Raw genomic sequence first — 72,089 nt, 5'->3', positions numbered from 1 at the left:
TAATAACGCCAGTTACGCAACCCATTTGAACGTCGTCTCCGCTGCATTAACATTATTCAAATTCGACCCCGTCGAAATACATATAGCCATATATAGGTACCTATATATACGTATATTCTGCGACTCTGTACGTATATTATATAATATACTATGAACGGTCTACACGTATATATATATATATTGTGCGTGCGTGTGTGTGTGTCGTGTGTGTGTAATAAAGATGAGACAGTGTTGGCATCAGCGGGGAAGAGGAGGATGAGAACTCGGTCAGGCCACGCGAAAAAAGGTGCCGGAATGTCGTAGTGTTTTTTTTTTTTTTGAAAAATATTACGTGTCCCGTTTCGTATACACGCACGCGAATATTATAATTGTATGTGATATGATGCAGTTTATATTATATATTATATCATGTATGATAATATGCGTATAGCGGGCAGCGGCCGATTTTAAGAATTCTCTTTGACGAGCGTCTGTTGTTTATTTATTTATTTTTTTGTAATTATCTTGCGAGTTTGTGGACACTCGACGGGTTTCGAGTGAAATTAGCATAATGTACAATTTTTCTTCTAAAATCTCACGCGTAGAATAAAAACCATCCGAAAACCACAATATCCATAGGTACCTGCTATAGAGTTTGATATGCGGGCGATGTTTTCACGAGGAGGTTCCACGCGCTATAAACGTATTTATAATAATTTATTGTATTCTTTATCTGTTTTGGTCCGAAAAGAGAAACTCACTTTATCTGAACAAATACGAAAAAGGTAAAAGTCAGAAACAGTACCGCCTAAAAACCAGTCCGCTACACTATTATATTATACTATATACACGTATTATAACATATTATACGTCATGTATATAATAATATGTATAAATAGCTGAAACCGCGTTTCATGGATGTTATGTTTGAAACCCAACCGTAATATTGTCAATTTAATCGTGATTCGTAGGTATTACCAGTATTACCTGGTAATAAAATTCGAGCGAAGAATTGTACGCCGCCATCGTGTATAGTCACTGAACTCTATAGAGTTCAGAGTACGGACATTTCTCCAGCCCCCCCAACACCAATAATGTTTATCAAAACATAACTTAAGGTTTGTAAGTCGTTTGTAAAGTTTTGTAAACACAAAATTTTCGTTTGTAAAGAAAACCGAAAAAAGTTATGACCATTTCATGGTGGGGGGGCTGGAGAAATGGGTGAAAACCACGGGATTTGGAAAAACCAAACTTTTTTCGGCTCAGTCGTTTGTAAGTCGTTTGTAAAGTTCTGTAAAAACAAAATTTTCGTTTGTAAAGAAAACCGAAAAAAGTTATGACCATTTCAGGATGGGGGGGCTGTAGAAATGGGTGAAAACCACGGGATTTGGAAAAACCAAACTTTTTTCGGCTCAGTCGTTTGTAAGTCGTTTGTAAAGTTCTGTAAAAACAAAATTTTCGTTTGTAAAGAAAACCGAAAAAAGATATGACCATTTCAGGATGGGGGGGCTGGAGAAATGGGTGAAAACCACGGGATTTGGAAAAACCAAACTTTTTTCGGCTCAGTGGTTTGTAAGTCGTTTGTAAAGTTCTGTAAAAACAAAATTTTCGTTTGTAAAGAAAACCGGAAAAAGATATGACCGTTTCAGGGTGGGGCAAACTTTTTTCGGCTCAAACGTTTTTTCTAGATTGGTAATTATTTATATAGGTAGTACAAATTATTTTTACCAATAAAAATATATACTTAAACATAGGCAAATTAAAATGGACAAACTCTTTTATTTTTTTGAGTCCCTTAGTTTCACCAAATGTCTATATATCGTCAACGGTTTATTATAAAAACATAAATTTAACATAGAATTATTTTTAAATAAATACAATTTTTGAAACTTCATATATAGCTTGCTATTTGAAAATCAAAAGTTGATAATGTTTTATCCAACAAGGGAGGTAGATAAAAATGTAAAAATTATAAAAATAATGTAAAATTGTAGAAACTTATGTTTTAAAATAAATTATATAAAACCAATACAGTTCCTGTTAAATTTAAAAACGTATAGAAACGTTAAGAAACTTAACACAATTAATAAATATAATAAATTATTAGACTTATGAGTTAGGTACCTATTTAATATTTTATAATATTCAATATAATATAATATTGTAATAAAAAAATTCAATCGTACCCGTGCGTTTTTTTAGGAAAATTTAGTGAGGGAGCTATAGTAAAGGAGTCCTATAAATGTATAATAATTTAAAAAAATAAACTATTTCTCTTTGCAAATATTTATTGAAATTTCTGTATTATCATGGAAAAAAATCATATACCTTGTTAACAAATAAAAATATTATAGTAAAATATTAAACTATTGTAAAACAAAATTAAGTTCTTCTTTGTGAAAATATTATTTTTAATGCTTTCAAATTAAATTATGTATATTTTTTAAAAAGTTTACTTGCTTCCAATTGTATAATTACAATTATTAAGTACCTATGAGTATTGCATGATATTTTCAGAACTTTTTCTTACAAAATATCGTCTAACAAATAAGACTAGTAAAGTAGTAAGTAGTTGCCACCTCCAAACTCAATGCTACATAATGTATGTAAACCTTTAGGTACCGGTATTCCGGGGTAAATCTAATAAGTATTAGATATTATTAATTTTTCTGTAATTTATAAGCATTTTCAAGTTTCCTAGTAATATTTTAAATGCTCGTAACTTACATAAAAATTAAAATATCGTAAAACAACCAATGTAACAACACAAGTGTTGTTCTTAACTTTAGGTTTAAAAAAAGACGAATTCAATGCCTATACTAATATTATATTGTAAAGAATTATAAGCCATGCCTATGTAGATTATCATGATTAGAGCGTGGATTTCTATGCAATTGCATATTTCTTTCCTTTTAATATATTTGGATTTTTATCAGTTATCTCCACGAATCATCATAATTTGAAGCTAATGGCGAAATTTTTTTTTGCATATTTCTGCATGTTTAAAGATTATTGCATATTATTGCATATTTTGACAAAATTTAAAATTAATTGCATATTGAAGCGAAAATTTAAAAAGTATTTTATCATGTAGAAAAATTAAAACTAAATTTCGAGAACGTTCAGATCGAAGATCTTTATCAAGACCCAAAAATACTAAGTTGCTTCAAATATGCCCCAATAACTTCAGTTTTCACGTCGAACGTTCGTTATCTGCAGTCTTTAAAAATATGTTAACCAATAAATGACACAGCTTCACAGAAGAAAAACTTGAAAAGCATAGGTACCTATGATTATTCATTTTAATCATAAATAAAATTTCAAAAAAAAATCAAGTTCAGAAAATTCCCAAAATTTTTTTTTTTTGTAAATTTTAAATAAATAAAAATTTCTTGCATATATTTTACATATTTTCATAATTTTGACTGCATATTTTTTTACATATTTTCATTATTTTGACTGCATATTTGTTGCATATTTTCATGATTATTACTGCATATTATATGGCATATTTTCATGATTATTACTGCATATTATATGGCATATTTCGATACTTTTAAGCAATATTTTTATCGTAATACAATTAAAAAAAAAGTATCAGCATAATCAGATGTATCAGACTTACATAGACGAAAAACAATAAACCACAAATAAGCCATTGAAGTTCAATAATTATTGAAGAATACATAGTAAGTATCACTTCTTTAGATTTTATGAATAAAAAAACAGATCGTGACCGACTTGGACCCAATTTCCCCAGCCCCCCACCCTGAAATGGTCATAACTTTTTTCGGTTTTCTTTACAAACGAAAATTTTGTTTTTACAGAACTTTACAAACGACTTACAAACGACTGAGCCGAAAAAAGTTTGGTTTTTCCAAATCCCGTGGTTTTCACCCATTTCTCCAGCCCCCCATCCTGAAATGGTCATATCTTTTTTCGGTTTTCTTTACAAACGAAAATTTTGTTTTTACAGAACTTTACAAACGACTTACAAACGACTGAGCCGAAAAAAATTTGGTTTTTCCAAATCCCGTGGTTTTCACCCATTTCTCCAGCCCCCCACCCTGAAATGGTCATAACTTTTTTCGGTTTTCTTTACAAACGAAAATTTTGTTTTTACAAAACTTTACAAACGACTTACAAACCTTAAGTTATGTTTTGATAAACATTATTGGTGTTGGGGGGGCTGGAGAAATGTCCGTGTTCAGAGTGTATAGTATAGCGCTATACTAATACCTTAGACGCATAATAATTATAGTGCTGTCGTGGATTTTCATTTTTCACGCATAAAATTATACTACAGTGCGTTATTAGGTACATAATAATACATATTAGATACTCTGGAGCGTGGTTCATGGGGTTTGGAGTTTGAACACCCCCTCCACTAATTTAATATTTTACGAAAACGTAAAAATTTTACTTTGTCTTTTAAATTTAATGAACATAATTAATTATTGATACATTTTATGCAATAAAATATTTATTTTTTATTTTTTTATTCATCTAAAACTTCAGCAGCTGAAGCCATTAGTTTTTAGTGGTTTTTATAAATTTTTATACAAAGTTTAACATTTTAATTTTCGGTATCGACCTTTTTTTTAACATCATCCCCATTTTCAGAACTATGTAGATGAACGATAAACTCTGTCTCTCTCTCTCTATCAACCAGATGTTCAGTGGTGCTTATACTATAAATGAGGTGTAACGAATAATGATATATAGTATATTATATTATGATGTATATATACTCTTTATAGGTACCTGATGTTTTCCTATATAAATATCCATTTTTTACCCCAATATTTCCAAATCAATTTCATCCGCCACTTACGTTCTTATAAACTTCTCGACGTGTATATTATAATATATAATAACCGATAATGTGGATATTATATATTATATTCATATATAATACATTATTTTCATTGATATTATGATCACTGAAAATACTATTGCTCGCGAATTATTTGGTTTTCGCGCTTCGCATGGATGGACAATAAGACAATGGATCCATGTAGCAGTTAACCTGTAGCTTCGCATAGAATTAAAATCACTAGACACATTAAATACAAACACTAAATCCAATTACCGCTATAAAACTCTGCTCGACATCAATATTGCATGCATTTTTTCGTCCAAATACGTATACACGTGCAACACGGGCACATACATTTATATAGTATAGTGTATAGGTATTAGGTACCTCTTAATGTTAAACCTATACCCAGGGCCAGATTTAGAGGGGGGGGCAAGAGGCCCTCGCAAAATGATTACCTTTTTTTTTTTTTTTAATTTTTCTAGTAATTTGCAAACAAATATTCTATTTTAGATAAGAATAAATTAATAGCATGATGAGAGAATAATCAGAGAAAAGTGTAGTAGGATTAATGAAAAACGACTGTAAATTTAAAGAAAAAAGGTGATGATTTCGAGCCTATGAAATTTCATCATAAAAATAAATCAATGTACAGATTTAATTCAATGAAATCTTATGTTTTCAATTTTAATACATTTATCATTGTTTTAATACATATATTATTTGTAATAAGAATATAATACTTTTGAAAAGAAGAAAATCAAATCATTAAATCAAAAATAAAATACATTAAATTAATTGTTAAACTATTATTATTTTAAAAACATTTTTGCTTATAATTAAGACCCAATGTTTTTAAAACTAAGAGAATTTTATAGTTAAGTTAAAACTATTTTATTTTAACTCATTATTCAATTTTAATTATTTTAATAGTTCTTTTACTTAAAACAAAAATATATCGTCTTTAAATATAAGGAAATTAAATCATAAAATTAAAAAGTATTGCTTTGTAATCAATGATATTTTTATTATTAAAATGAAGCACATTTATTTTGTTTTAAAATGTTTAGTATTGAATGTTTTGTTATACATATATACATAGTACACATTATATATGTATGTTTCAAACAAATTGAAAAATTCTGAAAAATAACTACAATAAATTACAAATATATTAAAACTTTAAAAACCGTTTATTTTACAAGTTCTTACTAAAAATGTACAATTTTTAACTTACCTAACTTACCTAACCATACAACATTTATAAAAGTATTTAATTGTATCATTCATATTTTATATTTACCATATCTTTATCCATGGATGCTGATGATGAGTTTGAACTACATGAAACAGATTTAATTGAGTTTATACTATTTATAGAGCTGTTATTGCTACAGGTATCAATTTGTTCCTGAAAAAAATAAATACCCCTTTAAAATATTATGTAAAATTAAGCTGTCTAAATAAATATTTTTTAACTTATGATTATAAAAATGTATTTTAAGAATTACTATTATTAAAAAATAAAAATAAGTAAATAAACAACTTGCCTGCCATTTTCTCAAGTTATGTTCGAAAATAATACGTTGCCCGAAAAGATGGGATGGACAAATTGTGTTCAAATGACCAGTGGTCATATACTTTAGACTTTCAACATTAATTCCACAGTCTAAACAACATTTATACAAAATATATACAATTTATTAGATTATTAATAATATAAATATATTGTCTGTGAGAATTTACTACCGGCTAGCTTGCTAGTATAATAAAATGTAGGTACCTATCTAGATTCTAGGTACCTACTTCAAAATATGCTTAGGTAATAAAAATTATTTCTTGATTTAAATAAAATAAACACAACTTACCGATAAATATGTTGATAAAAGATTCGCCTTTGAGATCTATCAGTTTTTCTAATAACAATGCAGTTTCATCGTTCATCTGAATATCTTCATCAGTAAAACTAATAATGTTTAATTGTTCGTTCGACATAACAATTAATGACACTCAAAAATATGGTTTTGAATATCAAAGGTACCTTTTTAAGTTACCTTTATTCAACCTTTATAATATTGTAAAATTGAAATGACCAAAAACTCGGAACAGACAACAGTCGGAACTATAAAATAAACACTACCTACGCTACTCAACAACTGAACTTTGTGTCTTTTGTGGTTATACGTATATTTTATTATCGGCGGACGGGCGGAGTAATATAGGCACCAAACGGAATTCCCGCAATATTAATAACATGGTAGATATTGAATTAAAGAATATTGCCCTAAAATTAAATACGTAATTTCTTACTTTAATGGATATTTTTGTATTATTAATGAAAATATTTTTAATACAATATAACGTGCAGTATTATTTTAAAGAAGGTATATGTTATTAATTTAAACTTATATATTGCATAATTTAATTACTTTTTTTACATTAATTTAAAGTTACACTATTCATTAATTTAATGAAGTTACGCATCCATTAATACAATGAAAATTTACATTATTTTTATTGGAGAAAGAATTATTTTTACTATTAATTATTCATTATTTTAAATAAAATAATTTAATAGAATTAAAACGATTACATTAATTTTATGATATTTGGTATCCATTGAATTAAAACTAATATCCTAATATTAAGTCTATATTATTAACTTTTATGAATTATTTCTTTAATATTAAATTGTTTGTGGGTATTTAATTTAAAGGAGTACCATAATTAAAACCAAGATATATTTTTCTCTGAGTGAACCCATTAGTAATATAATTTTTAAGTTTTTAAGTTTTATAGCATGTAGATCAATTAAAAATTCTTATATTTCAATCTTATGTGGGCCCTAGCCCGAGGGCCCACCCAACCTTAAATCCGGCAGTGCCTATACCTTATTTATAACCACTTCTGAATAATGTTATACATTAACTAGAAGGTTCTAAATCGCGGAGTGCCGAATATCTTAGTGACCGACGATTGCCGATAATCGATTTCGATAGCATAATATTGTTGGTTCTATAATATGTAAAGTACCGCGGGCAGGTGTTCGACAGTATTGTTTTCGAGTGTTCTTCCCGATCGTCCCTGTCACCGCGTGCCCAGGTTGATATTCGATGCGACGGTAACGTCGTGGTCGTCGGCTACGGAACTCGTTCTTGCTGTCCGTCACACGAGCGGATCAAAACCACCCTGATCCGTGCACATTATTATCAATTCTCCGTTATCAATACGGACGATAAGGTAATAATATTTTTTAATATAGATTCTGTATAGACATAGTTTATTGTTATAAAATATTGTAAATAATATATTCTGTATTATACAGTGGTGGTAGCACTAGTGATAAACAAGTTCCTTGATTAGTTGTAAGTGGATACAAATTAGACTAACATATTATATCTAATTTTAATTCTAATGACGAAAAATACAAGATTTATATATGTACTTTGAAATTTATTCGAATATTTATGTTTATTTCTTCAAGGAAATAATGGTATCTACTACTAAATATTTGTTTGTACGAGGAGTTCACGAAAAAAGTGTACAATGTAAATATACATTTTAACTACTACTTGAATTGAAAGTCAATGTCCCGAAAAATATGTATTGTTTATTTAGATAAATAATACTTTTTCTAATTATTTTTAAAGGAGAATTGATAATAATGTGCACGGATCAGGGTGGTTTTGATCCGCTCGTTCCGTCACCAGCAATCAGTGCCCACCGCGAATCGAACCGCGATTCTGCCGCGCCGTGTTCCTGCAAATCGTCCGATTGCACTGCTCTGGTTACGACGTATACGATATTACGGATGACCGCAAAGTGCCACGCCAACCAGAAGATCCGCGTTGACCGCGTACTGATGTTCGGGTTATTGATATCGTAAATATTATGATTTATATAATGTTGTTGTTATTAGCACATGCGTGTTCTTCCCAACATTTATATTTGCTTTTCGTCTGTAATGACGATTAATCGTTCTTAAAATTTACATTTCGATGATTTATGTAATCATTATAGTTCTTAATAGTTATTTTAATTAAAATAGTTTTAATACGCCAACAATTTTCACATCCCCACATTATCGAAGTATTATTTACAAATCTGAAAACATAAGTTAAAGTTTAACATAGTTAAACTTTAATCGTTCGCAATATTGTGTTATTAAAATGGTCGCCCTGATAAAAATCGTCGGCAGTCGTTTATCACCGGTCTGACTATCCTACGCGTTATATTATTTTTCAGAGACGATTCATATTGCATAATATGTCTTGTTTCAATATAGTATAATATTATTTTATCGTCCACACAGCGATCGTTGGAGTTTACTCAACGGATCGGCATCGCCTTATTAAGATGTTGTGTCGTTGGGCAGAGAAACGCAATACTGGAACCGATATAATTCAGTTTCAATTGAAAACATGTCATTTTTGTGCGTGCAACAATAAGGCGATGAAGAGAAAAGAACCGACTCACTGGCGAAAAATTAATACTGCTTGCAGTCAGAACCATAGGCGTAAATTGGGGGGGGGGGGCTTAGGGGGGCTTAGCCCCCCTTAAAAATAGTATAGCCTTGTTATAAATTTCTAATGTAATAAATTATAATCTTAGCGTTAGCCCCCCCCCCCTTCTAGCAAGCCAAATTTATGCCTATGGTCAGAACCTCTGGCACCAGTGGGACTCACGCGGACAGCCTTGTCAGCCGCATAAGGCCGCCATTCGCCACGGAACCGCTTCCGCCGTTGCTGGCCGACGGGCTGCTGTAGTAGGCCAGCGATGTTGATTTATCGTCATCGTCGCCGCCGCCACCGCTGCAATCGTCGTCGACGTCCATATACTGCTGCAGTGGACGCGGCCGCTATTGGGCGTGCAGTCATCCATAAACGGCGTGACGGCGGCAACGACAAATTATGCACACCGATGACCATGCGGTCTTTTAGGCCACATATGCAGGCTGCGGCCCTGCCACTCTGCTCCGACAAGTGTAAGGTTCGCTCTCCTCGGACATGGACCTCGTGATCAATATCCTGAGCAATAAGCGCCGGACGAACGCACTGTGATTGCAGGCCACAGCGCAGTAGCGCACCGGCCGCGCCGGTCGGACCCGCCATCGTTGTTGGTTGATGAGTATAGCATAAAAGTATATAGCACCGCCTGATGAATGAGCCACCGCCACCAGCAACACCAACACAATCACCGGCGCCACTGTCGAAATGGACGTTCGCGTATAAAAGTCACCAGTCCAGAGCGTTGGCTGAACACGTGTCGCCGGGCAGGCGTCTGGCACAGAAGCAATAGCGGTGCGGCCGCCCGAACCACCGGTGTCTTGCCGTAGCCGTCAGCCGCAGCCGTCAGCCGCAGCCACCGACGTCAGTGACGGTCAGCGTGACCCGCATGCCGAAGCTAGGCGTCCTGGCCTGAATCTCCTGGTTCACCTCGCACATTGTCATCATATCGCGCCGGTAGTTGTGGTACGTCGTCTTCAGCAGCTTGTTCTTGATGCCGTACAGCAGCCTGTTGTACGGCGCCGAACCGGTCACAAAAGCGAACGACAGCGTCTTGACGGCCGCTGGATCTACATCAACTCGTACAGGCACTCACCGCAGGAAGAACGGATTCCGGTGGTGCGTGATATGGTCACCTGTGTCGACAGCATTACTTCGAATATCGCCGACGCTATGCGGTGCTTGCGTGTGGTGCCGGGCGATCGTAAACACCTTATCGAACGACAATGTATTACGTGGTGATCTGCGTGTGGCTACTATAGTAACTTTATATATTTTTATTCAAAATATTATCTATACTTGAACGCGTTTTAAAATTATGTTATTTACAATAGTTATAATACACATAGTTTTAAACTTTTTGAATTCGTGTTTTAAACGAAAATCTCGCATCGAAACATATAATAATGGATCTAAAATATTAATAAAGTATTCTTTTTTAGAACGCGCAATCAGTGGCGGCGGGATGGATATAGGTTAATTTGAAGCAATCGCATCATGTCCGAAAAACCCTTTGCAGGCCATTGCTGCTTATTAAGGGTGGTGGTAAAAATATTTAAAACATACAATATATACTTTAAAGTCTTCACAATTTCGCAACGCCACTGCGGCTATATACCTACTGTTTTATATACAGCGAGTAAAAAGCCAAACAATACATTATTATAAAATGTCAAGTGAGTACCTACTCTGCACGTTCATTTTAGTTTCATTTCTTGCAATGACTCTCGACAACCCCGACAGGCTTTGATTGAACAGCTCACTAGCCCGTGTATTTTATTGTTGAACGGGTCGTGAGTATAATAACAATAATAATAATATAATGTACTCAACGTAGCTGCAGCAGTCTTTGCTGGAGAAATATGAAATTGAACAGACCGTAACCCCAGACGTATATTAAAATTATAATTTGTTCGTCTCAGGGTACCGCGTTCATGTATTTTATACAATACAATATTATTATATTATTATATTATAGCACGCGTACATAATATATAATTATTATTCTGATGCGATTAGCAATTAGCTTCTCTATTCTCGCACTGTATATACTATATGTTACAATAATTTAATAATACATATAATAATATGTAAGTACACACTATTACATACTCGTATGTCATACTATTTATAGTATGTGCATTCAATTATGATACATTTTGCATTTGTTTCCATTGTAAAATACTTGGGAAATTATTTGGAGAATGTAAATGCATTTCGCAGCGTGATTTATAGACACCTACATAATAGTTGACCGTAAACAATTCATCAATACTTTTTCATAATATATTTTAATTATTTTATTACTTTATTATGTTGTATACTATTATTGTTATACAATAAATAATAATAATTTATTCATCGTTTAAATGGGAGTATCATTCCGCGTGCTTGTCTTGTGGCCAAATATTCAAGCCGAGAGCGTATTTCAATATATGTCTATATACCCGTGTACTATATCGCATTCTATGGATATAGTCATATAGACTATACTTAATCGTCTTAAGTGTATTTTAATCTCGCGAACCGAACTTTATAGCTTTATCGTCCGTGTTCCAATTTTATCATTAACATTTATACAATATAACATACATACAAAATACTCCTTGTATAGGCGCCTTGTAATACGGATTCGATTTTGTATAATATCCGTCATATAATTTATTATATTATTGTAGGGAGTTATTGATCTCGACAAATGCTGAGCCCTATATATCGAACTTTATTGCATTTAATCTTTTTTTTATTATTATTTAATTTATCTCGATTAAGTTAAATATAAATCATTTTTAAAATTTTAAAATTTCCATAAGTTAAAAAAAAAAAAAAAACAAGTATTTTTTTTTAATTGTAACGCGCGAGTTGTGGGCTGTAAAATAAAATAGCAATAATCGTGGTGCAATATTACTCCTCTCTTTTAAACTTTAAATTCTTACCTATTCATAAAGAATCAGCTATATTTTAAACGATATTCGATGATGTTGAATCGTCGTGCATTTTTTTTTAGTAATTTACTTTCAGTTATAAAACAAGAAAATTGATTCTTATATTATTACATAGACAATAGACATAGAGCGTATATTTAGTTAAATTTATCACTCCGAATTGTATACAATATGAGGTAGGTATACTATATATTTACAGTTTATACTTTGACGAAGTAACATATTATATATTATTTCAATTTTCTCTGCAGTGCGGATTTCTCTGAGCGGTGAAAAAAATATCATCGATCGGTTTTTGAAAAATACACTTACTGCAGCTGCAATTGCATCCAGAGCCAAAAATGTTTTGATTGGTTAAAATTAAAATACTTGTTCAAACGCTTGACGACAGTTATCAAAATATATTATGCAAAATACAATAATACATTATATATTATTGTTATTTATTTTTGTAAGCCAATACTAATTAATTATTATATATTATCATTAATTGCTGCAGTAGTGCAATTAATGGTTAGCCACACTTTCGTTATAGATTAAAATATAATAAGAATTAATATTTTATTTCAAACAATATATAATCAACGATAATAATAAAAATATGAAAATTCATAATTTATTTAGTCACAAAAATCATTCAGAAATCTATAAATCATATGAAAAACAAATGGAGTGTTCGAAAGTTTTAAACTAACGGAATTAAACGTAATCTGCTAATCACAAATTTTCTATGTTACGCAATTTGTAAGACGGAGACAACAAATATGTGTATAGCGTCCTCTTAATAATGAACCCGGACAGGTAAAGGTATTCCAGTGAGCTTAAAAACCTCTAACAGTAAGATATACTGAGAAACAAAATAAAAAAACCTACTTAAATTGTATCTACATATTTTTATATTTCCGATAAAGAGTTTTATTTTTATGATTTAATGAATAGCCAATAGGTATGATAAGGTACCTATGTATAATATTAATAAACTTAAACGAACGATTGATAGTGACAAAAATACACATTTGACGAATTCTTAACTTAATATCTACCGCATCTACCGTAAGTATCAAATACCTAATAATAACCTAACCTACCTATAATATGTCTTAAATAAAAACATTTTTTTTTTTTTTTTTTTTTTTTATTAAGTCAGTAAAATTTGAATTTTATTCATTTTTAATTTTTCCCGATAACAGATATTTTTTATAGAACTGTGATAGTACGTTATTTAGAGGTTTTTCTGTAATATCATCATAATATTTTTTACTGCTCATTTAACGTTCGCTGTCGTAATGTTCCATACTTGGACATCTGCAATGCGAAAGAGATTAGTGGTTTTTCAGTTTAGATTCTCACCAATATCATGGTGTTTAATGACAACAACTACAATAATAATAATATTTTGATTATAATATACATTATATAATAACGTTAGAAGCAATGGCGTATAACACGAACGGTGGTGCTTTTGAAAACACGGATATTAATGGCGCAAACGAAAAATTGTTACATATTATTACTATAATTATTATTATCATTTCTCACACCAGTGACGCATGCGTGTCTCTACATTTATATAGGTATAATATACGCACATATTTATTTATGATCTTAAAAAGGGATTCGTGTTGTAGTGTTCATAATATAATATTATCATGTAAACTTGCGATCACGGAGAACGAAGCTCTCCCCAACAAGTTAGCCGAGTGAAAATATTATCATAATATAATACAGCGGCTGCAACTCGAGCAAACAGTAATCTAAAAAAATAATATAGATGATTATATAATATAATATTAATATAGATGACATTTTGTGTTATATTTATTTTATTATCAGACCAAGGTAATAAGTAGGTATACTATAAAAATGTCAACAAATGAGAATATCTTACGTAATAATTTGTCATAAAACAGAAATGTCCAATAGAAAAAACAGACAAATAAATATTAGCTAAAAAACTCGTATATTTATATATTTTAAAATAAGTTATTTCGTTTTCAAATTCTTATGATAACCAAATAATAGTTTAATACATTTAGATATTATTTTTGTGAATACATTATATATTTATATTAAATTTAATTATTTTGTTCAATCATTATAAATTGCTTTTACATTTCTATACTTCTATAAAACTTATAATATTAATTTATTTTGTATATTTTCATGTCATTGACATCCAACATCTATTTACTTAATTGATATATTCTCGAATATTATTTTAACATGTAATGGTTTTCAAATACTATGCCTACGTGGCTTCGTCATATTATAGTATTATAATATTAAAGTGTTGAGAAATTAAAACAAATGGCGTAAAAAGTTATCATATTATAATTAATGCTGCAGTTAACGAAGATTTTTAAACGTGGTTTTTCAAGTTATGCGACACGATTGGTGGATATAACATATAAAGCTTAAAAACTTCTTGTAATTATCGTCATTTTTTTGTGCCTAAATCTCCAATTTATCAACTATACTAATGTTCTCTCTCATCACTCCACTCATCAATCTTAACATTCGCATCTCCGCAACACTCATTTCATCTCCATTGTTTTATCTACATATAGCCCAACATTCCGATCTATACATCATCGCCGGCCTTACTACTGTCTTATAAAATTTACCTTTTAACCTGATTGGGATTCTTCTATCATATAAAACACCCGATGCTTTCTCTCCACTTAATCCATCCTTGCTTCATCCTATGCATAATATCTTTGTCAGAAAACCACCATTCTTTTGTAATGCACTAATGCGGATCCTAAGTACTTTAAGTTATCAACTACGTCCACTATATTATCTCGCCCACCATATTCACTACATGCCTATTTTGATTAACTCTTTGGAAACTATTTCCAAGATGAAAATTAAACTCGATATACACAGTTTTACTTCTACTAATTTAACCCTTTACTCTCAAGTGCTTCCCGCTTCCCTCCATTCTTCCAGTCTATAGTTCACCTCCTCCAGACTCTCTCCAAACAACACTACATCGTCCGCAAACAATAACGTGCACCATGGTACCTCACTGTATACTTTTTGTAATTTCGTCTATTAATAAAGAAAATAAAAAGAATCTATTAAAGAATTTATTCTAAAAACACAATATTAAGGTGCCTCGCTATGGCTATTATTAAAAGAGCAACATTTAGGCGGTTATTAACTAACATTAAAAAAAATCGACTTTTTGGACTCAGAATTTTTACGAATTAGTCTGGCGTTATGTGTTTTATGCATTTTAAAATATTGTTTATAGTTTTTTTATAATGACTACCTAGTATGTAGTTTTTGATTTTTTAACTTAGAATAAATATGGGTGCATATTTTGTGAGTAGCTCTTTATTTCATTCCTAGATGGCTATAGATCTAATGTTGCACTTGGTCTGGAATTCTGTATCTGCTATTACGTTTCATGAACAGTTTTCGAAAGTCATTGTTGGATTGTAGGTAAGTGACGGTAGGGGGTCGGCAGAGTAAATTTATATTTTGTAAAACGCTACAATAGTTTGGTGACGGCAATAGTTTTGAAAACGTCTGAGTAATACAGAATTTACATTACCTAAATTTAAATTCTATTTTTTTTTAACTTTTGTTTTTTAATATTTTTATGTCAACAGCTATTTAATCGCAATTATCGGAATGCATAACTGTATGGTTTTACTTTTTGACCTCTATAGCAGCATGCCAGCTTTGTGACTATTATACACTTACAGAGGTATATTTCGTTTCGACAAACCACCAACCATTTAGTCCATATTATTGTAGCTCGAAAAAACTTCAAAACGTAAACGCTCAGCCAAATCATCAAAATATCGGTAAAGAAGTTTATCGGAGGGTATATATAATATATTAATATATACACAATAGTATATATATATAAATTCAAATACTCATTTGTACTCGACATATTAAACATATGTAAGCTGGACCGCTTTGGATCCCATCAACTAGATGATTGGTTTGTATTATTATAATCATCAACACTATCATTATCATCATTATTATTATAAGTATTTCATTATATATTATGTGGTTATTCCAGGTGCGTTGCGGTCAACAATACTAATATATAGATATATGATTCAACGACTGACGACACAGACTTTCAACCGCGTGCGGATTATTGGTTGAAGTTTTAATGAAAAGGAATAAGTGGATAATTGGATTTTAAACGATTAGCCAATAGACATGTAATTGTAATATATATCGTAGCCTCGTAGGTCATATATTATTAAATCGGAAATGGAACTTAAAAATTGCTTGGTATATTTTTATCGGACTATTCGGACTAAATATCGGTATGGGTTTTTATTATAGATATATTATTAGGTATACAGGCACATAGTGATCCATAATATTATGACCCTATATCTTCTATGCTATTCCTTTTATTCTATATTAAAAAAATATATATAGTATATAATATGTATAATATTTATGTAGTTATAACTGTATCTGATATTTATAATATTAAAATATTATACATTTTTACTAAAAATTTTAATTTAATTTCATAATGGTTTAAATTTTTTTAAAGACATCACATATTTTTATTAATTACCAGTAAAAGAAAGTTTTACTAAAAGTTTGAGGGTATACTTATCTAATTTTAAATAAATTATTATTTTTTTAATTAGAATCATTTAAAGTTTATTCGAATGAAGCAAAATAACAATGACACAATATTTTTGGTTCAATATTCCGCTTGTCTAAGGTTTAATTGATAATCAATACAAAACATTTTCATTCAACATCAAATATGAATTATAAATTACAGAGGCACCTCTATATTTAGAAAAAAATTGTGTTTTTTTAAAGTGGTTTTAATATTTCAATCAATGTATAATGCATGTTTTACACATAATATTTGTGAAAAATAATTTTAACCAAAAAAATTGTATTTATAAATTTTTTAAGTATGTAGGTAAGTACTTGAAATAAAATAGATCACAATGCAAGGCTGTTGTAACACGTTATATACCTATACAGTTTATAGCGGCTTTTGTACACTGCTGCAATCTAATAGGGGCGATCAAACTTTTTCGAAGAACGTCGACCGAGAGTTTTATATTTTTCTTTACAACCGACTTAAACTTGATAGTGTATAATTGTCTTTTCATAATATAGTAATAGCTTAATTAAATTTAAATTCATAAAATATCACTATAGTTAAAAGTAGATGTATTAAAAAAAAGTTCATGTAGGTAGGTAACTATTTATACATTTATAATATACATTAGTGAATGATTTCAAAGTACAAGTAAGCACTTACATTGGGGATTCACCAAATATGTTCAGTCCGATTTTAATACTACTTTTAATAACTCCTTTAATAATGAATTTATTCCAATCCCAATGTTTGAAGTTTTTAATTATACATTATACGAGTTTTATCACTTTTATCACTATTTTGGTTTTAAGCATTTTGAGTACGGAATTTCGCATATATATTGTAGGAGTAGTAGTATTCATAATAATTATCGACTTTAGTATAGTGATCGAAAGTGTAGAAAAGCTACTTGCTATCTGCACCAACGTGTGATGCTATTATGTTATTATTTCTATTTAATAAGATTGTGTATGTAGTATGTTTTAATTTTTAATATTATGCTTAATTTACTCGCTCATATATAAATGTTATTCTACAGATTTTGCGCTATAACTTATAAAGTGTGCAAGCGAAATACTTAGCGGATTCAATCGGACAGCATCAATCACAAGGTCATTGATAATTTTTATCATTTAAGATAAAACTTAAATAACGTAATGTGTCTATTCAGGTAGGCGACTGTCAGTATACTATAATCCCCATAACATCGAAGATTGAAAATTTCCTACTGGCTTGACGATTATTGGCGAAATAAGATTGTGATTACTAGTTGATTAGGATAACGACGAATTTTCAGCAAACGAAACTTAAACGATCGATCTCCGATTATCGATTATCACGATCTTCTATACCAAAGACATCCAGCAATCAACCGCCGCGTTTAAATGGACGAGCGGTACAGTCCTGTATCCTGTGGTGACACTTCGACGACAACATCCGGCCAGTGCTTCCCCAGACGCATCATCCAGATCCTGCAGTCACCATACTTCCGGTTAGCAGTGCCAAAGTTCACCGGTGCTCCGACGACCCGCTTATTTTATAAATCAGTGTATTAGGTATATCGTATATGCATTTCCAGTGACCAGGATTTTTCCCGTTTCACTTGTGTTAGAAATACATCTTAGAAGTTAATTATGCAAGGAATACATGATTAACTTCTGAGATCATATTCAATCAGACATTATAGGTTTCAGATTAATATTTATAATTATATGTTTTTTATTATTATTATTAAATACAATAGAAAATAGTTGACATAAACATTGACAAGTTTGAAATCCATTTCAAAAAACTCTTAACAGGATTACCTCACTATTATTTTAACTAATATTTATTCGTTTTATATTCAAGTTTTATATCTTTTTATACAATAATTTCAAATCAAATTAATATGTACATGAACATCAGACCATATTATGTATGTTTATCTTAAAATATTTAATACTATAATATTGACAATATTGACAATATTGTAATATATTATGAAATATGTGTACAGTGACGGTACTAATGTCGAATGTATTTTACCAAAATATGGCCAATGATAGAACGGCAGGGAAATCATTTTTACTGCAAATTGCTCGAGGACTTGCGTGAGGATTACATGTAGTTAAGACTGTTAGGACTTAGGAGTGAACTTAACATTATTCTCTTAGGATGATTTTCTACAGAAAATAATCTTGCACCAATGGTATAAATCAAAAAAGCAAACCAAAAAGTGTATCGATTTGTTTAGCGATGCGATATAGGAATAAACAATAGTATCTTCGTAAATATACATCCGTTTCAAACATAGAACATTTAATATTATATTTTAATCTATCTATTGATTTATAATATTATATTATTTCGGTCTAGATGATTTTTTTCACTTCATACGTACTACATATATCACATGTCATTTTATTGAAAGATTATAATAATATACTAATTATATTAACAATATTAATAATACACATAATTAGTAGATAATCACGACAACTGCATTACAATGTAATATATTATGTAATGAACTAATGATTACATAAGAAATCCGATATAGTATAACGTCGTTTATGGTGGAAACGACGACAGAATGTATGTATATTACATCTACTTGAATAAACTTTATTTCCGCAGTACCTATTATAATCACACCGCTTTCCTTAGCAGACGGTCAGGATTTAAAAACCCTGCTGTGGCGATCAATGGTTGTGAACAACAGTCGTCCACTCTTGTTCGTCATCAAAACGACAGCCACTCAACGTACTATATCCTATAGGTATCAGCACAGAACAATAATAAGACATACATAAACGCATGCAAAGGAATTCACATCCTACACGTGCAATAATGCGCTTTATTATGCCATTCTTTTAGTGTATAGTATTTTGATTTGTAGGTATAGGTCGTAACAAAAGTCGGTTTTGAGCTGAGCTAGGTCATAGTTTTATGTTGGTAAACGTAGGTCCATGTATGTCGGAGATGTATATAATATAGGTAGGGATAATATTGTGTAACGGTTAGATTATGTTGTCGTTGGCTGGTTTACTGTATATAGGTACCTTATACCGCATTTTAGAAAATGTCAAAAAGAACGGCGCTGCACTATACGCCACGGCCATATTATATATTATTATTTCTCTGGCAGCGTTTTAGAAAAAATAAAAATAAAAGTTAATCGAATAAAACACGTCGACGGTTCGTAAATAAAACAACTATATATATGTATAGCTGTGTGTGTACCTACTGTGTATAGGTGCGTAATACACTATAATATACGCCACTGGTCCGATAAAAAAATCGACGCACGTTTACTCCGATGGAATTAATAATACATATACATACCTATACGATACAGTACTGCACACTAAGTCTGCCAATATATATATATATATATTATATACCTACCTACACACACGCGATATATCGGTACGAGCGAATAGTGAAAAATCTATATATATATAAAAAAAAAGACTTTATATATAACTAATAACATATATGATATTATGTATAGGCATTAGGCACTACCTCAACCTATATTATTATTCAAACCGGCAGTAAAAGATAATTCGATATATATTTTATATATATATATATACATGACGAGCGACGGTCGCTGCAGATGCGAGACAAAGGGATGCGTTTCCATCTGATGATGTGCGTAATAATGGATAGATTTATCTTTTTTTTGTCATTCTCTTAACGAACTCGCCGTCTATATCAGTTGATTGCGGTTTCGTTTTGTTTCAACCGCATCACTATAGTGATGCTATTCGCCGACAAAGACGAGACTTTTATATAGCTGATATTTATATTATATGTACCATAGACCTATGTTAATAGGTCTATGATATGTACACACATTATACAAACACTACATGGTGACATAGTGCAGGCAAACCATCATCTACCTCTCATGATATTATCTTTACCTAAACGTCCTAAACATATGAAAAAAAAATGTTAAAAATACACACAGACTTCGCATGGTATCTACAGAAATTCTACCCGCATATAAATATACTACAACTGAACGGGGAATAATATAAAGAACAGTAGCAAAGTTTCTGCAGGTATTCAATTTTGAATTTTGTAACTCGTTCAAAATCAACATCAATATTGATTCATTAAAATAGGTAGGTATGTTAAGTGTTTGTTCGTGTAACTCAGCCACAATATATAATATAACATAAGCAGCGCACAGGAGCAACAGAGTGTGCATATTTTACTACCACTAATCAATCCACGGTTGTCTATGAAAGAATTATTCAACACCAGTCCAATCAAGGATAATGATGATGCTCAGTAAAAGAACATACTTTAGTCCCCGTAAATATAGGTAGGTACCTAGGAAATATTTTGTCCACCGATTTAATATCTAAATAATATTATTTCGTGTATCTACTAACTATTTAGTTAATCGTACATCATATTATATTATATTATATTATATTATATTATATTGTTTTGTATAATATATAATACATTAAAATATTTACCTAGGTGTATATTATTATGTATGTATTGTTAAGACATATAATAACGCTTTGCGTGTTGGCGATGATGCACAACGTATCGAAATAATATTATATAACGACAGGAAACGGAAATATATAACAACAGCAATAATTATAATTATAATATTAATAACAGTAATTAGAATGATAATCGTAATAATTAAAGTTATCAATGATTGTTAAGATTGTTTAGTTGAAATTCGACACCGTAAAAAAAAAAAGACGCGTTTAATGTTTTGTCAGATTTGCAGGGTAAAAAACATCGAAAATCCTACTGAAGAATACCTACACAACAATAACAATCTGGGCTGCAACCGCGGCTATAACCGCATTATTGTTATTAATTTTATATCATTCTCCTTTTGGGGTTTTAAGCACTGTTTTAAGATTACACTGCACGTGTACTCGACTGTATAATATTATTATCTATTACAAACTATAATATTATAGTAAATCGCGGTCTTAACTCGATGCAGCTGATCACCCCGAATTACGCATTTACGCGTATATTATATTGGTACCTAACCGCAAAACCGGATACCTATGTAATGTAATTCCGAGAATTTCTCTGCGGAAAACGATACTAATATTATAATTATGTGCTATTAATTTATAAACACCTGCAGCCTTACGTGCAGGTTGTTAGTGCTATAATAGCGATGTCGTGTACCACTTACCTAAGTGTTTTTCTATAGGTATACTTATAAGAACCCAAACCACGTGAGAAATACTCATCCATCATTAGCTAACACCAGTGAATGGTGAGGAGGGGGGGGGGGGTCGAGGATTTTACTTCTTGGCTCTTTTAGGGTAATTTCTCAAAATAAACAAAATATTTTGGGAGGGGGTTGAAAGACCCAAGGATCTGGGATGTTTCAATAATTTAATACCCTCTGATTTGAACTCTATCTGCGCACATTATATTTATAATATTATTCGGTTTAAAAATTCCAAACAGTCTAAAACTTTGGACGTTTAATTCTTTGCATTATGTCTGATATGAATTATTCATCTAACATTTTTATGAAAAAATAATTTTATTTTGTTCAAACCCGTGATTAGTGAAAAATAGTTTTCTATCGTGAGACTGATCAGCTATGCTCGCGTCGTATATACATCGATAGTCGATACCTACGTCATTTGCTTTTCTTTTTCTTTTTTTAAGGCCAATAACTTTTTTCTGCAGCCCAGTGAATACTTTAAAACTTTGTCCCTGGACTGCCGACACTGCACCTCACGTCACCGCCTATAGGTTTTAGCTAGGTAGGTACTTGTTATTTAGCACAGGACTTTTGAGTTTAAAATACCTAATAAATATTTCACGAGATATGCACTATAATTTTTGATGAATCATTTATTTAATTGAGAAATAGATACCTATTTTGGATAACTATATTGTGAAGATAATATCGACTAAAGGATTCAAAGTTTGATGACTTTAAAAACATTCAATTATGACCTAAAAATTGTGAAAATAATAATACCTACCAATATATCGATAATACTTTTTCTAATTGAGTCAAATGTTTACATTTAATAAAATTAACGGGTAGGGGCAGTAGGGTATAATTTTATCTTAATAAAAGTCTATTCATATCATTTTTGTTTTGTTGAAAAAATACAAATATTTTAAGAAATTATTAGTTTTGAATTGTAATCAAAATTATTTGTGGAATTCATTTAAATCGTTAGCGAAAAAGAGTCGGTATTTTTCTATCAATTAGTCGAAATTCATTGAAAAATCACCTGCAATTACAAAATATGATCTTAAAAATGACTAAGAATATAAACTATAAACTAGATACTAAAATTATTACGCAGTTAATCAGTAGTTGTGCCTAAAAGTATCACTGTTTTTTTTTTTTTTACAATGCAATTGCATAACATTATATAAGTTATAGCCGTTAGAGGTTTTTTTGTCTTTATTCGAAAACATACAATCTATACCCGTTGGCATAATAAGTAAATGACGTGTTCTGAGTACAATTTTAAATTACAGTAATGTATTAACATGTATAGAGAAATCATCCATTAATGACACTATCATAGCTTGCTTTTATTATTTATTTATCTCTTTTTTTTCGATTTATTATAGTAAGTTTAGTTTGTGAGGGGTAGCAGATCCCGACACCATTTGCGTTTTAGGCATCTGGGGTGGTTTCCTGGAATGGAGGGTGTAGCAAGATTTTTTTATTAGTGAGTTTTGGTTTGGTAATACTATAATAGTTGATTTTGGAAACGTCGGTAATGTATTTTCACTTCTTCGTGAACCGTTTTGCGTTTTAAGTCAGAATGTATAGAATCATTCGAGACGTAGTTGGGAGCATTTAGAAGTTTACGATGTGCTATATTTTGGAATGTTTGTATTTTCAATTTTGTTGATGTTTGATTTTTTTTGCATTTCCCCAGAGTTGTATGCCAATTGTCCAGACAGGTTTTATAAACATTTATAAATTAACAATTTAGTGATGCTAACGTGGGTGTGTTTGTTATTTACAATATAAGTTTTTAGTGAGCGTAGTTGATGGGTTAGGTTAAGTCGTTTAGATTTAATATGTTGGGCCCAGGTAAGTCTACGATCAAGAGTTAATCCAAGATATTTTACGGTTTGTGAACTAGGAATTTGAGTGCCGTACAAGAATACAGGAGGACAAGATGCAAGTTTGAGGGTAAATGTGGTATGAATAGATTTAGATTGATTTATTTTTAGTCTCCATATGGTGTACCAGTCTTCATGAGGGTAAAGTTTTTGTAGATGTTGAGCAGCAATTATAGGATCAGTATTTGTAGACATTATAGCCAAGTTAAAGGTAGGTACTAGGTATGTTCTCAAGGTCCATATTCCTCCATAAATAAGATAAATTCTCCATCATTCCATCCAGTGTTCGTTTTTCAACAAAAAAATTTTCTTTCCATATTGCTCAACATATTTTTCCTGCTAAAATCATGTCTATTTTCCTCCAAGTTTTAGAATTATTTATTTAATTTGTAATGTATATACAATCATGATTCATGACATAAATTCATTATTTTTTTCAAATTAAAACAAGGATTATATAGCATAATATTATTGTTTTAAGTTTGATAAGAGGTGTGTGTATATTAATTCAAACTGGTGGTTATGTGAGACATTGTCTCCACTTAATACTATCCTTCTTGAGTTTAAATAGACACACCCATTACAGTCAGTGACCTACTCAATGATAATATTATTAATACTTATGCTTGAAACTTATTATGTAACATAAGGACTACTCCAGATTTTTAAATATTCAGTTTATCAAATGTTACGGCGTGAACACCGCAATACATGCTTATATATAGTATTTCTGTGATATTATGTGGAATTGTTATCTGTAAAATTATTATTGTATGCTTGTGCCGTAATATGTCCCCACGGATTAGTTAGTTGTCGTCGGACCAGCCAATTGGTACGACACTCAAAGAATATACAGTCCACTTATTATTTATTGAAAGTGTCGAATATTTTATTTTGTTCAATAAAATTAGTTTATATAGAAATAAACATTTTGGTCCAATCGAACCGGATTGATTAGCAATACATTTTGCGTTAGTACGTCCCGCGAATTCGTTGTCGTTCAGTGGACATATTGGCTAGTTCAAATTTTAAAGTGTATGTTTTTCTTTAGTTCGTTTTGAATACCTATAAATAAATATAACGTCCCCGCGGACACAGTAACCGTGCAGTGGCAATATCATAGTCAAATCGAACAATCAAAAAAGGAGGAAAAATTGTCAAAGTGGTGCGGGTTTTCAATGCTGTAGTGTGCAGTGGCGGAACATTCATCAGTCGATATACAACCAGGTGAGTGAGCTAAAAATATTAGAAAATAAGGGCATAAGTTTCCATTCATTTTCCTTTAGGCATATTCTATAAAAATTAAAAACGCATATATACAAATAAAGTTTTCATAAGGTTGGAATTATAAATTAAGGGAAAAACCAAAAACGTAATAATGCAGAGTAGTCAGTCAAATGAATTGGCCGTCTACGTATTGAGGCGAGGTCAATTAAAGGCGCAGCTGACAAAATTCCAAACATATATCCATAATGTGGATGTGGATAACAATACCATGCAGATAAAGATACGTCTAGAGAAAATAAAAGAACTTTGGACTGAGTTTGATGTAGTTCAAAATAATATCGAGGCAATAGATATCAGTAATGAGCAATTGGACTACAGAGATACGTTTGTAAATTTATATTTTGATGTAGTTGCAAAGGCAGAGACTATGGTACAAGGTTCAAATGTAGTTAATGGCATAAACAGGTTGAGTATACCGGGCAATCTTGCGATAGGAGGTGACCCGGTGATAAGAATGAAGCCGTTAGAATTACCGTCGTTTTCGGGAAAATTTGAAGAGTGGTCCACATTTAAAGATTTATTTTTGACCATGGTACATTTAAATCCAACTATAGCAGGTGTACAAAAATTTGTATATTTAAGAATGTATTTGCATGGGGACGCATTGGCTCTGATACAAAATTTAGCAACCACAGGTGACAATTACTCGATTGCATGGAACACTGTCGTAGAACGATACGATAATAAGCGTATTCTCATACAATCTTATACAAGAAATATATATGAATTAGAACCTATGCAAAAGGAGTCAAGTGTTTGTTTAAGAAAGTTTACCGCTGATTTAAATATGAATATGCAAGCTTTAAAGGCGTTAGGTCATGATCCAGATGTCTGGGGTGCGCTATTATTACATGTGATTTTAGTCAAGTTAGATTATAATACAATACGCAATTGGGAATCTGTGGCTACCAAAGATACGTTACCCTCTATAACGGAGTTGACAACATTTTTAAATGAACGGTGTAAAATATTAGAGGCGATTGATACCTCAAAAAATTTATCGAATAAATTAAGTACGTCGCATTATACGCAGTCTAAGCAAAATTATTATCGTAATCCAACTGATAAAAACGTCCAATTTAAAAATAATAAAAAAGTAAATGCATTTGTTGCTACCAATCGTTTAGCATGTTACTTATGTAAACAATCACATCCTATTTACAAGTGTCAAAAATTTATCGCGCTCAATGCAAATGAAAGATTACTAAAGGTCGATGAACTAAACCTATGTCGCAATTGCCTGGGTACGGGTCACACGGATGTACAGGTGTGCAGATCGAAAAGGGTATGCTCCAAATGTGATAAAGCGCATAATACGTTGCTGCATAGTGATGTACCACAAGTTGTACAAAATCCGTCTACGTCAAACGTGTCTAATGCGGAAGTGGTGGTGAGTCACGCCGCCCGTGGTCAAACGCGCGCACAAGTACTATTAGCGACTGCGGAAGTACATATATTAAATGCATGCGGCGAACTAGTTGTATGCAGGGCATTATTAGATAACGGCTCACAGATAAATATATTGACTGAAGCAATGGTACAGCGATTAGGTCTTGTGAGAACAAAAATAAATAAATCAATAATAGGTATAAATGAGATAGTGAGTCGTGCGGCGTATCAGGTAACCGCGTCTATTAAGTCACGCATAAATAATTATTCTGCCACCTTGGACATGCTGGTATTGCCAAAAATTACCGGAAAACTGCCGACCAACAATATTGATACTAACAAATGGTCTATACCCACGGATATTAAGTTGGCAGATTCTAGGTGTTTTAAGCCGGAAAAAATAGATTTATTGATTGGTGCCGACACCTATTGGGAAATAATGTGCTCGGGAAATTTCAAACTGCACACAATGGGTCCGTACTTGCAGCAAACAATGTTCGGCTGGATTATTGTAGGACCAGTGAATGAAATTTCATCAAAAAATAATTCAATGGCTTGCTTTGTAATAAGTGAAGATAATTATTCAAATTTGGAAAAGGATATTGAAGAATTTTGGAAAATCGAGGAATTTTCTAATGCAAATATGCACGAAACGTCGGAAGATGTAATTTGTAGGAAACATTTTGAAGATAATGTATCAGTAGATTCCACGGGAAAATTTGTAGTAAAATTGCCATTCCGAGATAACGTAGACATGTTAGGCGACTCATATAACATCGCATTAAAAAGATTTTTATCGTTAGAGCGACGTCTCAAAAAGAATCCCGAGCGATATAGTCAGTATAAAGGTTTCATGGAAGAATATGAGCATTTGGGACATATGGAGAAAGTTAATGAGGACAATGACCTATCAGTGAAAACGTACTATATGCCACACTCTTACGTTCTTAATGATAGCAGCCGATCAACTAAATTACGAGTTGTATTTGACGGCTCATGCAAATCAGAATCTGGATTGTCGCTAAACGATGTATTGTTAAAAGGTCCTATATTACAGGACGACCTCACAGTAATTGTTACGAGATTTCGTACATATAAATATGCATTTTCAGCTGATATTAAAAAAATGTATAGGCAGGTATGGGTTGATAATGCAGATAGAGATTATCAGCGCATATTGTGGCGCGGTGATCCTAATGAGCCTATTAAGAAATATAGATTGTGTACGGTAACTTACGGAACGGTACCTGCAAGTTTCTTATCTGTTGCATGTCTTCATAAATCGGCGGATGTAAATAAAATACGTCCGGAGATAGCTCAGATAATAAAGCATGATTTTTGTGTTGACGATTGTTTAACGGGCGCCTCTACATTATCGGAGGCTTTAAATTTACGTAATGAATTAATTAAATGCTTAAGTAACAACGGATTTGAATTAAGTAAGTGGACAGCTAATCATGCCGATTTATTAAAATATATACCAATTCCTAATGAAAACTCACTATACTCATTAAATATGGAAACTGAAGCAATAAAAACATTAGGTTTGTATTGGGATTCAAACTCGGATAGTTTCATTTATAAAGTGTCGTTACCAATTCTTGAACATAAGATAACCAAACGAAGTATTTTATCTAATATTGCACGGCTATTTGACCCGCTCGGATTGCTCGGACCGGTTATCGTGATAGCTAAAATATTAATGCAACAATTATGGAAATTAAAAATAAATTGGGATGATGAATTATCAACAGAAATTCAAATGAAATGGAAAAAATATTTAAAGGATTTAAATCAATGCAATAATCTAAGTGTTCCGCGCTGGTTGCAGTGTGACGACGAAGAGAAAATATATATACACGGATTTGCCGATGCGTCGTGCAAAGCGTACGGGGCTTGTTTATATGTAGTAAGCACGCGCGCGGACGGTAGTCGCCACTCGCAATTAATATGCGCAAAATCAAGAATTGCGCCGATAAGTATAATAACAATACCGCGATTGGAGTTATGCGCTGCCTTACTATTATCAAAATTAATAAAAAAAATAGTTCCAGCGTTACGAATTAATGTTACGAATATTTATTGCTGGAGTGATTCCAAGGTGGTATTAGCGTGGATCGCATCGGATGCAATGCGTTGGAAACCGTTCGTTGCAAATCGTGTGAGTAAGGTTCATAATTTAACATCACAGTATTCGTGGTCGTATATTAATACGAAGGAGAACCCGGCTGACATTTTATCCAGGGGATGTGATGTTCAAGATATACAAAAATGTACATTGTGGTGGAACGGACCCGTATGGTTGACGGACGAGCACGCGAGATGTGAAGAATTCTATCAGGTACACGAAGATGAGGAGACACTATGTGAAGAGCGAAAGCAGTCGAATACTGTGGTAATGGTCACTGAAATAAAAGCAAATTATTTTATACAACTGTGTGAAAAATATTCAAAATTAAATCGGTTTCAGCGTGTGTTCGCATATATATTGAGGTATGTGCATAATATTTCAAGTAAATTAAAGACGAAAGAAAGATACTCGGGTCCACTCAGCAATGACGAGATCCAAAAATCGGTAAAAATATTTATTAGGCTCTTACAAAATCAATTTTTTGGGGAAGCGCTTCAAAATAAAAAATTGCAGTCATTAAATCCTTTCTTCGACAACGATAGTATATTGCGTGTGGGTGGCCGACTTGGAAACGCGACAGAGTTAACTTATGACCAACGGCATCCTATTATCATACCGTATTCGTGTCATTTTGATACACTAATTTTTAGAAATGAGCATGAAATGTCATTGCATGCTGGGCCCCAAGCAATGTTGGCAAATGTACGATTAACTTATTGGCCTATAAACGGTCGTCGAACCGCTCGAAAAGTCGCCCATAAATGTATAGCGTGTTTCAAAAACAAACCTAGTATTGTAGAGCCAATTATGGGTGTTTTACCAAAACCAAGAGTGAACCGACCAATGAGATGTTTTGAAACTACGGGTGTTGATTATGCTGGACCAATATTAATGAAGTCGCACGCGCGTAGAAACGCGCAGCTACAGAAGGCATATATATGCATTTTTTTATGTTTCGCAAGTAAGGCTGTGCACATAGAGCTAGTATGTGATCTCAGCACAGATGCCTTTATAGCTGCCTTGCACCGGTTTATATCAAGAAGAGGTAAATGCCATACCATATATTCCGATAATGGTACTAATTTCGTGGGTGCTAACAAAAAGTTAAGTGATTTGTCCACACTTCTTCTTTCAGAACAGCACAAAGTTCGCGTTCAAGACACTTTAACACTACACGAAATTACGTGGAAGTTCATACCGCCTCGGTCCCCCCATTTTGGTGGTTTATGGGAGGCTGCTGTCAAGGCCGTGAAAAAACACTTGAATCGAACCATTGCGAATTCACGGTTAACTTATGACGAACTATATACAGTATTAACACAAATAGAATGTTGCTTAAACTCCCGTCCTTTAATTCCTTTATCCGAGGATCCTACGGATTTGAATGTCCTTACTCCCGCCCATTTTTTAATAGGTAGCTCACTCCGCGCACTGCCTGAACCTGATGAGAGAGATATGTCTATTAATAGATTGTCTCGGTGGCAAAGAGTGCAGCAACTTGTCCAACACGTTTGGGCACGATGGAGCAAGGAATATTTGGGGCAACTACAAGGACGAAACAAGTGGTCCAAATGCAGAGGACCATCCATTCAACCTGGGACGATGGTGTTAATAAAGGAAAATAACTTACCTCCTTTAAAGTGGTTATTAGGCAGAGTCACAAATGTTCACCCAGGACCTGATGGTGTCGTAAGAGTAGCTACGGTGTATACGAATTTGGGACCCAAAAAGCGCGCTGTTCGGCTATTATGTCCATTACCCATAGACACATGAAGCACACCGGTTACGTGCTAATTAATTTTGTTTATATAATTTTTTTTTTTTTATACTATACATATTCACCTCATTACACTTGTACAAATGTAGCATACTATTTATAAAAATTATATAGGTCAGTTAATATCAACTATTAAGTATCCATATTGATGCATATACATATTTATTATTATTTAATGACCGACCATTGTTATCTTAATTGTAGCGATAGTCAATAATATTGTGTATTATTTTCGATGTTTGTTCACCTATTTAGTGAAATATTAGTTCTACCACCTAATTAGTTTATTACATTCATTATTATTATTTGTATTAGTTATTGTAAAATCGTATGAAACCTGCTTGTAATAATTTATATTTAATAAGTCATTTATATTGTTTAATTATTTTTTATTATATAATATGTGTTATATTTTGAAACCGTGTTTCAAGGTGGGCCCATGTTACGGCGTGAACACCGCAATACATGCTTATATATAGTATTTCTGTGATATTATGTGGAATTGTTATCTGTAAAATTATTATTGTATGCTTGTGCCGTAATATGTCCCCACGGATTAGTTAGTTGTCGTCGGACCAGCCAATTGGTACGACACTCAAAGAATATACAGTCCACTTATTATTTATTGAAAGTGTCGAATATTTTATTTTGTTCAATAAAATTAGTTTATATAGAAATAAACATCAAAATTAAATACCTACTTTCTAAATAGGTATTTTACATATCTTATTAACTCTTAATGTTGATATACAAATCATTTATTTAATTTTAAGTACTACTCAAATAGGTCAACAAACAAAGATTATAATTTCTTTAAATAATATTTGTATACATATTTAATTGTTTGACAACATCCTTTTTTCTTCTGTATAAAATATCATATTTAAATTGATAATTGATTAAGATAATTATTATAAAAACTGCCTAAATAAATTGAAGACAAGTGAAATTCTTAAAGTATTCAATATTTTTCATTTGCATTAGTATTAATTTACAGAACTTTGTTGATCAATTTTTAATACTATAATAGAATAATATTAGTCGCTAGAGAATAGATAATGCATAACTTTTATAATATAATCAAAACATTATTTTTCATAAAATAAATTAAGATCACAACATAAATAATAATAAAGATAACATGTCTAAACACATAAGATACAATAATCATACTATAATACAGTTGCACACAATTTCGTATAATATAATTGATTAGGATAAAATTAATTTATTATATAACTATAAATTTAGGAAAAATATTTAATAGTTAAAAACACATGACTAGACTAAGAATGACTAGAATAAATGTTAAAAGTCTAAAAATGTCGTTTTTTTTAACCAACCAAGTATTACATTCCAAACTGTGTATTATTAGCTTGGCTGTTATTGGGCATGAAACTGTTTTCAGCAGCTAAAAGCGCGGTAAGGGTGGAATGTGTGGTTGCCAATCCTGTGTTACTGTTTGGCGATGAATGTGGAATTTCATTGTGCTGTGGCAATCTTTCACCATATTCAAGCATATTTAACGCTTCAGCAAGTGTTGTTGATGTCCCTAATTATTACAAACATAAAATGACATATTTGAAATAGTTCAATTCAGTGTTAGTGTTTTCTACCAAATTATAATTTATTTCATCAATGTAGTTTTATCAATTTACTATTATGAAATTATATTTCATAGAAATATTACTATAAACTTCAACAAAATGGTATGAGGATATATTATAAAAGTATATTTTTTTTGAAGAATAGGGGTGTATAACTTGGATAGTAACATTTTCTTGAAAGATTTGAGATGTATTGGAATAGGAAGAATAAATGATGTTATGGATAAAACAAACACAACAAAAGCCAATTTAAAACAATTTTAGTAAGGATCTAAGATGATAGATACTAATTATTGAGGCATGGACTAATTTGTAAAATAATAGAAAGGAAAATTGGTGGAAAGAAAGACAAGGATGACTGAGAACTTTATTTAACAAATCATATCCAAAACAGAATCATCTAGTCACAAAGAATTGAAGAGACGAAAGTTAACAGAAAAGAGTGTAAAGTGTATAGAAGATTAAAAAGTAACTTTAGAGACTATAAATATTAAGATTGATAAAAAAATTATACCTAAATATTTCATTAATAAAATATAGTTTGATATAATATTTCAAGTCACTCAAATGGGCATTTAGTCTACAATTAATCTGATAATATTTGACCACATAAATTACACATAATTGAGTGCTGTGTAGCAAAAGAATTTGAATATAATATAGTATTCTATGTATTAATTTTTCATTATTATATAGATTTCCAAAAGCTCCATTAAAACAGTGTAAATGGCTTGATGCTTGTGTCAAGTATTCTTTTTGAGGAATTTGAGCACGATTATGATACCAAACGTCAGGGTTAGAACACGGATAATATCAGGGACCAGGGTATAGACACGTCTGTGTGTAATGCCAAAATCAGGTGACTGTGGCCTTGAACACGGTCTTTAGGAGGGAGTGGCATGCATTATAACTTAAATAAATCATATCATTATCATCACACAAAAAGAGACAGAACCGATATAGTGTTTATAAGCGTTTATAGTTCAAATTTTTACGAAATCTGTCGAATATGCAATAATTTGCAAGTCATTTTGAAGTTGAAAAATCATAACATTTTTTGCGTTTATAACTAAGGATTAAAAATACAACACTAAGTTTTCCATAAGTTTTCCTTCAAGTAGTTATAGAGAAAACTTGAAGCATCATAATAGGAAAAATATTAAGTGCTTTGAATTGTAAATTTTTTCGAAATAGCGTAACAATAACGATTTATCCTCAAACGATTTTAAATATTTGTTATTATTCAAAAAGTATAAGTCGTAGATACTTGAAAATTTTACCAGTTATTAAAATTGGCATTTTATTTACATGATTTAATTTTCAAAATATTTTGACTTTTTTGAGATATTGATAGACAACTAAAATTTTCAATTTTACTGAAAATTTTTTTTGGCCCTATCAAAATACTTGAAATTTTAATACAAAGTTTCTCATAAGTTATTCTTATAGTGATTAAAAAATTATAAGAATACATAGGCACATTTTTCTTTTATTAGCATTTGAAGTTCAAATATTGACAAAAATTCGTCAAAACCATGAATATTTTTTTTTTGTGTCTGTCATCACGTTTTGGGGCAGTAAAAGTGCTTCGATTTTTGACTTCATTACCTCGTTCGATCAGAAAGTGAATCTAGTTGGTACTTTTGAGGGTCAAAACTAGAAAATGTTTAATATTTTAAATTTTTCTAAATAATCGGGATAAACAAACTTAAAATTAAGGGAAAAACAGGAAATTTTACGTACAATCAGTTTTCGACAAAATCGATTTTGATTTTTATGTAACTTTAAAACGAATGTCCATTGATACATGAAATTTTCGCCGAATGTTTATATAAGTACCTATGTTCTATCCACCATGAAATTTAAATAAAAATTTGACTTAAGTTTAACTATTTATAGGTATATGCAATTTTCAATCATTATTAGTTTTTTTTTTAAATTAAAATCGATAAAAATTTATTTTTTAGGTAGAAAATCTTGAACATTTAATACAAGGCTCTTAACATATTATTACAATAGCAGTTGAAAAATAAAAGAAATTCATAGTTACAATTTTTTTTATAAGCATTCAAAGTTTGAATTTTGACAAAATACGTAAAAATCACAAAAATTCACAAATTATTTTAAGCAAGAAATTAATAAAAATTACCTTTTTTAAACTAAGATTTAAAAATTTAATATAAGATTCCTTACAAGTTTTTCAATTTTTATCACAAAAAAAATGTCCACCGAAAATGCAAATTAAATTTTTATAAGCATTTGAATTTCAAATATTGACAAAATTCGTCAAAACCATGAATATTTGCAAATTATTTTGTAGTTCAAAACTCATAATATTGTTTGTATTTTTATCTAAGGTTATAAAATTCAACACTAAGTTTTCCATAAGTTTTGCTTCAAATAGCTATAGAGAAAATTTGAAGCGTCAAAAATGTTTTGAGCGTTTGAGTTTTAAATTTTTATGAAATCGCGTAATGATAACGATTTATCCTCAAACCAGGTATATGTATATCTATGATAATATAAGGTATTATGAATTATGATAACTACATGATAACTATACTAATTGATTAACCATGCCTTATGCAAAATGTGTCTTAATTGAAAAATAAAATATTTGTTTCAAAATAGAATATATGTCAATATTTAAATATAATATATCCTAGACTGACAAATCATCTCCGTTCAGAATCGTTTTTCATATACAATGATACCTATCATTGCATTAAAATTTAATCCCATCCATTACAGTAACCTACTGTTCAGCAGAGTGACATCCTCGACTTACCCGCTTTTTTTTTTTATTTGGAATAAAAAAGATTGTACAATATTTAATAATAATAATACCTGAGATAATGATACTACTAGATTCTGAATGGGATTGACTGATTGAAGAATTTGTATTTTCGTTCAAAGTTATACTGCACACCTACAACATACCATTTTATGTCACATAACTACATAATATATTATACAAATATCATCAGTCAATATCCATAAATTAATATTTAATATTAAAGTATAATTTTAAATTCATACAGGTTGCTCTTCAATTTCACCATTTTCAGTAATAATAATTTGTTGAGGAGACTGCAATTCTGGAGGTTTATTGAGAATCATTGTGGATCTTACTTTGTTCAATATAAACTCTGGTAATTCAAAACCTTTAAGTTCATGAGGATTATTTCTGAAAATTATTAAAATACCTAGTTAAAATGTTATCACTTATTATAAAATAAAACTATAAGAATGTAAAAGTATGTAGTGTTTCCCAAGTAAAGTATGTTAATAGTTTATTCAGATATAGTTACAATGGCTGAAACTAAAGAGAATCTAATGAAGACTATAAAAGTACTATTAAATAAAATTCAAGTAATCGACCTTAAAATAAATAAATGATAGAGTAAGTATATGATATAATCTAGTTAACAACGCAGAATAAGGACATTGGAAATAGATGATTACACATTTGAAAAAGAGGAATATTTTATAATAACCTGATGTTACATGAAAAATGTATTAATTTAATTGTATAATAAAATTTAATGAAGTAATCAAGAGCCACTAAATTATATTAAAGGAAATATTACCTCACAATTGATTCTTTAAATGTTTAGAACTCCTGTTTAAATTAAAATTTTATCAACCAACAGTCTTGGTTACACCAATGTTTCTTAAAGCATGTAAAACATGGGTAACTTAAAACTCAACAAAAATAGATTGATAATATTTACTATAATAATAACTTAATAATATTAATATTAGATAATATTAACTTTTTATCATTTGTAGGGTACTCAAATTTTAACTATTTATCAGTTAAGATCCAAAGTGTCCCCTTTGACACTTATTCTGTTATATATTATTACATAGTAAATTTGTGTTCAGCAGTTGAAATTTTGGGTACCTTTAATTTTAGAGTTAATTGCTCTATTGTCAATCTGAAATACTAGAATATTATCCGAGTTTCATAAATAATTTATATGATATTTGAATTTATATGCAAGGAATGGGAATTATTTAACGATAATATTTTACATAGTCATAAATAACTAAAAATTAAAACACTTGAACAAAAATCATGAGATAACACATATTATGTTAATTTTACTTTTACATTTTATAATAAGTCAATTCACTTTATTATTAAAGCTTACTACACAAAATTGAGGCTTCTGAACACAAATTTACCATATTATACGTTTATATGAGACAAAAACAGCACATGTAGTTATGGTTTTTTTTAACAAACATTTTTTTGTTATAAATTAAACCATATATTTATTTTAATTATTATAGACATTTTTCTAGGAATAGCTAAGTATTTTTAAGAAGAAATCATTTGAAATTTAAATTAGGTAATTGTATAAGTACTATTTTATTTTATTTTATTTATTTTGATAGGGATATGCGAAAATGTGTTGGGTGTTTAATATAAACAAATATTAAATTAAATTAAAAAATATAAATAAATTAATATAAAATTATTACTTCTGATTCACAGTGCTCAATATTGACTGTACATCATCTAATAACAGTATTGAAGTTGCATTTACAGATGTAGGTGGTGGTAAGACAAACATTTTTTGCTTCACCAGCCACTCACGATCTTCCATATCAATGGTATATTGAAATAATTCTGGATGCTTATTGCCCATACGACTTCCTCTCTGTAAAATAAATAAAATTATTTAATTTACTTGAATTAAAGACAATATTCAATTAAACAGTAGAAATGTGTGAATTTTATTAAAAAACAAAATAATAATAACTAAAAGATATTGTACCTTGTTAGCAGCTCTTGTAGCCAACACAAATAATGTTTGAGAATGAATTTTCACTGGATCCCAAGTAGACTGAAATCTATGAAATTTCACCAAAGGTGTCTGAGATGATGTTTGTTCAATTGTAGGAGAAAGATTATTTTCAGTTTCTTGAACAGGTGGCTCTTTGCGTTTCAGTAGAGATCTATTCTGTAAATAAAAGTTAATGAGTATCAGTATGGTTAAATAAAATTTAGTTTTGACTATGCCAAATATAAATTATTTAGTTACTTTGGAATGTTGTTTTGCAAACCGCGATTCAATTAACATGTCTGTAGTTTGTGATGTATTAAATGGTGAATTACTGCCAGACAATGGTGGATTTGAATACATTAACTTTGCTTCATCTAACATTGTTCGACATACTTCTCTCACATGATCTTCAGTTATACAATTTGAACCCAAATTATTTTTAACATTGTCAATAGCCAAGCCAAAATATGACTGAAAAAGTTATTGTCAACATTGTTATGAAAATCAATATACCAGCGGTTAATACTTACTGTCAAATATTTTTTAATAACATCATCAATATCTTTATTAATTGAATTCTGTAAATTTTGTCGCAATAGATCTAAAGATTTTGCAGCGTTTACCAAATTCTTTGCACGCATCTTGGCCGCTTTTGTAGTAGCTTTATCATTACCATTAGCAACGTCAATAATATTAGCAAGTGTCACTTGTCGCATATTGAACGTACTTTTCTAGAAAAAAAGAATAATACAATTTTATAAATCATACGTTATGAGAATTCAGTTAGATCGTTCAGAAAAATCAATGGATACATATTACATACCCATGGGACAAAATTTTCACTGGTTATCACTTCCAAATCAAATACTGGAGCTTGCCGAACAAGCGGTACAGGCTTAGAGGACCTGTGAAAATTGTTCGGCTGTTGGTTCACCATTTGTTGTAATTGCTGGTCATCATTTAAGTGTTTTATTGGGAGTTTATGGACAACCATTTTATAACAACGACGGAGTGTGTAATGCGTTACAAAAAATCATTGATCCGAAAATTATTAGAAACATGGTTTAACCAAGCTGACCAGAAATCAGTATTCAGAACATTTTTCTTCAACAGCATTTATTATTTAATTAATGATATGATAATATCGTATTATTTTTATCAATTTCGTGTAGTTCCAGTTAAAATCGATAAATTGAAGAATATCGATAGTGAGTATCTTTAAATCGCTAACCAACGATAATATTTTAATACAGATTATAATCAATACCTTTATTGATATTTAAATGTCTATTAACAGGGTATAGACACTGTGTGTAATGGCCATTCTTAGATCATATTATCATAATATATTCATATACTATGGAGCCATGGCCTATCTCGCCTGTGTAAACAATTTGAAGCACATATTAGCGACGAGTCTCTCCTTGAAATTCGTTATCTGCGCATACGTGAATCTACTCGTCGCATATTTATTTTATAAATAAACGCGGTGTTTAATATTCAAATAAAATATAATAACATAATTTATTGTTTATTTTATTTATTTGTATATTTATTATCATTTAACTATCAATACTACATAACTACAGAGTATAGAACATTCAACATTACTAACTACTGATTATTAAATAATATTAATTTTGTTAGGGTTCTTCTCACATTTTTACCCGAAGTTGACATTGTTTTTATCTTCGCAAAATGGTGCAGCCTCAATGTCACGTAGTAATCAATTATGATTTTAATTAATTGATTTCGGTGATTATCGAACACACATTGGTTCAATATATGAGTCTTCATTGTTTCGCAGTTAAATATTGATGTGTCTTCGGCCTTCGCTAACTTCATTAATAGTTTTAGAGCATATAATTTGCTTGATATTTTTTTTTTTAAATAAATTGTTATTATTAAATCGAAATATATATTCGGTCGCTAAGCATATTTTGCGTACATTTGATGAAAAATTTATTAATTTTCCCCGATTTTAGATTCTGAACGAAGTGATGAATGATTGATTTTACAATGATGTGTTTTTTTTTTTTTTGTGTCTGTGTACAGCATAACTAGTCGAAATAATGCTTCGATTTCAAACTTTGGGGGTGATTTCCGATGTAAAAGTGAATATCCTTGGTGCATTATAGAGGTCAAAAGTAAACATTTTCCAACAGTTTTCAAAATAATCGAGAAAAACAAAAAAAAAAAAATGACAGAAAAACGGGAATTTTTACGCAAAACCAAATTTCGACCAAATCGATTTTTTTATATGGTTGTAATTCAAAAACTAATCACTGTAAATACTTGAAATTTTCACCAAATGTTTATGTTAGTGATAAATATATACAGTTTAATTTTCACAAATTTTTGACTCTTTTTTGAGTTATTTATAGACCACTGAAATTTTCAACTTTTTTGAGAATTTTTTTTGAAATGCCGGTAAAAAAATAATAGACGACCAAAAAAACTTGAAAATTTAATACAAGGTTCCTTATGAGTTGTTCTTATTGTAGCTAAAAAAAATTAAAAATCGTTAGTCACAATTTTTTTTTATAAGCGTTTATAGTTCAAATTTTTACGAAATCTGTCGAAAACGCGAAAATTTGCCTCCACCCCACCACCAATGTACAGCAGAGCGATACCCACTTCCCCACTTTTTTTTAAATTTTAGTAATACCTAATGAAGTATTTGTATTTTCACGTTCGACTAATAATGAATCACATACATTACAAAAATCTTTTTTTCGTCGAATTTTTCTAACGTAATGTATGTAACAAAATCAATAACGAATTCTTCTAACCCTGGCGTTAATGGTAATCATAATCGTGCTCAAATTCCTCAATAAGAATACTTGACACAAGCATCAAGTCATTTACACAAGTAAAATGAATTATAACTCTTGTATATTGTGTTAGAACTCCACCAAGAAAACTCCGGGAATTTCATTACATCAGTAAGTTGTGTATTCAATTTCGGTGCAAAAGTATTTGAATATAATATAGTATTCTATGTATTAATTTTTCATTATTATATAGATTTCCAAAAGCTCCATTAATACGGTGTAAATGGCTTGATGCTTGTGTCAAGTATTCTTTTTGAGGAATTTGAGCACGATTATGAATACCAAACGTCAGGGTTAGAACACGGATAATATCAGGGACCAGGGTATAGACACGTCTGTGTGTAATGCCAAAATCTGGTGACTGTGGCCTTGAACGCGGTCTCTAGGAGGGAGTGGCATGCATTATAACTTAAATAAATCATATCATTACTATCACACAAAAAGAGACAGAACCACAGATATATACAATAATCTGTGGACAGATCCAATAAAGAGTTTTGTAATGTCCATAGACCTTATACTCAGTATAAGGTCTATGGTAATGTCCTATGCCCATTGGCCATTGCGTTGTTTGGTTGTTTCCGTTTTTATAATTCCGTAACTAAGAGGGATACACGTTGCTAACATTCTATCAGATTACGGTTACGGTACAATTTCCAGTACTTCAGCTGATCGAGTGTCTATTCCATATTGTTCAGTCTGTGGTACCATGACTCATGAGTGCGTCTCACAGACGCGATATCTATTATCAGTATTATCAATTATCAGTTGTTAATTTGTTAATGTTATAGTCACATTGCAGTCCGTGGTTATAGTGCATGTGTGTACTGTGTTGTGTAAATTTGTGTTTTTTTTTCTGTGTCTAAGTGTCTTCAGTAGTTTTGTTGTTCAGGTTCAGCCGTTCAGCGGTCTTTGCGTTCGAGTTTGAAAATTCAAGTTAAAAAATTATTGATCAATCAATAGATAAAAATTTTGATTTTTCGTGCCCCATTACTTATTGATTCTAAATGGATAGTGCATGTGCAGTAACAACAGTGAGGAATGAAGATTATGTCGAATATTTTTTGTTTATTCGGTCAGATGAAAGCGAGGAGAATGCCGAAGAAATGGTAAAACATATTAACCACTTTAACACTAAAGCATTGGAGTTGGTAGATAGACTGTCCAAACAGTTTATATGGCACAAAGACAAGTTCAATTTGATACCACGGTTTTGCCCATCAGCAGAACTGAGACAGTCATTTTCCGATACTTCGGACGGTAATACCTTTTAGTTTATCACTACTTATTTAATATTTTTTCATTAGAACCCAATGAACCCATTTTTTTCACCACCTACCAGATAGGTCTTACCTCCATTCTGCCAACCCAATATTATACCACAAAACAGACAATCACTGTCCAGGCACGGCACTAAAAAAACTTTCCAGAGGGGGGGGGCAGAATGGGGCACATATTTTTTTTTACATGGACTAAGGTTTTTTCAATTAATACTGAGGTTATTGAAATGAAATATTAATATTTTCGTATCATATATCATATTATAGCTATTAGCATATATAGTACACAAGTTTTTATATTTTATGTTTTAAAAGTTTAAACAGATAATATGTACAAATTTATGAATAGTTAAAAGTATTTTAAGAATAATGTCAAATATCTTTTATATATCTTATGTAAGAAAATGTTTAATTACAGATCTTCAACAACTATATTCATAATGATATACAAAAATTATAATTTCTTTATGACTTTAATATTACATACCTTTGTGAATTATGTTTCTTTTACTTATTTACATTTCATAAATATAAATTAAAGTAATTGTGTTAAGTAATGAACAGATGAATTTGTTTGAATCATCTTCAATGCAATGATTTGGGGTATCTTTGTTTGTTTATTTTCATCCGGTAATTATTACTCAATAAAGGTAATGACTAATGATAAATAAATAAAAGGTTTTTTCTTATTTTAAAAATTTCAAAACATATTTTATTGAAATTGTAGTAAAATTTTTCCTTATTAAACAAATAATAAATTCAATTTATTCTTCAATTTTTTTAGTAGTGATAAATATATTAAATAAGCTTTAATATTGATATTTTACACAATACCTGTTTGTCCTAATATGTCTATACAGTAAATGATTGAAAATCTTATAATATTAAAAAGTACCTAAACAAAAATGTATAAAATTGCACCAATATCAGTAGGAATAATATTTTTTTTAAATAAAAACTTGTGATTACTTACCAAATATTTAACTATTAAAATTTCAAATTAAGTAGTGTGTGTATTGAAGTACCTACTTTGTATTTTTTGTTGAATTTTGGAGGTTAAAATAGTTCATAGATATTCATTAAAATATAGATACTTTAAAAAATACTTTTTAAAATCAAGTATTCAATCAAACAAAATGTATATTAGTAATCATGTAATAGTATGTCAGGCCTTGCATGTTGACACATTAATATGCTGTGTCGCACGCCCGTATAAAATATTAATATTATTATATCAGTTTTTATAACAGTAAAAACTTAAAACACAAATCTTCAAAAATACAAAAGTATTTTCATAAATTCTTTGATGTAGCTCTTTTGAAAATAATGTTTTATAACTTAATAATATTGTACTTATAGTTTTCAGTAGTGAGGGCACTGGTGAGTGGATCTGAACTATTTTTTGGTGGGGGGGGGGGGGTGGCTAAATCTGCACTTTGTACCCATTGGCGCCGTGCCTGTCACTGGCTATTTTGCTATTGAAAGATGCTTCTGAGCCATATTTACCATTACTATTTTCCAGAAGTATTACCACCACATTTGTATGGTGTAACCCATTATGGTGATAACATTGAAGACGAATGGTTTATTGTATATTTATTGAAAGAGATCACAAAGGAATATCCTGAATTAATTGCTCGGTATGTATATTTTAATTTGTTGTTTATTCAATATTTTACATTTCAATCTTTAGTGTTATAGATTCTGACGGGGAATTTCTACTTATAGAAGCTGCTGAGTGTTTGCCCAATTGGGCGAATCCTGATAACTGTGATCAGAGGGTAATTCTATTTTTGTTTTTGATAAAAAGACATATTAATTTATGAATTGTCTTAAAAGGTCTACATAAGTGATGGAGATGTTCATATTATTCCATTAGTTAGTTCAAATAGTAGAAAATCAATTACTGTTTCACAAGCATTAGAACAGATTTCCAAACATCCTACTGCCACTATAGCTACACAAGAAGTTAATTCTGCAATATCATCGCGTTTGCATAGGTAAAAATACTGATTTAATTAAATGCTCATTACTTAATATTATTTTTTTTTAACTTCTAGGTATCCTGATAAAATCAAGGAAAATCTCCATTGCTGTCATGCATATTTACCAGTAGGTGTTGCATACTTATTAAAACACCAGCCTAGTCTTATAGCACCAGCTGTAATAGCATTTTGTCATAGAGATATGTTGGATATTAAAGCATGCCAAACGATGAAGTAATTAGTTTTGTATTCAAACACCATGGCAATCATTAATTGTACTATTCATTTTTAGAAATTTTCCACCAAAAGAGAGAGTAATGCGTACAGTGACCATGACTAAATGTTTGTATGCTATGCTTATAAAACAAAAATTCATTCCTGAAAAGAGAACTGGTTGGGATTTAGTTGAAACAACAGACTTGCGATACAAAGCACAAATTACTGGAATAAAAATAGTAAGAATAATGATTTTTATTTTTAATTGAATAATATTAATCTATTATAAAATTTGAATTTGTTTAAATTTGGTATTACTCTATATTATACTGTAGTCATTAATACAATTTTGACTAAGATAGTTTTTTAAAAATAAATTATATTAATATATAAAATTATATATATATATATTAATTTTAAGATGAGGTACTAAATGAATATAATTAAAACATTAATTTTATTTATATAAATGCATATTCATTTTTTTTTATTAATGTCAAATTTTATAGCATTTCTATCATAACCATAGTTAGTTATCTATTAGTTTTAGTATTACTAATTATGTAAATGCATAAAATATAATTAATTTAACTCGAAGAGGACACTATATATATATATATATATATATATTTGTTGTCTCCGTCTTATAAGTGCGTAACATAACAAATTTGTGCTTAGCAGATCATGTTTAATTTTGTTAGTTTAAAAATTAGAGTAAATTGACCTATTGTGTAACTTAATGGTAAGAACATTATCTTTGTTTGTATGTGGGGTTTTTACGATAACTTAGTTTTTAAGTGAGTTTTGAGCATTTTTAATTTACACTTTTTATATATTCATAACTTGCTACTAAATTGAACTATGGTAAAAACCCTCACAGAAACACAGATAATGTTTTTAACATCAAGTTTTATAATAGGTAAATTCACTCTCATTTTTAAACTAACGGAGCTAAACGTGATCTGCTGAGCGTATATTTGCTATGTTATGCACTTGTAAGACGAAGACAACAAATGGATGTGTAGCGTTCTCTTAAATTATGAATTTTCTATTGTGGGGAATGGCTTCTTTAATCCAGTCATTCAAATTTGGAAAAATGTTTTGGTTCAATTTTGTAAAATTATGTCGTGGAAAAAGTAAAATGCCTTTATTCCTTATATTATTATAATAAATATTTATATATTTTATACTTGATAAATTGTGTTGTATTTATGTATAATTGTATGGTTTTTTTTTGTTGTTAAGGCTTGTGGATTTGAAATATTAGCCAGCCAAGCAAAATCAACTGTCAAAAATACTCCTATAGATTTGACCTATGACAAACGTTGGCATCATTACAAATCATCTTTAGCTGAAAAAGGATATTTTAAAGTAACTATAAATTTTAATAAATTTCATTATTTTAATGACCCAAATTAAACGCCACAAATGTAAAATTAAATAAATTAAATGATCCAAATAAGATACCAATATTTATGTTTTTAAGTTTAAATTTATTTTCATTAATCCTTTGAAATAAAATTATTCAATTTGACAATCGATTCTAAGATACTCGCTCATAAATATAAATTTTTTAATATATTATATCTTGATAGAAACTAAAGTTAACAAAAAGTGTATTTTGTTTGAATAGACTTAACTATAAAACTTGACTTGTTGGACAACAGTATTAAATAATAATTACTTTTTTTTGCTTTTGAGTGACTAACTATTGATTGTTTATTACTGGTCTAAGACTTGCTCCAATTTTCAATTTTTTATAAATATTTTACTTATAGATAATTTGAAGCCTTTAAAGTTGTACACTTAATATTTACTTAAATAACACTAATTGAAAATTTCTTCAAATTACAGTTAATTTTTGATAATACTATGAGGTTGAATCTCAAAATTAATTTTTGTTTTATACTGCTTCTAAACAAATAAATTAACCTCTCTTACAGTATTTATTTTTAATGTAGAGTTATTTCATAGGAACAATAGTAAAAAGTTAATACAAATAAAATCTAATTTCTATATTATCATTAATTTATTTTAAAATATTAACAAAAAATAAATATCATTACAAGTCAACAATCTTTATATAAAAAAAAAAATATGGCTCAATAATACTTGGTTGTATTTCCAGAAATATCTTGTTCCTTCAAATAAACTAGTTTAATAAATTAATGCTTATTCAGGTTAGCTCATTAATCATTATAATTGAATTATTATTATTATTTAAAGTCTAGTATATAATATAATATATTATATATGATTCAACTGTTAATAGTTTATATATTTGTTTACTGAAATAAGATTTTATAAAACTATTATTAAACAATTCAATATAAATGAAGTAATAATTATACCATAATAAATAACATTAATAGTTATAAATAACTGACAATAACTATATATTTTATTGTGAAAATTTTTGTTTATCTTTTATCTTTTAAACCCCAAAAAAATAATATATTTCTGCCTGCATTTTGTGCAAGTATGTATAATGTAATAACATCTATTATGATTTTATCATCGAAACTGTCTATAGCTATGTTTTTATCTTTTTGGGTTTGGTCCATCAATCTTCGGTTTTGGAAACAATTTGAATGGCTTTCATATAAATAACGATAATTGTAAGATTAACAAATGTACAATTATTTACTACAGATTAACTAAATTAATTTTTGCTCATCATAATTATTTTTTTGTAATAATTGTTTTTTGCTTTCATATTGAGCTCCTATCCACCCACCCCTAATTATTAAAAAACATCAAGAGATTCTCTTGATTCTCTAAGATCATAATCGTTTTGCCACTGCCTCATATTGATATCCTGATTTCTTGATAAATTATTTATGAGCTTACGTATACATTATTAACATTTTTATACCAACAAATAATATTTTAAGCAATAAACATTATACTTGAAAGAAAAAACTTGAAGTATGTAAATTAAACATTCTATTGTGTTTTAATTCCAATTAGTTTTTTTGAATTATATTTAGTTTTGTCCTGTTTACCATGTAATGAAAGATTCTTCAATACATTTTGAATATTAAATTAAACAACTAATTAGTACATTTCAATTCATTTCCGTATTTATAATATTTAGAATACACTACATTACCCACACTTAAATTATATTTTATGAATAAATACAACTAAATATTGCTATTTGTCAGTTAGATTACAAATTAAAAAATTTGAAATTCATATTATTTTATGTCTCTATTATAGAATTTATATGAAGGTTCAAATGGATACAAACTGTTAGAAGATCAAGCTAAACAGTATTACCTATCAAATGTAGATGAATATTTATCATCTCCATCAATTAGTCAAAGAATTAAAAATATTTTAGATAGCGTGACTGAACAAGAATTAGCACAGCTGAAAAGCGATATCTCAGATTTAGAACCAGAAGATGATGAAAAGTGGTTAGATGTCTCACCATCTGATTTAGATCGTATTCTTAAACAAAAGTTTGGATTGAAAAATTCTGAACAATCTTCAGCATCAAATTTTGCTTCCTCTTTTACTGACAAGATTAGAAGCTTTTTAAACCAAGCATCTGATATTAATGGAGCAGATTTCTCTAAAAATCATCTTAGGTAAGTGTAGATTATGATTAAGTGGAATATTCATTATTGCCTATTTTCATTACCCAATATCCAGAGAAGTATTTAGGAATTTTGCGCCCAAGGTAAGAAAAAAAAAAACGCCCCTTCCAACCTAAATTTCTTTAGTAATATTTGTAAAAAACAACATGATAGTTTATTAGTATCTGAGTGTCATTACTTTTTTTCATCACCCAAATTTAATTACCATATTATATCAAAATTTAGCGCCCTTAAAATTTTAGTATCCGAGGCCCAAGCCCCCCACCTAAATATGTCATTGCTTCTACTATTTATACTGTATTTGCTAACCTTACTACTTAATTTTTAGCAATGAATAACACATATTTTTTGTATTTTAATTTAATGTTTAATATTCACTGTGAACTTACAACATATTGTCTAATTGATGACTTAATCAATATAACAGTGACGATTCTGATGATTTGGATGATGAAGATAAACCTGATGATGATAAACTTTCCAACTTATTAGTTTGTGGACCAGACGTAATGTGTCCGACAAATGATGACAAAGATGCGGTTGCTGTTAGATACAAGAAACATAAAAACAAAACAAATGAAAAAAGTGGTGTGAATTTTGAACCAGAAAAATATGAAGCTGCACTAAGAAGTATTTTAGGTATAGTTTAAATTATATAGTTTAACATTATAACTTAAAATAATCTTTTTTTAAATTTAAATGTTTTTAGATTTTAAAATTCCTGAAGACAATTGGGATGAGTCAAACAGTTCTGACATGGATTCATATGGCAGTGATTGTGATGACATAATGTCAGGTAATGAAATAGTTAATGATATTGTTGATCTCAAATATGTTCTTTATAATCATTTTCTGTACCTATATTTAATTGAATTGTCTTATACTCTTATGAGTTAATTTAACTATTATTGTAATATTTAAATAAAAAAGACTTTTTCTTGTTATTTATTAATAATTTTAAATTTTAATAATTTTAATTTTACAGTCAGACACATTAAAATTTATGTATATTTTTGAAATCTTATTATTTGATTGTGTTTTTTTTATAATTTTAATTGCATAGGATAAGTTTTGTTTGATTGGAAATGACTTATAATGTGATTGAAATTAACAATATAAAATAGATTCTGCTGAATACAAACTTAGTATTTTGAATGTTCATAAAATGAATACAACATAGATTAAGCATCCTTTAAGTTAAATGACTTATTTATAATTGAACAACATTTTAACTCTGATATTTAGGAAGTCAAGCTGGTGCTAGTCTTACTAGTTATATGGCTCAAATGGACAAAGAACTTGCATCTACATCTTTAGGAAGTAGTTTTGTAAAAAAACCTACAAGTGACAAAAATAAATTAAAAGTATGCAATTGACATTGTGTCTATCAATTATTTTGCTTTACATTATTCTTAATTTCTTTCTTGCAGAAAACTGTTAGAATAGACCCTACAGTCCAATGTCAAGACAGCGAAGAAGATAATTTCTCTGATGTGGAAGATTTTGAACCTGTTGACATAGACGTAAATGCTTTTCAACATATTCTTAAATCATATCAAGAACAGCTTGGTTTACCAGGACCTGCTGGCAACCTTTTAGGACCAGCTGGTCTAAATTTGGGCCAAGAACCTTCCAAATAATTTTTTTAACTTTAAAGTATGAAATATAACATTCTTCTCTTATACAATTTTTTTTTATACATGCCTATATATATTTAATTTACTTTCTAGTTTTTACAAATTAAATAATTCCATGTATTTTATAATATTTTATTATTAAGTTATGAATTACAAAAAAACAAATCAGCATTTTTACATCAGGTAATCACTATTTTTTAAAAAACATCCATGATAATGTTTATTTACTCTAGTCTTGATTTGTTTCGTCATATTATATCATGAATAAAATCAATTAATTTTTAATAAAGTCTCAAATGTGTAAATAAATCACCTTTTGAATTCTTTTGCTTACAGCTGATACACACCTAACCACACCTAATCTAACCTAACCATAAGTATACATAAGACTATTATAGTTATTCTTTTTTACCAACATCTTGTCTAAACTTTGAAGTCTGAACACTGTTTGTGGATACTTTGCGAAAATCTACAATTCAACTTAAAATAATTCATTAGAATTAATTAACACAAGAGAAGCAATTAAAAAAAAATTTATTTTGTATTATAAAAAAATCAAATAATACCTAAAGTATTATAGTAAACATATGTATCTAAGTAGGCGAATCAAAAAAATCCACAAACATAAACCAGTAAAAAAAAATCAATTTGCGAGTCACACTGTTATTATTTAGCGTTTACATCCATTGAATAAAAAAAAAAACTATAAGCAAATTTAAGTCTTTAATAAAAACAGAATACATGAGTAATGAATAAGGTAATTTATTATAATTATAATTATTTGTATTTTGTCAAACACATACTATTATGATATTTGCCGTGTGACATATTATTATTACTAAATCGTAAATTATTTCTTAAAATTTTTTATTTTATACCATTAATGTTCCTATTCGGCTATTCTAAATTATCACAATTGCAGTATAGGTTGTACAAACGCCGAGAACGAACCGATTCATCGATTTCGTTTGTAGGCCTAAGGTATTCGTTAATAATACTCTATAATTTAATTTATGTCGTTAAAATAAAATTATCGATCAATTACAGAGCGCGGTCGTGTAAAACGTGTAAAAAACGATTCTTAAGTGATGGGTACGGGCATTAAATGTGATTTCGATTAAATCCAATAGATGGAATGGCCCATCAGAGACGAAAAAACGACCATGAAACTCGCACAGACAGGTAAATAAAATACAACTTAAAATAATTAATCAATATTAGTATACATATACACTTGGGCGAGCGCGTGCATGTACGCGAGCGGCGTGAAAACTTAAAAGACGCTTCACTGATAAGTGGAAACTACGCGGGCAAAGATCATTGAAAACAAAATATAACAATAATAATATATGTGCGCCGATAAGCTTGATGGACCGAACGATGTATGTTTGTGTGTTAATTGATTCGGATAAATAATAATATAACCGATAATGTTCCAAATCGCGTTGAGGGGCGGGTGGATGGGCGGGGATAAATTATTTTTTTATTGTGATTTAGACGATTAGTATAATATTATGTGGAGCAAACGAGGAGCATACCTATTAAATTTATATTATTGTAATCACCGTTTTAGTTGGTCGTCAGTTGTGCGTGCGGTAGGTTCAATATAATATTATAATAATATATTGGGCATCGGTTTCCAGGGGCCTGCGAACGGTTTTAAACATTTTAAACCGATTTTCGGGCGCTATCGCGCGACTTTTTTGCATTCTGTTTGTGGCCCTGGAGCAAACAACGAAGACGAAACGACAGCAATATATTTAAAAAAAATATACCTACCATGGACTTGATCGAAGTATCAACAGACCACAACGGCACTGCATTGGAAATGCAATACGACTTGGAAGATGAGCCAGAGAATAGGGAGTGCGTCGACGATTGTCTAGCCTACGGCATTAATGAAAAGCCACCATCGTATCTAACACCGCTGTTGGCCGTACAGGTAGAAATATGCTAAAATTATAAAAATTTATAATTTATTTAGATATATATGTTTCGTACAATCTCGTGACTCTGCTATTCCAGACGTTAAGTAAAAGTACCTAGTAACGATGCCAATATTTTAGACTCTAGTTTTTCAATGATGATCATATTGTTTTTTATTATCTGAGGTCAATTTTTTTTTTTTAGGGTAGAAACATTAATCTTAATATCACTAATCACTATAGCTAACATTCAAATTCACATCACTGTATTAATTTACTTTAATTATCGAAAAATGTACCTATTTTTAATTTAAATTTACATTTAAATATATTTTTAAAATAACTTTAATCGAATAAAATGTTAAAATTTATTAAACTATTATATAATTACACACATTTTGTCTAGTCAAGAATAATGTTTGTACAGTTTTTTTTAAAGAATCTAATATTTGACACTCCAATACTCTGTATATAAATATAAATACCTATACATACTTTATGCTTTATTAGTTATTCTCATAGTAAAATACAGTTACATATATACTGTGTGAAAATATGAATTAAACAAGGACACACAAAAAATATGTATTTTTCATTATTATTGTTGTAAACGTTTTGCAGAATGTAGTAACCACTTTAGGTTGTTTGATTTTCGTGTATAATATTTTGGCCCCGAAACTGTGCATTTTGCCAGAAGACCCAGCACGCGCACACTTGCTGGCCACAGGTGTTATGATGGCCGGCATCGGAACCGTGATGCAAACAATTTTGGGTGTCAGGTGAGCATATATATATATATTATTATTATTAATTATTTTCATCGATCATATAGATCTAGCCGATCTAGGCCTACTAATTTAGTTGTAATATTCAATGGTTTATCTTTTAGATATTTAGTGGAGTGATGAATGTATTGATTTTACTGTAATATGTGTTTTTTCATTAAAATTTTAAAATGGAAGTTCTTAGAATTGATTTATTTATACCTATAAGATTTTAAAATAAAAATATTAAATACAATATTCTTAGTAAGTTTTCTTAGCTTAAAAAAAAAAAAAAAAAAAAAAAAATGTTTACCGGAAAGTCAAATGAATATTGTACGAATGATTCAAATTCAAAATTTCCAAAGTTGGATGTTTACACCTATAAATTAATGATTTCCCTTCGAACGATTTTCTTATATTGCTGTAATTCTTATTTTGTTATAAAATTAACTATTGTTATTTGTTATTTTATTTAAGTATTGTTAACAAAAAAATAATGTTGGTCAAAAAACTTGAAAATTTAATACAAGGTTCCTTATAAGTTTGATTTAAGAATTTCGTAAATTTTAAAATTGTTTTATTAGAATGTATAAAATGTTCAATTTTTATACTTGAAGATTGAAAGTTTAAAAAAAAATTCTCATAAGTAGTTCACATTGTAATCAAAAACTCTAAATAGCATATAAACTGAGTTTTTTTAATAGATCTTTCAAGTTCAAATTTGGACGAAATCTGATATTTAAACTAAGAATAAAATTGTTTTAAAATATTTTTATAGGTATTGATGTATTGTATACACACAGTGATATTTTCAGTACAATTGTTTTGGAAAAAAAAATATTCAACCTATAAAGTGCCTATAGTGGCTAACATTAAATTAAATTACTTTAATATAGCAACGAGTCCATAAAATATATTTGGTAATACATAGCTAGGCTGACGGAACGCCTTCGCTTGGAATGGTTTTTCATTTAGGCAGTGTTCGGAACGTTCACTAAAACAAAAATATTCGTTCACGTTCACGTTCAGTCCTTAAGAAAGGAACTCGTTCACGTTCACGTTTATGTTTTTTTAAACGAACTCGTTCACGTTCACGTTCTTTGAAAAAATGAACGCTTTCGTAAGGTCATTCATCTAATTTTTTGTTTATAAATAGTTTACCAGCAGTTTGTATAAAAACCCATAAACATATAGGTCTCAACCAAAAAAAAAAAAAAAACAATTTAGACTTTAGAGCATATACATTTTCTAAAGTATCTAAATTATATATATATATATATTGTATTTATTAAATAGTAAATAATTTGAGCGTCTTCAAAATCGTTCAAATTAATTAAAAATATAAAAGTCGTTCACATTCACATTCTATTAAAAAAAAAAAACGAGCGACGTTCGCGTATCGTTCACTAACTATGAACGTGAACGTGTGACCATGTTCATGAGCGACGTTCTTTCCAAACACTGAATTTAGGTACAATGATTTTATATTGCATCAAATTCAAATTTATCATTAATACACACAGGTTTCTCTAGATACCTACTGTACAGCAGTGTAATACGCACTTGTCCTACTTTTTCCATAAAAATTAAGAGTTTTTGTACTGTATAACGCTATTCGAAATATCACCTTTAACAAAATAAGATTTTTGTAGTTTTTCAGTTCATTGAAATATTTTTAATGGCCATTTTTTTTTTTTGTAATTCAACTATAATTATTATTTTGACTGGATATAATTTAAAAGGTTTTACAATTATTTACACTAGTAAAAAAGCAATACGCCCTATATTTAGTTATTTAATCATGACCTTTAATACAATGAACTAGCTAACTAAAATTATAAAAAATATACGGTTATTGTACTTCTATCAGAAAATTCAGGACTCAGAACCAACTCCCTTCTCAATCGTTCTCAAGTATTCGCAATATTGTCTACAAACAATTTTTTTAATTAGTAAATAAGGTGTCTATGTTTAATAATGTTCTTCACCCAAAATACAAATTGTGTAACACCAGCACTTTAGCACCCTCTATAACAGTTACAATCTAAGTGATAAGATAAGTTAGATTAATTATAAAATGTCATGTGTCTAGCGAGTTGCGATAAATAAAAAAACCATTCCATATGGCATATATTATATGTATATAATATATATTTATTAATATTTTTTATAAGTATTATATTATGTTTCACGTACTTACTTAATTAATGGTTGTATAGCACATTATTCTTATGATGGCACTCTTTAATAATAAATATAATATTAAATAGGCTTCCGATCGTCCAGACCAGTGGATTTGTGTACCTTTCTTGCACGCTATCCATATTGGATCTTCCGAAATGGCAGTGTAGTAGCAACATCGACCTATTCACGATGGGTCCCGAGGCCCGTACGCAGGTGTGGAATCTTCGTGTTCAGAACATCCAAGGCACTATGATTAGCATCGGTATCATTCAAATGTTTTTGGGGTACTCTGGTAAGAATATAACTGAAAAATTCTATAAATCAATATTATAATAAATTATTATCTTATTAATGGGTGAGGAGAGGATGAAATGCTCGATATCGCCCCCTAACAAGGCGATTCTTTTAAAAATAAACACTGGTTTTCCCAAAAATATTGTTCTGTGATGACCTTAAAATATTTAAAAAATTTACACTAAAATAAATATTTAGCTTAATAAGAATCTTCCTGTATGCCTAATATATACACTATAGATAGGTACATGGCCTGTCACGATTTCTGGTTTCTATGAGTTATAATTAAAGGATTAAACGGGAAAATGAGATCGAACACTGGAATACTGTAAAGTATTAGGTATACATATTTTATGGTTTAACTGTTTAAGTACATTTATTACCCATGTATAAGTAAAGCCCTTCTAAAAACCAATATAGATTTATAATTAAGGAGAGATGCAAAACCCTTCAATTTTAAAATATTACCACAAGCAAAATAACAAATTGCCCACTATATACCTAATCACAGTCATTATACACAAATTTTATCTAAAAACAGTTCAGCAAGAATCAAAAAAATAGCAGTTCTAAGCTATTATTCTTACCCTCTTGGGTCTCAACTAAAACCATAAATCAAAAGCTTATCAACTAATGAAACCCTTGGTAGGTCATCTTGTAAGATCCTTGAAGTATAGATGATGTAAAGACTACTTGCTAAACTAACATCTATATTAGCTTATATATAAAAAGAAAACAGATTTAATGTCATATGTGGGTTGGTTTCTTTCAAAATCTGCTCATACTCTTATTTTACCTCAATCATATACAGATTGTAAAAAATAATTATAATTATAATTAAAAGAGGTTACCATGTTAAACCTGGTTGTATACCCACAAGTATGTCCTCCTCGATTATCTTTTAGTACTTACCTCTAACTACATAATAGATCCAACTTTTAAAATTTAATTTTAATTACCTAGTTTACTTTTAGATTTTTAGTTTAGAGAACATCCATATAAGTATATTATTATGTTTTACTTTATTAACACGAATGTCTATTAAAATGAAAAGATAACCCTGAACAAAATTGTCAGTTATTTTGAAAAACTAATGCGTATTCCCAATAAGTTGGTATATTTGTGTATTATAATTAATAATTTTTTAGTATTGAATAAGTCTCATTGAATAAACACGATTATTGCTTGTAAAAATAATATTGGGTAGATAAACCAAACATTTGACCAGCATCTTTTAACATTTTTATCAATTTGATAAATTTAATTATAGTTTTTCTCCAAACAATAATTATTCATCTATTAAAAATAAATATAATTTAGGTACAAGTTTTTTTTTTTTTTATTGCCCTTTGACCATTTCCGTCACATTTAATTACATAAATAATTGCTTGGTGTGATATTAGTCATCAGTTATTGTTTCTACTTATATACTGCAGTCAGGGCCGGATTTAGGGGGGGGGGGGCACGGGGCCCAGGCCCCGGGGCCCCCACAAGATTCTATTAATAAGAGGCCCCCACAAAATGATTACCTTTTTTTTTTTTCTAGTAATTTGCAAAACAATATACTATTTTTTTTTAAGTTTGAAAATTGGTGCTATTAGTGTGTGATAAAACGAATCACTAGATTGTGAGGTAATTTTTTCCATTTCTACTTAATTATAAATAGTAAATTATATTATTATATTCTAGTAGTCAATTAACAAAAGATTTAGTGACAAATGTTGTTGATATATCTAGCAACGAATCAGAATTTGATGATAATCTAGATGGCCAATCACAAAATGAAAGTGTAGATAATAACACAGAGTCGGTGCCAGAACTGGGGTTTGAAAATAATATTGGTCCATTAACGAAGAATGTAGTGACAAATGTGGTCGACACATCAAAAAATGACACAGAATTTGTTGAAAATCTAGAAGAACAATTTCCAAAAAATGAAAGTGTAGATAATAACACAGAGTCGGTGCCAGAACTGGGGTTTGAAAATGATATTGGTCTGTGGCCTAATAAATGTACGAAGGAAATTATATCCTTTTGGATAAAAAAAGGTTTTAATGACTTACAGAACTGTGATGAAGAATTATTTGAAAAATTGTCCGTAAATCAAGATCGATGTGAACGTCCAGATCATGGTACTAGAAAATGTTCAATTAATCTTTTTAAAAGGATTTCGAAAAATAAAGAAATTGTTAATCGTTTTTGGCTTTGCTTTTCTCCGAGCACCGGGAAAATTTATTGTTACGTTTGTAAACTTTTAGAAACTAATCAAGGAAATCTATCTAATAACGGGTATTGTGATTGGAAGCATGCATCTGAACGACTACGTCAACATGAAGCATCTAAAGAGCACTTACAAGCGGTTATAATACTATCACAACGAGGAAAAGAAATAGGTTGTATTGACAAAAGTTTAAAACAGCAGATGAACGAAGAAAGTGGTTATTGGAATAAAATTCTTATGCGCGTAGTTAGTACTATAAAATTTATTTGTGAGCGTGGATTGGCGTTAAGAGGTCAAAATGAAATTATTGGATCATCAAAAAACGGAAATTATCTTGGCATTCTAGAGTTGATAGCAGAATACGATCCATTTCTTTCAGCACACATAAAGAAACATGCAAATAAAGGAAGTGGCCATACAAATTATCTTTCGTCAACAATCTGTGAAGAACTGGTTAGTTTAATGGCCAAAAGCGTACTCAATGAAATAATTACTAGACTAAAAATATCAAAATATTATTCAGTCTCTGTTGACTCCACTCCAGATGAAGGGCACATAGATCAACTTACGGTAATATTTCGTTATATGGAAAACCTTATTCCTGTAGAAAGATTTCTGACGTTTTTACCTAACAGTGGACATACGGGTAAAGCTATAGCTGAAACACTTATTCACTTTCTAAAAGATTATGATATCGATATAAAAGTTATTTAAAGTTTTAAAGCATGTAGATCAACTAAAAAATCTTATATTTCAATCTTGTATGGGCCCTGGGGCCCCCACAACATTAAATCCGGCCCTGACTGCAGTGCATATTAAATTATATTATATGATTGTATTCATATTTCATATTTTATAGTTAATACCATCAAACGTCTTGACTTTTATACTTATTGAAATTATATGATAATGCCAAGCCAATCACCAATTACTAGTGTCATAACTCATGAATAAATTATTATTGTAAGTAGGTTTAAAAAAAAATTGTTTTTGGTCTACAAAAAATCTTCGATATCCTATTCCAAGTTGTAAGTGTGGCTGATGATGGTCTACTATATAATTTATACTGTATTTTCAAATTATTATAAATATAGGTAGGTAGGTATAGTAATCCAAAAACGGAAAGCAATATTATTTTATCGCCCAATAATATAATAAATATGTACTTATAATTATCATTATCCATAACACTATTGTCCTATAGATTTTTTTATTCGCTGGTTTAGAAAATCGTCTATTCACCTACGCCTTATAGGTATGCCATATATATTGTATATTAGTAGAACTGATCGTTATATCATCATTATCGATGACAGAAAGTACCTATACACGCATGTTACACGTTGTTATACAAACAACATTTTAATTAGACAAGCTTAAATACGGCGGCTACAACGATGAATCAATATATTATATTGTATTTCATATTGAACCTATTTCCGGTCATTCAGAGACCTCACTTAACATTCTAACCTTTGTCGCCAAACAAAATACTACTAATAATAATAGACATATGCAAGATTGGTGATGGGTGGGCGGTTAAAGGTTAAAGAAATTTCTTAATATTAGTAGCATGAGAAAAAAAAAACATTTAATCAAAATAACATTGCTATATTTTTTTTTTATCCAACACTAAATATTTAAAAACAACTATTTGTTACAATATTGAATATTCAACTTAAATGACTTGGCCGCGTTATTTTAAAATAACGCTTTACCTGTTTATTATTAAATTTATTAATTATTGTGTTTGTCTTTGTAATTTATAATAATGTGTGAATAGCAAAAAGCAACTGGTCTTACTCTCCATTACATATATTTTTTTAAATTAAAATAAAGCATATTTGTTCATTGGTGAATGGGATGTGTATAAATAATAGTAATAATACCATATTAATTAATACCTGCAATAACGTAATACAATTCACGTAATTATATGTCCACTGAATACAGATTTCGAGAGCGGATCTATTGCCTATGTCCTATATTGGTATCTTATTTTTACCGGTTAGAACCACAGCAGACCCATGTTATAGTACTTATTTTTTTATAGTGGCAAGTATTCTGACTTATGAGTGTATATATATTTATAATATATTGTGTACTTATATTGTTTGTAATATATTATAGATCACATCAATTACAATTAATAATATTAAGATGGGCGATCGTTATTTTTATTTTTGTCGTTATTATCTTGCAGGTATTGTCGGAAAATCGCTGAAATACATAACGCCGCTGACCGTAGTGCCAACCATGTGCCTCATAGGATTGTCAGTCATCGAAAAAGGAGTATTTCTCATGTCAGGAAATTGGACTACGGCTATCATGTAAATCATAAATTATATTTTATCATAGATATTTTCCTAAACTTAAAAGTTGATATCTACTTACTATGCTATAAGATACCGGTCATCGACATATTGTGTATAATATTTTGAGTTATATATTTTATAACTTAAAAACGTTGTTTTACACAAAATCAAAATGTTGTTTGTTTGTTCAAATTGTAAAGTCTTTTTAATGATGCAAAGATTACATGTGTGTATTACTTGAAATACCACGACAGCGTGACGTTAAACATCAATTAAAAAGCGTTTGGGTAGGATTTTGATAGTATAATATATTACAACCAATTATTTAATGATAAAATTCTCAGTAAAAATATTTTATTGCTTAAAATAAACTTATCAATCGTTTCCATTGAACATTTTTATTATTCCATAAGAATAGTTATAATAAGTTATAACTTTATTCCTGGCTTAAAAAATATTCGCGTTGATACTGTTTTGACAGCACTATTTTTATATTTAATACATTTGCCTAAAAATTGAAAACTAATGCTTCAAATTTTAATTGAAATAATTATAGCTGTATTAAGGTTATTAGAAAACATGGTACAAGTCGATATTTTTGGTATCATGCATTTGTTAAAAAATCACTTCTTAATCTCACTCTCCAGTGCCGTGGAAAATATTTCCGGATATCTATTTTCTAATTACAAAGGAAAAAATGTACCGGTACCCTAGAATTATTACCTCCAATACATAAAAGAAAAAAATCACTGTAGGATATTTACATTTGGGGGTCAGACCAGAGACAATTTAGATAACCTAAATCAAAAATTTTTAAATCTGATTCACAGCCATTAGATTTGTTTGTACCTAAGTAGAAAACCCTATTGCTATCACAGGAATTATATTACAATAATCGCATTACAATCCTTATCGGTACACGCTCATGATGTTTTGAATGTCGAGTTATTTATAAAACTGTTTAATTATGTATTTAAAAAAAATATCAGATAAAACGAACGCATAAACGAAATACAAATAGTAGAGATGGTAATTATTTCTTAAAATTTTAATATAATTTTAATATTAAAATCTGTGAATAGTTTTCAACTTCAACCTTATTGATCTTGTTTTTTTTTTAAATTTTAATTGTGCGTGATCGAAATTTAATTATTAATTTAAGTACTAATAAGTCAATATTAACATTCTTAAATGTAAACAAAAAATTTTTATCACAAAAATATACTTTCATATAATTATGTATTTATAGCTGTGTCCAATGTTAAATTACTTTGTAAAATAATGCTGTTTTATTAGTGGTGATAAAATATAATCAATAATATTATATATTACAACATATTAAACAAACAGTATTTTATTAATTATTGGTGTAACGTAACGAATAATAAGACACTTATTTTATTTTCAAGACTTTAACCGATGATCTCAAATAACTATAATTGTATTAATTCACATATTTTGATTATTGTGTTTATAGGACTCTATTTTTACTGACATTATTCTCTCAATATTTGCGAAAAGTCGCTATTTCCTTGCCAGTCTATTCGTCTAAAGGTGGAATGTTCAGAGTGCGGTTGAAGATTTTCGCACTGTTTTCGGTAAGACCTGGATGATCTCTTACAGTCAATGCATTTTGTTGTTTATTTATTAATAAAAATGTTTAACCAGATATTACTAAGCGTGGGCATTATGTGGATCGTGTGTAATTACATGACTTCAAAGAATAATCTATTACCAACGGATCCGGCGAACACAGACTCGAAGGCTGGAATATTGCGCAACGCACAGATATTCCGAATACCTTATCCTTGTAATAAATATTATTGAGAATTCGTTTCAACATTTAAGAGTTCCGTTTAGATCTACAAAACGTGTTTTGGTTTTATTATGTCAGCTAGGGGTATTAAAAAAAAAAACTTTTTCTCCTTAATGTGGCACATAAAGTGCATAACAGAAATGTATATTATCCATAGGCGCAATTTCAACTTTTGACTTGGGGGGAGGGGCTGAATATATTAAAAGACAAGCAGACATTTATAATATAGCGTTTTAAAATTGTAGGTCTTAGATTTTGTTTTTTTTTTTTTTTTGGGAGGGGGGTTGAGTTTAAACACTCAAGCCCTCCCCAGATAGCGCCTATCATATAATTTATATGCCACACTATCCACCTTCGTGATAAATCACCTGCAAATTTAGTTCAATAAACCATTACACTTTTATCCCGCCAATGGATAAGAAAAAGAAAATATTTTGAGCTCTATTCGTGCTCACAATTTGTTGACGCGAGTTATACTCGTATCATAGATACTAAGATCCTCTTACGTTATTATATCAATAATAATTAGTAATTACTATATCTGTTTTTAAAGTTCAATGGGGTTGGCCGACTGTTAACTTGACGTCGATATTGGCTATGTTACCCGCACTTTTCGTTAACATTGTAGAGTCAGTCGCCAATTATTACACGTGCGCAAGATTTTCCAGTGAGTATTATGTTATTATAATATTTATTATCGATATAAACGAAAATTTTTAGCTTATACTCCTCGCGTATCCAACTATATAAGATTAATAATAACTGTTATTTTTTTAATTAAACATATCACTCCCTATACATCATATTTATCTGCTATAAACTTCAAAGCAATTATGTGCGTAATAATAAACGGTAGTTGAATTGAATAAATTGCTGTTATCTGTTAATCATAATTATTTAAGCCACATTCAATCACTTAGCTTAATGCATTTTACAGAAAGTATAATGAAATATTGTACCATAGTTTATTGTTGTTTTTTCCAATTTAATAAATAATATGTTGCGATATACTTGTGTATGTGTTTTAGATGTATTCATACATCACTGTATACAATCAGTGGCATGATTAAGGAGAGTGAGACATGAGAGGGATAGAACCCCAAAACTTATTTTACGGCCAACATTTTATATTTGATGGAGTAGGTTACTGTATGAGACTTACAGATTTTGCTGAAAACATAAAACCCCCCTAAACCAAATTTATAATTATTCCACTGGCAACCACTGCATATAATTTCATATAAATTACCCCTTTCCCGCTCCTTCCGTAACAGAAGTCCTTGCACATGTTCAATATTATATTATATATATATATATACGCTTAATATTTAATATGCGTCGATGGCTTTTTTTTGCAGATTTGACTAAGCCTCCACCGAATGCAGTGAATAGGGGTATCGGCATCCAAGGTATAAGTACGATTTTTGCCGGTTTCCTTGGAACTGGTTCTGGCGTTAGCTCATCCAGTGAAAATGTGGGAAATATCGGCATCACTCGAGTAAGTATGTATACTAGTAATAAAATTGATATTTAATTACACAACATTATTGAAAACTCATGCATTGTTAGTTACCCATCAATTATATTATAATTTAAACTTAAAATATACTAAGGCCAATGGACATTTATGCAAATAGTGTTGGTCTTGACTCGTCTGGCAGATATTAATTCTCCCTTAAACTACAAATTCAGATACCTAACTATATACATTGGCTATACCGAGTCAGTCGACTGCAGACGTATTATTCAAAGAATACAAATCATGGGTTTTAAAATGATTTAACATAGTTATTTGGTAAAATATGAACAAGTGTAGTGTAATATTACCAGGTGTTAAAGTGGGGGGGGGGACGCAGGAGGACTCAGTCCCCTTACCTCTGACGGCGGTTAAAAAGCTTCCCCTTTAACAAATTAGGATTTTATACATTAGACATTATACATAAAATTATTTATGGAACGCTTAAAACTTTTTGGAAACATTAGTCCCCTCTGGAATTTTTTCCCACTTTAACCTCTGAATATTACTAAATAATTACTAAATATATTCTAAACAATTATTATAAATACTCATAAGTCATAATCTAAAAATGTATTGTTCAATTGTATTATTATTACTTATGGGCTGGTGTGGGGATGAAACGAAGGTCCTCGTGATAGTTTTCTATTAAACATATTATTGGCTCACATTATTGGTCATGCAGATTTAATTCGTCTTTATGTGACAGTTTCTACCAGAAAAAGATTTAGGTTCATAGTATACATCATACGCGCGTATGTATGTATGTTTTTATTATATATTATTATTATATGTGTCTAGATATAACATTTAAACGTATAATCTCAAATCACATGAAACTATACATCAATATCATCCGACAAGCATGTTATGCTTTTGATATTATAATATAGGTACAACCGTAACATTATCCATGTCAACGGTTATAGCAATATATTATTTTATTCCAGAATAACATAATACTTATTGGTTTTTTAGATTCTGAGCGGAGCGAGGATTATATATATTTGATAACATTTTCAAAATATTTTGATTAATTTTGTGCTGTATTCTGATATTTTAATTTTTCAACTTTTTTAGTTTTTTTTTTTTCTATTAATGTAAATAAAAATTTATTTGTTGGGTAGAAAAGCTTGAAAATTTAATACAAGGCTCTTAACACATTGTTACACTAGCAGTTTAAAAATATTATATATAATATATATGTTCACAATTTTTTTTTATAAGCATTCAAAGTTTGAATTTTGACAACTTACGTAAAAATCACGAAAATTCGCAAATTATTTTAAGCTAGAAATTCATAAAAAATTTTCTTTTTAAATCTAAGATTTGAAAATTTTTAATAATCTATAATATATCCTAGACAGATAAGCCATCTTCGCTCAAAATCGTTTTTCGTATACAATGATAAATATCATTGGATTCAAATTTAGTTTCATCCATTACAGTAACCTATTTGAACCTATACTGCAGTACAGCAGAGCGACATCCACGACTTACCCGCTTTTTATTTTTATTTGGAGTATATAGTTTGGGGATCTCGTTTCAATATAGCTACTTGCAAGATGAACAATATAATGATTATTTCAATACTGAATTTTTTTCACTTGTTCGATTTTAAGATATATGCTCGTTTAAATTATAGCATTTACAATAGTAATTAAATTTAGTATCGCAATTATGAAACAAATAAGTTTTTTTCTCTTAAAAACGTGGTTAAAAAAGTCCATAGATTTTATTTAACTCATTTACCATTGCCCAGTGTAGTCACCTTATAAACACATATGTTTTTCTCAAATATTTTTATAATAGTTGTATAAGCAATATTATCATATACTACAAACAACAGCATTTATTTAGTCGAAAAATGAATTGACCAAATTTTTAATATTATGTGATAATATATCTATTTATGCTTCACACTCGTCCTTTGTTCACGATAATAATTTTGTATATAGGTCAACGTTTATCAAATGCAATTTTGCAAAAATAATAGGTAGATAATAGGTAGTAAACTATAGCCTATAGGTATTTTGTTTCACCTACTCGAACGGCGATCAATTTTTGTAGCATTAAAAACATTATATTATTTGTCGATACACCATATACATGCACAAATATATCGTTCGTAGAATTTAAAATACCTACGTATGAATGTATAATATAGATGAAAAACAAAAGTAGTAACCATTCACAACAAATAATTAAGATCATTTTATTTATCTGAATTATTATTACTGTGCCATATTTACGTGTTGTTTTTAAGGGAGTTACAATAACCCCATATTTAGGGAAATATTGAAATGAGTGTTTAAAATCAATAAATAATGTTCTGTATGAGAATTCGCTCCAACTGTATTCTTTATAAGCTTGTTCCATACCTTTATTTTTTTTAAATTGAGACATAGGAGATAGGACACACAGGAGTCAGGATTATTATTATTTATTATTATTATTATTGCTTGGCATTTATAATTTTAACATAAAAGGTACGAGGTTTCCATTGGTTTCAACTCGTAAGTCATTATGAAAATATATATAGTATAATACCCGTTGGTTTATATCGCGATGTTTCAGGTGTGCAGTAGAAACGTGATTGGACTTTCAGCCTGCATTATGATCGTTGTGTCCACATTTACCAAACTAATCGCACTACTGGTGACTTTGCCGGATCCAGTACTCGGCGCAATGACATCCGTTCTACTCGTATTGATCGGAGCCGTAGGCAAGTATATTTAAATATATGTTATAAGTTATAAACTATGTTATATTACATTTACGTGCAAGTGGTCTAATGGTTACTGTATCATGCGATACCAAAAATGTAGGGCTGCACATTTTCAAACGAAGATTCGACAGTACTTTATGTACTTTTAACGATTAGTATTTTGAATTGATGTGGAATGTGGATGGAGTACTGCGCTTTAAATGGCATACTTTTTTGTGTATCTCTTGTACATGGATACGTTTACATGAACATGACAAAACCAAATCACTTATAGAGCATAGAGATGTATCGTGAATTAACGAAATTTGAACGAATATAATATCCTAATAATTTCCTTAGCATTGTATTTTCAATCAATAATCTTCATGTAGCAACTAGTAGGCGGCGATAATTTCCAAACGATAATTTCGATAATTATTGATGTTCGTTCTTTTCTTTTCTTTTTTCTTTACACTAGGTTTTATGCACCTGACCTGCAAGTATACATTTATTAACTCACACGTTAGAAATAATAAACTAAACCTTGATGTATCTTATTACGTGGACTATGTAATAAGTATATGAACATAAATTTCCTATTATAACAGCGTTGGCGGGCGCTCGCTAAATTATATTAATAAGTTATTCTATATTCTATAAGTTTTCTGCGTTTAAAAATTATAATATATTTTATTTAAATGTTTATTATAATAAACACATTTTTTACTAAAAATAGAACCCCAATAATGGACTAATGAGTCATAAGCATAACTGTTTAACAATATATACATTATACTTAAATAGTTACAATATGTAGGTACTTACTGTAAACTCAACAGTTAAAACTTCTTAAGAATAATTAGTTATATAATTTAAATATTTGTTATCGAATTTGTTTAAAATTTGAATTTCCCCAACAAAATAATCAACATGACTTAGAAAAATTGGAAATCGTTTTGGTTCAGAAAGAAATATATTTATAGTTCTGTAACTAAAACCATAATGTCTTATTGTTTTCGAACAATCAATGTTTATTTTATTATTGATAATTAATTGTCTTATTTATTTTTATTGTTTGTACAGCGCTGTCTAATCTACAGTTCATAAATCTCAACTCGTTAAGGAATATGTATATTCTCGGATTGTCAATATTTTTTGGATTGGTATAATAAATATTACTTATGAATTTATGATTATAATAAAATATGTTTAACTGTAATGGTCATCCGTTCAAATAGTTGGCCAGACCCATAAACTATTAACTATTATAATAATCTCAATTTTGAAAATGTTTTACTTGCAGGCAATTCCAAAGTATATATCAGCGGTGCATGTTAATACCATCATTAACACCAAATACGAAACCATCAACGATGTTCTCATTGCGTATCTATCCTCTGGAATATTTATCAGCGGATTTATTGGCTTTATTTTAGATAACACTATTCCAGGTACCTATTGTACATCTATACTATGGTGTATATTTTATATACATAGGAACTACCCACTGTCGGAATTGTAGCGGAAAGGGGGGGGGGGGTGCTAAAGTCTCTTCAACTACCTTGTTAACTTTTCATAGTCAACATTAAATTTACTTGAAGGAGTTATAATTTTTTCCTTATTTACTATTGCTAAATTATTTATATAAGTATTTGGTATTTTTAAAATGTGTATGTTCATATATTATCATAAAAATTAAATTCAAATGTAAATTAAATTAAATTAATGATTTATCGACTATCATATTATATTATGCTCACAGCTAACGAATTTGATTTATATTATTTTTTTTTGTGTGTCTGTGTATAGCATAACTAGTCAAATTATGCTTCGATTTCAAACTTTGGGGGTGGTTTCCGATGTAAAAGTGAATATCCTCGATGCATTATATAGGTCAAAAGTAAACATTTTCCAACTACAGTTTTCAAAAAAATCGAGAAAAACCAAAAAAAAAAATGACAGAAAAACAGGAATTTTTACGCAAAACCAGTATTCGACCAAATCGATTTTTTTATATGGTTGTAATTCAAAAACTAATCACTGTAAATACATGAAATTTTCATCAAATGTTTATGTTAGTGATATCTATATACAGTTTAATTTTGACTTTTTTTGAGTTATTTATAGAACACTGAAATTTACAATTTTCTTAAGAATTTTTTTTTGAAGTGCCGGTAAAAAAACGTTGGACGACCAAAAAAACTTGAAAATTTAATACAAGATTCCTTATGAGTTGTTCTTAATGTAGCTAAAAAAAATTAAAAATCGTAGGTCACAATTTTTTTTTATAAGCGTTTATAGTTAAAATTTTTACGAAATCAGTCGAATACGCGAAAATTTGCAAGTAATTTTGAAGTTGAAAAATCATAAAATTGTTTGTGTTTATAACTAAAGATTAAAAATAAAACACTAAGTTTTCCATCAAGTAGCTTTAGAGAAAACTCGAAGCATCATTATAGGAAAAATTTTAAGTGCGTTTGAATTTTAAATTTTTACGAAATATTGTTACGATAACGATTTATTCTGAAACGATTTTAAATATTTGTTAATATTCAAAAAGTATAAGTCGTACATACTTGAAAATTGTATCAATTATTTAGATTGACATTTTCTTTACATGATTTAATTTTCAAAATATTTTGACTTTTTTTGAGATATTTATAGACGACTGAAATTTTCAATTTGTCTGAAATTTTTTTTTTGAAGTGTCGATAAAAATTTTTTGGCCCCATCAAAATACTTGAAAATCTAATACAGAGTTTGTTATAAATTAGTCTTATAGAGATTTAAAAATTATAAGAATACATAGGCACAATTTTTTTTTATAAGCTTTTATAGTTCAAATTTTTAAGAAATCTGTCGAAAACGCGAAAATTTACATGTAATTTTGAAGTTGAAAAATCATAAAATTTTTTGTGTTTATAACTAAAGATTAAAAATACAACACTAAGTTTTCCATAAGTTTTCCTTCAAGTAGCTATAGAGAAAACTCGAAGCATCATTATAGGAAAAATTTTAAGTGCGTTTGAATTTTAAATTTTTACGAAATAGCGTAACGATAACGATTTATCCTCAAACGATTTTAAACATTTGTTATTATTCAAAAAGTATAAGTCGTACATACTTGAAAATTTTACCAGTTATTTAGATTGGCATTTTCCTCCAATGATTTAATTTTCAAAATAATTTGACTTTTTTTGAGATATTTATAGACAATTGAAATTTTCAATTTTTCTGAAAATTTTTTTTTGAAGTGTCGATAAAATATTTTTGGCCATATCAAAATACTTGAAAATTTAATACAAAGTTTCTCATAAGTTATTCTTATAGTGATTAAAAAATTATAAGAATACATAGGCACAACTTTTTTTTATTAGCATTTGAAGTTCAAATATTGACAAAAATTCGTCAAAACCATGAATATTTGCAAATTATTTTGTAGTTCAAAACTCATAATGTTGTTTGTATTTATATCTAAGGTTATAAAATTTAACACTATGTTTTCCATAAGTTTTGCTTCAAATAGCTATAGAGAAAATTTGAAGCATCATTATAGGAAAAATGTTTTGAGTGTTTGAGTTTTAAATTTTTATGAAATCGTGTAATGATAACGATTTATCCTCAAATCCGGTATATGTATATCTATGATAATATAAGGTATTATGAATTATGATAACTACATGCAATGTTTTTGGAAAAATTGATGAACCATGCCTTATGCAAAATGTGTCCTAATTGAAAAATAATATATTTGTTTCAAAATAGAATATATATGACAATAATATTTAAATATAATATATCCTAGACTGACAATTAATCATCTCCGTTCAGAATCGTTTTTCGTACCTGTACATGATACCTATCATTGCATTCAAATCTAACCTACCCTAGTCAGAGGTCCACCTCACCACCTAATATACAGCAGAGCGATACCCACTTTCCCGCTTTTTTTTATTATTTACTATACATATAGTTTATGTGCTTTACTAAAAATATTATGTTCATATCATATTCTATATAATGATACAATGATATTGTACAAACGAAAGTTATACAGGTTAGGAAGAGCTTACATATATTTTTCAAGAAATACTGAAGGACATTTGAGAAAGTTTACCGATATCTTTCACTCTTCAGATAGTACTGAAGTGAACCCACGAGAGAGTTTACAAGTGATTAAAATTGAAAGAGTTTATAATCACCCGAAAATTGATGGGGAACGTGATGACTACTTGAAGATCTATGTATAGGACCCTAAACATTTTTCAAACCCATATCACAAACACAAAGTTCATGAAACATTGCCAATCACTACGTTATAAATGATTAGTTATTAGTAATTACATAATATGGTAAACCCTTTTTTCCCTCTTTGAAACCGGGAACAGGTGGGAACTGCTTAGCACAATACTACATATGTTAAACCGTCCCTGCAACGTTGTACATATTATCGACCTGTAAAACTATACCCTTTAAAAACTTGGTAATGCAGTGTTTAAGATGTCTTGGATACACTGTTGATTGTCATATATAATGCGATTTGGTAATAGCAAGGGTTTTTAAACTATTTATAATTATTTAAAGAACTAGATACTTCTTTGATATGTTACACATTATTTTACACATGTCTAAAAATGTATCGTTGTTAAATTTAATTCTTTTATATATATATATGTACCATTTAGTTGATGACGATGACGCAATGAGCAGTAATGGGTACCACAATCCCGGCAATGAGCTCAATATTTCCAACAAAACCATAGACGAACAAGTATACAAGATTTCAGATTGTCTCTACGATAAAATAAATTATTTTTTAACATTTTTTTTGTAGTATAATAATATTAAGTTATATCTTTGTTTACGATAAAGCCATATATACATATATATGTTCGTATATATGTAGTATATACTATGTGTATTCGATTGATTGATCACAATATTTTTATTTTAACTATTTCATAATTACATTATTACCATATTTTGTTTGTGTATTCATTTTATTTTATTTTTTTTATCGTGTTTATATATTAATCATCTGTAATAGTATTGTTAAGTTCGATGACTGTGCGCGCTTGATTCATTTCATGCCATGACAAAACTAACTATTTCCTGTGTCTATTTAAATATAATATATATTTACATATGTTTTGTTGGTGATTGGATTTTTATATGTTATACATAGTGTAAAACTTTTTTATTTATTAATTTTATTGAGTCAATACACCGAGTATTTTTACAATGTCATACATTTACAAATTTTGATTATATGTTTACATAGTATTTATAATTTTTACTAATTTTTGGATAATTATATGTCCAGATCCGTGTCTGAATCTTAGGTGTCTTCTTTGGGTGAGAGTAGTATATTTATATTATCCTGTGATGGTAGCCGTGGTTTTAATCTTAGGTTGACGGATCTTCTGCCGATTTTATAGTGAAGTGATCCGTCAGCTAGGGTAAAACTAATAGTATTCCGTGAATACGTGGTGAAGTTTTGGGCCGTTAAAATAAATAAGCCTAACACAAAAATCTCGGTAAAACTTCAACTATCCCAAACATACTCAAGTTGAAAATTCTAAAACCTTTAATTTTTAAAATGGTAAATACCGTAATGCTTGTAAATCAATATTAAACTTAGTTCTATTTTAATTATACGTCTTATACGCATAATGGCCAATTAAAATGTTTGCAATATCGTAAAATATAATTATCGTATCAACATATAACGAATTTATGTACATATTTCAAGTTTTAACTATTTATAAGAATTAGGTCGGTATATTCACAAAAAAAAAAAATTCTTTATTTTATTATTTTTGTATATTTAGTGGTTAGTGGACACTTAATCTATTTTCCTTTATATTTATTTGATTTTGATTAGTAAAATACCTATTATTAATTGAATTTTAAGAAGTTTGAAGATTTAAGCTTGTATTTGTTCCTAAATTAATGTTTATGTTCATCGAATAATAATATTAATTCACGTACCTATGCTTAAAAACTAACTAAACCGTTTTTAATATAGTAATTATATAGCTAGGCTATTTATTTTTTTTTTTTGACAATTTTTTTAATCTGAAAATAATTAGAAAATGTGTGCCAATACTACATAGTAATAATATTGTGAACTTACCCCATGTACAAATGACTAATGTGATCCCTCGAACGCATATGTACCTATACATTAAACATTATTATATTATATTATTTGCGATATGTAGTCTGGACAAGTTTTTAAAATCGTATAAAAACATCTGATTTCACTGCCTACATTTATTAATGATATAGGATATAGTAATGAGTATTTGAGTGTGTATATTATTATTTATTACCAATAGAAATATAGCTATTATTATGGTATTATATATTATCATCAAAAATTGGTGTTTGATGCGACATTGACGTACCTATTATATTATTGTATGATTATTAATTAATAATTAAATTATGTTTTATGCGCATCATATCGTGTTGTACAACAAATTTATTCTTTTTCATCATAGAACCATTCGATATTCTCTCTCCGCGTGCTTCATATAAAATTTGATGGTACATATGTAATAAATATAGTTTAACGTCACCAACTTTTATGCAAATACAGACATATATAATAATTAGACAAGTAATAATTTAAAAATATCCAAAAATATGTAAATTTTATGATATCTATATAATACTAATAATAATATTATTAATAAAAAATGTTTTCAATACCGCACTGTTAGATTTTGATTTAATCGATGTCTACAGTAAATCAATTTAAACAAAGACATTCAATTTTCTTCGTTTGTTTTACCGTGTAATTTTATTATATTGTAACACAGCAATAATTTTATTATTTCATTGTAGAAAAGAACATATGTGCGTGGCATGGCGTTAGTCATCGCTCAGAGCTCGCATATATATACATACATTATTATTAATTGCAATACAAGTTTTTTTTTTTTTAAAGGATGTATTGCGATTTTTTACTCAGCGTACATCCGTTTAAATAAATTATAGACTGCGTATGTATAAAACATATACAGGTATAAATATTAATATCATTTTCAAAACGTTTATATTATCATATTTTAGATTCTGAGCGGAGCGAGGATTGTATTGTTTTTACCATCTTGATGTGTGTTTTTATTTTTTTATTAATTTATTTTTTTGTGTCTGTCATCACGTTTTGGGACAGTAAAAGTGCTTTGATTTTCGACTTCAGTACCTTGTTCGATCAGAAAGTGAATCTATTTGGAACTTTGAGGAGGTCAAAAGTAAAAAATTCTCAATATTTTGCTAAATAATCGGGATAAACAAACTAAAAATTAAGGGAAAAACGTGAAATTTTACGCACAATCAGTTTTCGACAAATCGATTTTGTTTTTTGATGTAACAAAACAAATGACCATAGATACATGCAATTTTCACCGAATGTTTATATAAGTATATTCTATCCACCTTGCAATTTTCAAAAATTCTTAAGTTAAGTTGAACTATTCATAGGCATATGTAATTTTCGATCATAATTAGTTATATAAATACTGGATTAAATATTATAACATATATTTTATAGTTTTTAAGAACTTTGTTATAATATTATCCTAAGACCTAGGTTATATACATTTTAATAACTTAGAAATTACTCGTTAAAATTTTGATTTAAGTACACCAACATTTTCATTTGACATCTGTATAACTGCATAAAAATTTATAGTAAACAACATTGGTTCTTAATTGACTAAAAAAAAATTGGTAGAGCCCTACAGGACATAACTTATAAATGGATTAATATATCAACTAAGTATTTGAAAATTAAGCCATTATAAGTATACTTAGAAGTTTCAAAAATCAGAATTTTAA

General features: G+C 29.3%; 5 protein-coding genes across 7 annotated transcripts; 3 read left to right on the top strand and 2 right to left on the bottom strand.

The window, feature by feature from the left end:
* Positions 1–6,080: 6,080 nt before the first annotated feature.
* Positions 6,081–6,930, bottom strand: LOC149055140 (uncharacterized). Its single transcript, XM_089229515.1, has 3 exons — positions 6,667–6,930; positions 6,349–6,467; positions 6,081–6,209 (listed from the first exon to the last, which is right to left on the bottom strand). The coding sequence occupies exons 1-3, from the start codon at positions 6,791–6,793 to the stop codon at positions 6,081–6,083; spliced, it is 375 nt and encodes a 124-aa protein (XP_089085641.1). The 5' UTR covers positions 6,794–6,930.
* An 18,403-nt stretch (positions 6,931–25,333) lies between these two features.
* LOC149055139 (uncharacterized) lies at positions 25,334–30,535 on the top strand. The gene is made up of 2 exons (XM_089229514.1): positions 25,334–29,026; positions 29,102–30,535. The coding sequence occupies exons 1-2, from the start codon at positions 25,334–25,336 to the stop codon at positions 30,533–30,535; spliced, it is 5,127 nt and encodes a 1,708-aa protein (XP_089085640.1).
* Positions 30,536–31,488: 953 nt separating this feature from the next.
* On the bottom strand, positions 31,489–38,074 carry LOC107164068 (deoxynucleotidyltransferase terminal-interacting protein 1). The gene is made up of 8 exons (XM_015511750.2): positions 37,766–38,074; positions 37,473–37,673; positions 37,201–37,413; positions 36,934–37,119; positions 36,638–36,816; positions 35,186–35,333; positions 34,994–35,075; positions 31,489–32,091 (listed from the first exon to the last, which is right to left on the bottom strand). Exons 1-8 carry the CDS (start codon positions 37,934–37,936, stop codon positions 31,889–31,891), a joined length of 1,383 nt encoding a protein of 460 aa, XP_015367236.1. The 5' UTR covers positions 37,937–38,074; the 3' UTR covers positions 31,489–31,888.
* A 2,478-nt stretch (positions 38,075–40,552) lies between these two features.
* ecd (ecdysoneless cell cycle regulator) lies at positions 40,553–48,808 on the top strand. 2 transcript variants are annotated; one of them, XM_089228589.1, is made up of 12 exons: positions 40,553–41,036; positions 42,582–42,696; positions 42,750–42,837; positions 42,896–43,056; positions 43,117–43,275; positions 43,334–43,496; positions 44,503–44,628; positions 46,480–46,853; positions 47,290–47,501; positions 47,572–47,658; positions 48,108–48,226; positions 48,293–48,808. In XM_089228589.1, the coding sequence occupies exons 1-12, from the start codon at positions 40,784–40,786 to the stop codon at positions 48,500–48,502; spliced, it is 2,067 nt and encodes a 688-aa protein (XP_089084715.1). In that variant the 5' UTR covers positions 40,553–40,783; the 3' UTR covers positions 48,503–48,808. The 2 variants fall into 2 exon arrangements, with proteins under 2 accessions (XP_089084715.1, XP_015367234.2); XM_015511748.2 differs by having other exon boundaries at positions 42,579–42,696.
* Positions 48,809–50,054: 1,246 nt separating this feature from the next.
* Positions 50,055–69,387, top strand: LOC107164067 (solute carrier family 23 member 2-like). 2 transcript variants are annotated; one of them, XM_015511749.2, is made up of 12 exons: positions 50,055–50,441; positions 51,046–51,203; positions 53,459–53,664; positions 58,091–58,217; positions 59,680–59,800; positions 59,871–60,012; positions 60,572–60,685; positions 61,377–61,516; positions 64,112–64,259; positions 65,325–65,404; positions 65,545–65,692; positions 68,927–69,387. In XM_015511749.2, the coding sequence occupies exons 1-12, from the start codon at positions 50,280–50,282 to the stop codon at positions 69,073–69,075; spliced, it is 1,695 nt and encodes a 564-aa protein (XP_015367235.1). In that variant the 5' UTR covers positions 50,055–50,279; the 3' UTR covers positions 69,076–69,387. The 2 variants fall into 2 exon arrangements, with proteins under 2 accessions (XP_015367235.1, XP_089084716.1); XM_089228590.1 differs by having other exon boundaries at positions 50,303–50,441; positions 51,065–51,203.
* The last annotated feature ends 2,702 nt before the right edge of the window (positions 69,388–72,089 follow it).

Source organism: Diuraphis noxia, unplaced genomic scaffold, assembly GCF_037042655.1.
Source record: "Diuraphis noxia isolate RWA-SAM2 unplaced genomic scaffold, SU_Dnox_SAM2 contig0005, whole genome shotgun sequence".
NCBI lineage: Eukaryota > Metazoa > Arthropoda > Insecta > Hemiptera > Aphididae > Diuraphis > Diuraphis noxia.
This window is presented reverse-complemented; position numbering and strand designations above follow the sequence as displayed.

Excerpts from the sequence above, each read along its gene's own strand:
- LOC107164068 (XM_015511750.2), bottom strand. The coding sequence starts at position 37,936 with ATGGTTGTCCATAAACTCCCAATAAAACACTTAAATGATGACCAGCAA. Across the intron at positions 35,334-36,637 it reads TTGAGCACTGTGAATCAGAA|AAATAATCCTCATGAACTTA; the intron begins GTAATAATTTTA and ends AATAATTTTCAG. Across the intron at positions 35,076-35,185 it reads GTGAAATTGAAGAGCAACCT|GTGTGCAGTATAACTTTGAA; the intron begins GTATGAATTTAA and ends GGTATGTTGTAG.
- LOC149055140 (XM_089229515.1), bottom strand. The coding sequence starts at position 6,793 with ATGTCGAACGAACAATTAAACATTATTAGTTTTACTGATGAAGATATT. Across the intron at positions 6,468-6,666 it reads TTTTATCAACATATTTATCG|ACTGTGGAATTAATGTTGAA; the intron begins GTAAGTTGTGTT and ends AATGTTGTTTAG. Across the intron at positions 6,210-6,348 it reads ATAACTTGAGAAAATGGCAG|GAACAAATTGATACCTGTAG; the intron begins GCAAGTTGTTTA and ends TATTTTTTTCAG.
- LOC149055139 (XM_089229514.1), top strand. The coding sequence starts at position 25,334 with ATGCAGAGTAGTCAGTCAAATGAATTGGCCGTCTACGTATTGAGGCGA. Across the intron at positions 29,027-29,101 it reads GAAAGCAGTCGAATACTGTG|CGTGTGTTCGCATATATATT; the intron begins GTAATGGTCACT and ends AATCGGTTTCAG.
- LOC107164067 (XM_015511749.2), top strand. The coding sequence starts at position 50,280 with ATGGACTTGATCGAAGTATCAACAGACCACAACGGCACTGCATTGGAA. Across the intron at positions 50,442-51,045 it reads CACCGCTGTTGGCCGTACAG|AATGTAGTAACCACTTTAGG; the intron begins GTAGAAATATGC and ends AACGTTTTGCAG. Across the intron at positions 58,218-59,679 it reads AATTGGACTACGGCTATCAT|GACTCTATTTTTACTGACAT; the intron begins GTAAATCATAAA and ends TTGTGTTTATAG.
- ecd (XM_015511748.2), top strand. The coding sequence starts at position 40,784 with ATGGATAGTGCATGTGCAGTAACAACAGTGAGGAATGAAGATTATGTC. Across the intron at positions 44,629-46,479 it reads CTGAAAAAGGATATTTTAAA|AATTTATATGAAGGTTCAAA; the intron begins GTAACTATAAAT and ends TCTCTATTATAG. Across the intron at positions 46,854-47,289 it reads TTCTCTAAAAATCATCTTAG|TGACGATTCTGATGATTTGG; the intron begins GTAAGTGTAGAT and ends TCAATATAACAG.